This window comes from Macaca fascicularis, chromosome 10 (genome assembly GCF_037993035.2).
Source record: "Macaca fascicularis isolate 582-1 chromosome 10, T2T-MFA8v1.1".
Lineage (NCBI taxonomy): Eukaryota > Metazoa > Chordata > Mammalia > Primates > Cercopithecidae > Macaca > Macaca fascicularis.
Genome location: NC_088384.1, coordinates 116332645 through 116404733, shown reverse-complemented (window position 1 = coordinate 116404733; position 72089 = coordinate 116332645). Strand labels below are relative to the sequence as shown.

Sequence of the window (72089 nt, the reverse complement as noted above, 5' to 3'; positions counted from 1 at the left end):
GAAAGGAGAAAATACACATATGAAGTGATGGATATGTTAGTGAACTTCATTCAAGCATTCCACATGGCATACACGTGTCATGATATCACTTTGTATCTCATAATATATATAATTATAAATATAATCTCATAAATACATACAATTATAATTTGTTAATATCCAATAAAAATAAATTAAGAAATAAAAAGATAGCTATGTGGTGTCCGGATCCTAAGGAAGTGAGGGCACACGTTGTGGCCAGGCTGAGGTCCCAACACCTGCAGGCCCCAGCCGGAAGAGCCTTGGGGTTATCTGGGGAAGGAGCCCCAGGGCCCAGTGCTGACTGCAGCATCTCAGTGCACAAGGAATCACCTGATACACAGGAGGTCAGCAGGATGCTCCACTGTTGCAGTCCTAAAGTAAAACAGATGGGGTGGGGGCTGCAAGCCTGCAGCAGCAGAGGCCAGCCCTCCAGGGATTTTGACAAATCCATCACTCAAACAGCACTGAGGTGCTTGATCATAAAGGGGAGATTTATCACAATGGAGGGACATGAGTATTTATTATTTAGATGGATAAAGACAAGCCCAGAAAGAGCGAAAGCATCTTAATTTTGGCCTTGCCTGAGTGCAGAAGGTCAGGTCTCCCCAGGGAGGCTTCAGCCGGATGGCTTGTTTGAATTTCCACAAAACTGCACTTTTTACATTGGAAAGCAATGGGTGAAAATAGACAAAGGGGTGAGTTTAGAAAGTTCTTGTTGCTAGGCGCGGTGGCTCAAGCCTGTAATCCCAACACCTTGGGAGACCGAGGCAGGCAGATCACGAGTTCAGGAGTTTGAGACTAGCCTGGACAATACAGTGAAACCCCATCTCTACCAAAAATACAAAAAAAAAAAAAAAAAAGAATTAGCCAGGCACAGTGGCACGTGTCTGTAATCCCAGCTACTCCAGAGGCTGAGGCAGAATAATTGCTTAAACCTGGCAGGTGGAGGTTGCAATGAGCCAAGATCACACCACTGCACTCCAGCCTGGGTGACAGAGCAAGACTCTGTCTTGAAAAAAAAAGAAAGAAAGAAAGTTCTTGTCACCTATATATGGGGTGACTGATCAGGAAAGGGAGGAGAAGAGGGTTTGTTTTCTATTGAGGTACCCTGTGCCAGGCCCCAGCTGTGTCACTGCAACAAGGCAGCTCTGAAACCCCTCCTGGAGGCCAGGACTCCACACTGGCAGTCCCTGGGCCCCCACTCAGCTCTCTTGGCCCCACTGTCCTTGTGTGTAGAATGGGAAAAGAAATTCTAGTACTTAAAGTGGTCATTGAACAAAGTAAAAGAAACAGTTTAAGTAAAGTGCCTGCTACATTGTAAACATACAATAAATGCTAGTTATTATTTTCACTCCTTTGATCTACCAATATTTTTTTTACTTGATGGATATATTTCCTTCCAACACAATACTTATCTTGTCTATATTTTTACACTCTTGGTTTATTTACAGAGGTGTTTCTTATAATCAGAAAAGAGGCATGCAGTATTCTTAAGTTTCTCTCTCCCCCTTCTAAGGGCTTCTTGGAAACAGAGTTGCACTGAGACCTAAACAGAAACGTTTTACCTTCACAAGCACATGGGTGACCACCTCCCTGGACCCACCGTGGACTAAGGCTAGCTGGGTCACAGCACAGCAGAGGGTGTGGCTGAAGCAGGGAAGATGAGCTAAGGCAAAATGTTTCATTACTATTAGAGATACAGGGAAAGAATCCACAATTTATAAATAGAAAAGAAATGTGGTTGGGAGGCCGACGCACGCAGATCACGAGGTCAGGAGATCGAGACCATCCTGACTAACAGAGTGAAACCCCGTCTCTACTAAAAATACAAAAAAATTAGCCAGGCGTGGTGGCGGGCGCCTGTAGTCCCAGCTACTCAGGAGGCTGAGGCAGGAGAATGGTGTGAACCCAGGAGGTGGAGCTTGCAGTGAGCCGAGATCCGAGATCGTGCCACTGCACTCCAGCCTGGGCAACAAAGCAAGACTCCGTCTTGAAAAAAATAAAAAATAAATAAATAAATAAATATAAGAAATATGGGTTAGCTGGCAGGTATACCTTATTGTGTACTGTCTTGATTAGTTTCTGGAAACCTCTTCAGATGTTTTGTGTTCTTTTAATTGTAAGGTATCACTCCAAAGTACTCAGGTCTTATTTTCTCCTTCCCTGCCACATGTCTTTTTAGGCTATTTCTCTGACATAGGTCTCTGTAGACAATGCAAACTCTTCAATGTTTCTACCCCCCAAAGTCTTCAAAGGCCACCATTTCTTCTTCTTTTTTTTCTTTTCATGACTTGTACCCTTCAGCATGCTGAGCTTTTGATGTCAGGTATCAATTTTTTAACTTTTAATTTTGTCTCCACAAAGTAATGTAAAGAGAAATATGAAGGTTAAAATAATACTTCTCATAAGCATACGGCTACAGATTTCATGGCTAAAAATGGAAAATTAATAGTACCTTTCTCTTTTAACTCTTCATGTGATAACCACTTCTTGATTTCTGCCTTTCACTGAGGTCTGCTGGGAAGAGGGTTTGGCTCCCGTTGTACAGATTCAGGTTCCAGGACAGGAGTCCTTCTTACCTGGGACATAATAGTGCTAAATAGAAAACACCACTTTCTAATGCAATGCTTATTTATTTATTTACTTACTGAGACCGGGTCTCACTCTGTCACCCAGGCTGGAAGCACAGTCGCACCATCATGGTTCACTGCAGCCTCGACCTCCTGGGCTCAAGACTCCCAACTAGCCTGGACTACAGCACACACCAACATGCCTGGCTAACTTTTTGTGTTTTTTGTAGATACAGGGTTTTGCCATGTTGCCTGGGCTGGTTTTGAATTCCTGAGTTCAAGCCATCTTCCCACCTCAGCCTCCCAAAGTGCTGGGATTACAGGTGTGAGCCACCGTGCCTGACCAATGCTTTTGGATGAACGTCTAACATCTCTGTTTTTCAAATGATCGGTGGGACTTCCTAGTGCCATCGGGGAGAGGTTAGAGAGGTGGGTAAGGAATTTACCCTGGTTGGTTTTTTTTGCAGATTGTCCATCAAAGGTTCTCAGATTGGAAAATGAAGGGGCCAGAGGAGAGCCTCCCTGCTCTTGCCTGTGAATCGCCATGTCTTTCTAGAGGTATTGGGATTCCATGTAGGAACAGGCTCTGGGACCACAGAGGATGTAGAGGAGAGAGGGGAGGGGTTGAGGAGAAAGATAGGAAATGCAAGTGCCAAGGTAGAAGGGCCCCAGGGCTTTTCAAAGCAGAGGTGCTTTGATTGTCAGGCATCTAGGTCTCATATGGGAAAGCCCTCCAACCCTATGCATTGTCAGTAAAGCCTATGACACACACAGATGTTTTGTGAGTGAGTGTGTATGTGTGTGTGTGAATCAGACGAAAAGAGCCCGATATCACATTTAAGTCAGAAGAGAGAGACAAGAGGAAGTGAGATTGGAAAAGAGAAACCCAGCCCTGAAGTGGACTGTAAGGAAGTAAATTTCCAGGGTGCACAGAAATTTCAGAGCTGATGAGAGCTAGGGGGCTTGAGGCAACGTCTGGGGTGCACTCAAACAACCTTGGAAAATGCTGGGACAAAGGTGACCAGTGAGTAAAAGGCAGAACTGGGCTCTTAGCCTATATCTGTTGGATTTGGGATATGAATATCAAAATAATAATCATGATAATGACCATCATTAATATGGTCAAGCCTGGACTTGTAATCTTCAGAACAGCTCTATGACATGACCCTAAGATGATTCTCACTTCACACAGGAACACAAACACTCTTGAGAGTTTAAGAAACCTGCGCAAACCATGCAGTGAATAAAAGCCTGAGCTGGGGTTCAAACCTGGATCTATCTGACCCCAGAGTTCTTGAGTTCTCGCTCTTTTTTTTTTCTTTTTTTTTTTTGTATTTGAAACAAGGTCTTGGTCTGTCACCCATGCTGGAGTGCAGCGGTGCGACCGGAGCTCACTGCACCCTCAACCTCCTGGACTCAAATGATCCTCCTGCCTCAGCCTCCCGAGTAGCTGGGAACTACAGGCACACACCACCATGTCCAGCTACTTTTTTTTTTTTTTTTTCATAGAGACAAGGTCTCTCTGTTGCTCAGGCTGGTCTCAAACTCCTGCCCTCAAGTGATCCTCCAGCCTCAGCTTCCCAAAGTGCTGAAATTGCATACATGAGCCACTACGTCCAGCTTCTTGCTTCTTCTTAACCTCTTGCTTTACCTGAATGCAGATTAAAAGCTCTGTCTTGGGTTAAGTGATTGAGGATAAGTGAAAAGTCTCCTGTATACCTTGTTAACATTGTGCATTTTATTAATACTGTCTAATGGGCAGGTTGGCTGCCACCATCTGATGTTAAATAAATAAGTACAAACAGCATCCTGATATAAATATCATCTGCCAGCTTTGACAGTTGCTCTGAAATTGCTCTCAAAGTGCTTGGAGATGGTAGAAGACACAAGAAAATCAGCAGAAAGCTTTCCGGATTGAGCCTTTGATCTCAGCAGGGCTCAGATCAAGGCCCACTGCGTGTACAATGCCCTGGTTTAACCAGCGCCTGAAGGATTAACACAGAACAAAAGCTCAAAGCACACTACCTGCGTAATTTCTAAATGAACACATTTGCTGCTGTCTCTGTATGTTGCAGGGTTTATGCTGAGGTTCATTACTTCTCCCCCTTACTATAGAGGGAATATTTAACTATGCATTTTTCAGCACAGGCTATTTCTCCTCTTGCATAATAATTCAGTAGAAAAGCAGGAGCGGAGGAAAAAAAAAATGAGAAAAAAAACCTGTTTAGTTTTTATGTTTTGTTTTGAATAGACTTTTAAGAATTAGCAAATTTAGCAGCCGGACCTAGAGGAGAAGGTGGGCCCTTTCGAGTCAGAAGGCCCGCATTTGCAGTTCAGCATTAAGGTAACCCCGAGCATATCTTCCTCCAGTCCCAGTTTCCTGATCTCTGGATTTCCAGCCCAGCACTCTTGTTGCCACAACTTACTGCACAGATCTCTGCATCACTATGTGAGCAGACACTTAGCGAGCAGGACCACGTCCTTTTGATTAGAAACTAATCACGCAGAACCAACACCAGCGCAAGAGGTTTCCAAGGGCAGAGGCCTCTGTGGGCTGGTAGAGACACCTGTGAGGGCAGGAGCTCCAGACAGGCTTTCTTAGCAGGTCCTCTGCCCCACTCACAAATCTGTGTCCCTTGCAGTCTTGTACCTTCCCAACCGAAGGAACTGCCATCCTCAATGACTCAAACCAAATATTGGGAGACTGGTCAAAGCATGGGCCTCAGGTTTCTCCTCCCAGCCAGCAGGGGGAAGCAGCTGGACTGTACATGAGGCCTCCCACCTCGGCCATGGCCTCACACTGGCAGCTAGGGATCAGCCCGTGGTGGGAGTATCTATACCACGGAAATCGGCAAACCCTAACACTAAGGGCTGTGTTTATTCCAGAGAGCTGGCTTAGCAGCACACCACTGATGTACCCCCAGTTGCTTTACCTCTCTGTATCCCCACTGAGACAGGAATAATACAGGGTGGTCAGGTGGTCACCAGAGACTAGAAACTTCCACGCAGCAGTGTTGCATGACTAGCAAAAGGAAACAGCTGAAGTAGGTGCAGAAGAGAGGGGCCAATGAGACCCTGAACAACAGGATGTGGGCCACGCTGGCTAAGACAACTGGACCCAACGTGGCACTGGATTTGATCTAGGTTTCACCTAGGACCTCATTATATGCTCATTAACATTCTAAGTCACACGCCCAGGACAGCCCTGGGAACACACACATTTGGTGTAAAAACGGGTAGCACCACAGTTTTGAGAAACCTTTACATTTTTCTAGGAATTTTCATGAATATTCCACCCCTCAGTTAGGAAACCCATAAAGATAGAAGTCCCAAGTTGCCTTGGGTGTGACTCTCTCGAGTATTCCTGCACTCCCATCTTGAGTGCAAGCTTTTCTCTTCGCGATAAATCTCTGTAGTTTTTTCCAACTCACCCTTGAATTCCTTCGTATGACAGCATCAAGAGTCTAGACACCGGCTGGGGTCGAGGTCTCACTGGCACTTGGAGACCTCCCCTAGCCCACTGGTATCACCACCGCAACCACCTGAGTGCAGGCTACCATCAGCCCTTACCGGGATAACTGCACTAGCTAGCTTCCCCCACTCTTGCCCCTTCTAGCTCACTCCGCTACAGCTGAAGAGGAGTCTTAAACCTCAAATGGGCCATATGTCACATCCATGCTTAGCTTCTTATCAAACTTAGAAGAAAATCCCAAACCCCTACGCATCCTGCAGGACTCTGCATGATTCGGTTCTGTTTACCTCTTCCCCTTCTCCCCTTGGATCCCTGGGCAGGACTCTGCATGATTCAGTTCTGTTCACCTCTTCCCCTTCTCCCCTCGGATTCCTGGGAAGAACTGCACTGGCCTCTACTCCGTGCTGGACCATCCCAGTTCCTCCCGACCTCAGGACCTTTGTCCTCATCCTCTCTCTGCTTAATGGCTTAAATACTCCCTCCTCACGGAGATCTTTCTGGACTAGCATTTTGAGTAAATAACCACCCATGTCAGTGCAAGTTCATCTCCATTAGTAATGATTTGGGCTTATTTATAGCCCTTGTGCATTTTATAACTCTACTTGTTCATTATTGGCTTATAGTGTGTTCTCTCCCAACAAACTGTAATCTCCCAGAGGACAGAATCCGTCTGTCTTGTTCACTCAGGTGTCACCAATGTCTGGTACCTAATATGCTCTCAATTGGTATTTGTTAAATAAATCAGGGGATGAATAAGCATGTTTGTTTTCAGAGCAGATTTGAGAGACTAAGAGCTCTGAACTTGGGGCCCAAAGTGAGGCTTCAGGAAAGGTAGAACCCCTCTGAAATCATGTGGAAAATATTTTATGTCTGTGGATCTTTCCTTCTCAGTCCTTTCAAACTGTTGCGCTCCAAAATCAGCCACCTAGAGTGAAAACTGTGTGGGCGCTCGTGTTGTTTGGACAGCAGTTACATTGGAATCAGCCTCCACATTGCACTTCACTGCCTGGTTGATGCTCTCCTCAGTCGTGGGCACAGCAATAATCAACAACGCTTCATCGAAGACCCTTCACCATTGTTTTCATAACTGTTCTTTGTAAGGCAGTGAGTTCTTTAGTCCTGGCCAGATGTCTCCTGGCACCTACAACTCTGAAGACGGTGTGCAGAGGCCCACAGGACAAATGTGCTTCTGAATAAACAGTTCAGGGTATGCACATGCCCTGAGGATGTGGCCTCTTATTGTATTCAGCAGAGCCAGAGAGATCTGAAGCTATTCAGGCTCTTCAGGCCTGTGGCCATCCAGGTCTCATGGGATGTGGGATGGGGATCCTGATGGCCCCGGGGATGACTTAGAGTCCAAGAGAACACTGCATAGAGAAGCAGCTGCGGGCTGGTCCCCTTCATGGACTGCTCTGCCTCTTGGATCAATATTAATGCCCATATTGATTGCAATTGCTTTCCTGACTGAAATCAGCAGTTCCAGAAGATGTGGTAAACATTCCCAAATGAAGAAGAGGAACCAATCTGTGCAGAGGAGCACGCACGCGCACACACACACACACACACACACACACACACACACACACAAAAGGTTTTCTCTGAAATCATAAAATGTTTATTACAATAGCAGATAATGGAGTAGCATTATCTTCAGAACACAAAGGTACCAATTAAATCTGTTGGACAAAATGTCCCCCACCGCTAGGGACACACACAGAAGCTCAGAGCCAAATCTCCTCTGTTTTGATTTCCTACCTCTGTGATTACAGAAACTGCAAAGTCTTGACTGGGGGTGGCAGAGAGACCTCATCTATTAAAAAGTACTTTTTAAAAAATCAGAAAAATAGAGAACAGAACCCAAGAGGGATTAATTATAATGCATCTCCAGACATGGGTGGAAGAGCAGAGTGCATTTTGCCAAACCAACAGAGCTCCCGACCTGTAGACCTCTGAGGTCCGGCTATGATTCCCTATGAAGAGGCAAAATTGAGATGCTTTTCTAGAAAACATCATGCCACATCACAGGGCAGTTCTTCCCAGCAGAAAATAGATGTTCACAATAATTGATTTTAATTGTAATATTTCCTTGTGTAAACTGGATATTCTGAGACTGAGCCGCATATTTTTGAATATTTGATGGGTATGAAGGGAGACACGCTGCTATTTTTAAGCTTGCAAAAATTTTTGAGTCCATCCTTAGGAGGAATATCAGTCCTTTGTTTCAGAAAAAAAAATTAACCAAAAAAAAAAAAAAAATCACAAAGCACTTCAATGAGCCTTTTGATTTTGCAAAGAGGAATCCCAAACCCTGCTGAGGAATGGAGAGATTCTGATCAGTGAGAAGTGAAATCATGCTGCACAATCATCTGAAGGGCTGTCAGCACTGTGGACAGAATTCACCTGGAGTTAGTGGTGTGTCTCAGGAGCTGGGCTTAGTATTTGAGTTTGTGTGTATTGGGCTGGGGTGGAGAGGTCTTTCTGTTGGTTCCCAAAGATTTAAGGTGGTCAGACCCATAGTAGGAGTTCGGGTTCAAGATGCTTCTGTTGATGGCAGGTGGGAGGTGGGATGCAGTCCTGGAGGGCTGGGGTAGAAACCTGGTGTCCAGTTGAGGGTTTAGGAGAAGCACTCCTCGTGGAGACCGACTCCTGTGATGGAACTTGGCTTAAAATCATAGCCTTCCTTCAGCTTCTTCCTGTCCCTCCCACCTTTCCATGAAGTTGTGATAAATACCAAAATAGCATGATTTTAATCCTATTTTGAGAAACTAGGAGAGGCACTTAATCCACATGTAGGATAAATAAATACAAAGATGCTGCACACCTACTAGAGTACCCAACATCCAGAACACTGATGACATCAAATGCTGGCAAGGAAGTGGAGCAACAGGAACACCCATTCACCGCTGGTGGGAATGCAAAAGAGTTCAGCTGCTTTGGAACACATTTTTGTGATTTCTTACAAAGCTAAACACACAATAGTTTCCTTGGTCCACAGTTTCACTTATTGCTGTTTCAGTCAACCACGGTGTGAAAATAATAAATGGAAAATTCCCCAAATAAACAATTCATAAGTTTTAAATTGCACCCCATTCTTCATAGCATGATGAAATCTCTGGCTGTCCTGCTGTGTCCCCCCCTGGCATGTGAACCATCCCTTGTCCGTGGTCTCCATACCGCCTATGCTACTTGCCCCTCAGCTACTTAGTGGCTGTCTCGAGTCAGATTGACAGTCACAGCCTCACAGTGCTTGTGTTCAAATAACCCTTATTTTACTTAATAGTAGGTCCAAAGGGCAACATTATTGATGCTGGCAATTCAGATATGCCAAAGAGAAGCCATAAAGTGCTTTAAGTGAAAACATGAAAGCTCTAGACTTCATAAGGAAAGAAAAAATATAGTATGCTGAGGTTGCTAAGACCTACGGTAGAAAACGAATCTTCTATCCATGAAATTGTGAAAAAGGAAAAAGAAATTCATGCAGTTTCAGTCATCTCCTGTGAGTCTTGGGACATGTCTCCCTGGGATAAGGGGCTACTGTAGTCTTACCATAAAACGCAGCAACCTCAATCTTTGGTAATGACCTAAACGAGATAAAAATGTAGGACTACACAAAAACCTGCATATGGATGTTTATAACATCTTCATTCATTATTGACTGAACTCGGAAGCAACTGTGATGTTCTTCAGTTGGTGAATGGATAAACCAACAGTGGTGCATTCAGACAATGGAGTTAGTGTTTGGAAGAAACTTTTTTTTTTTTTTTTTTTTGAGATGGAGTCTTACTCTGTCACCCAGGCTGGAGTGCAGTGGTGCGATCTCAGCTTACTGCAACCTCCGCCTCCCAGGTTCAAGCGATTCTCCTGCCTCAGTCTCCCAAGTAGCTGGGACTACAGGCATGTGCTACCATGCCTTACTAACTTTTGTGTTTTTAGTAGAGGTGGGGTTTCACCATGTTGGCCAGGTTGGTTCTGAACTCCTAACCTCAGGTGATCTGTCCGTCTCAGCCTCCCAAAGTGCTGGGATTACAGGCTTGAGCCACTGCACCCAGCCTTGGAAGAAATTTAAATGCATATTACTAAGCAAGAGAAGCCAATCTAAAATGCTACATACTGTATTACTCCAGTTATGTGGCATTCTGGAAAAGGCAAAACTTTTCGGAGACAGAAAAAGGATCAGTGGTTGCCAGGGCTTAGAGGGAGGGCAGGATGAATAGGTAGCACACTGAGGATTTTTTAGGGCAGTGAAACTGTTCTGCATGACACTGTAATGGTGGATGCATTTCATGACACATTTGTCAAAACCTACAGAAGGTCTACCACCAAGAGTAAGCCCTATGTAGACTACGGACTTTGGGTGATAATGACCTGTCAATGTAGGATTATCAATAGTATCAAATGCACTGCTTTGGTGAAGGATATTGATAATGGAGGAGGCTGTGCACATGTGGGAACAGGGTATATATGGGGAATCTCTGTATCTTCCACTCAATATTGTTGTGAATCTAAAGCTGCTCCAAGAAACAGTCTATTCTTTAAGAAATAGGAGAAGAAAAGAGAAGAAAGAGGGGGTGGGGGAAACAGGGAGATCCATAGGCTCCTGCCGAAGGTCATTGCAAAATGCTGGTGATCCAGGGAAGGCCGGAATGGCCTCTTTCTGAGAAAAAATGAGTGTGGCGTATGTCCGCAGATACAATCATCCTCCGCCGTCTGCTGCTCTTCCTTTAATCTTGGGCCTCTGAGCTTCTGTTTCTTGTCTGAACACCTTTGCCCACAAGGATTAGCCAATCAGGATGCTTTCTCCCACTGGCAACAGTGCAGACTTCATCCTGGACAATCACAGCCTTCCCTAGGACTTTTGTTGAACTTTGAACTGTTGGTTGAAATGGTTGCCGTGGAGATGGTCTCAGCCTAGAGGGGCTGCTGTTTGGTTTTGGCCCGTCAAGGGAGAACACATCTGAGAATGAAGAATGGTTAAGGCACTTGTTCCTCTGGTTTTCTCTCTGCTCCGGTGCGGTAGGTTGGCCTTGTCCTTCTTCTGAAGGCCCCATTTCCATCCGGTGACTGGTTCCATGTAGCTGTGGCTCCTCACAGATCCCCTCTCTCAGTTGCCATAACTGCTACCCTCCTTGCTCCTACAGGCACTGGGGCAGAAGTGGTTCCTCCACTATTACCAGCCCAGGGTTCTTTCAACCTGCCTACATCTGGAAAATACCTCCTTACCAAACTCTTCCTCCCCAGTGTCAGTTCATGGTCAGTTTCTTTCCTGAGCCCTGACCCACACCCAGGGAAAGGCCAACCTTCTGTGGCTGAGATGAAGCCTCCTCCACTGTCAGCTGGACACTGATAGGGGCTGTGAGTCCTGAAGAATGGAGAAATTCAGGCCATGTGTGTGGCTCTACCTCATGAGAAACAGGAGTTATCAGGCCTGGGCTTTGCTCACAGCATGTGCCAGTTCCTGGGAAGAAGTCACATCTGCCTCGAGCTGCCCTGACTGCCTTTATTATGATGCCTACCCATGGCTTGCTTGTGCCAGCTCTGAAAACACAGGGCTGCCTGAGCGAGCTCTCGTGTGAGCAAGCAGCAGCTCGTGGGTAAGGAAAGCCCTTTCACTTATTAACATTAAAGTGACTGCAGACTCTTATGTGAGACACTTATGCGTTTGGCTCTGTCTGGACAAGTCACCTGTATTAACTCAGCTGATCCTCTTAACTCCATAAGGAAGGAATCCTTATTGTCCCCACCTTAAAGACCTGTGAAATGAAACCAGAGATACTGAATGATTTGCCTGGGATGACTCCGCTAGCACTTGGCACAGCCACGGTGCAGACCCAGTCGGGCTGGCACTGAACACCCATACTGTAGATCCCTCCTGCGCGAGTCAGTGCCTCTGTCTATACGGAATCGATCAACTTAAGGTGCTGGCAGCTGATAAAGACTCGATCTCTAACTTCTGTCAAATGTCTTCATCTAAGTTAGTTTGGGACCAGGGACAGCTTGCTGGGGTCAGCAAACTATGGCTTGTGGGCCAAATTGAGTCTATTGCTTGATTTTTAAAAATAATTTATTGAAGTGAAATCCATATAACATTAACCATCCTAAAGCCAGCAATTCAGTGGCACTTAGTACCTTCCAAGTGTACCCCTCTATCTAGTTCCAGGCACTTCCAACACTCCAGATAAAACCCTCCTATGGACTCAATGCTCATGTTCCTCTGAAATTCACACACTGAACCCTCATCCTCGTGTGATGATGTTAGGAGGTGGGGCCTTTGGGAGGTGACTCAGTCATGGGGGTGGGGCCCTCATGAATGGAATGGGTGCCCTTATGAGGGGCTGCAGAGGCCAGAGTTCTCCCTTTCCCCCATGCAAGGACACTCAACGTCATCTATGAGCCAGAAAGTGGGGCCTCCAGACACCAAATCTGCCGGCGCCTTGATCTTGGACTTGGCAGACTCCAGAAATGTGAGAAATAAATTCCCATTGTTTAGAAGCCACATAGGTTATAGTATTTTGTTATAGCACCCCAAAGGGACCAAGACAGACCCTTCACCCATTCCGCAGCCCCTCCCCCTCCCATGGCCTGTCTTGTAAATAAACTTGTCTTAGAACACAGCCACACCCATTTGTTCATGGATTGTCTGTGGCTGCTTTTGTGCTATGGTGGCAGAGCTGAGTAGTTGAGTAGATGCAAGAGAGACCTGTGGTGATATTACGTTACATATATAAAACATATATAACATATAAACATATGAAACATATAAACATATAAAACGTGTGTGTGTGTGTATGTGTGTATGTGTGTGTGTGTATGTGAGTATGTGTATGTGTGTGTGTGTGTATATGTGTGTGTGGATGTGTGTGTGTGTGTGTGTGGATGTGTGTGTGTGTGTGTGTGTGTATGTGTGTGTGTGTGTGTGTGTGTGTGTGTGTGTGTGTGGATGTGTGTGTGTGGGTGTGTGTGTGTATGTGTGTATGTGTATGTGTGTGTATGTGTGTGTGTATGTGTGTGTGTATGTGTGTGTGTGTGTGTGTGTGTGTGTGTGTGTATGTGTGTGTGTGTGTGTATATATATATATAGAGAGAGAGAGAGAGAGAGAGAAAGAGAGAGGGTTTCATTCATGGTTCATAACTCCCATAGCCTTTGTTACTGCCTTGCGTGCCTTAGGCCTCAGGAACAGGCCTAGAAACAGAATCTCTCTCCCTGCCTTCCCCTTCCCCCCTTTCATTTGCTCCCTTTTCTCCCCAAAGCAGGAATCTTCCCTGCCTCTCTGTTTTAGAGCTAGCAATAAAAATACATTATGACCCATTTTGTCTAATGATAGGTCACAAGAGGCCTATTTCAGGATGGGTTCTGTCTCATACTCTGGAAGAAAGAATGTTGTACGGGGAGGCCAAGAAGAATCTGAACTGACAGGTTTTACCGGGGTTCCCTACTCGGCCCATTCGTATTAGATCAGATCCTTTTGCCCAGTCACATCTCTACATGGTTGCCTACCAAAGTCTCTATAAAAAGCCCAGGAGAACAGGGTTTGGGGAGCTCCCAGGAGGCAGGAAGGTGAACAAGAATTCATCCATGTACCCGACAGCTGGTGCATCCCAAATCCACGGAGACAGAAGCTCCTGCACTCAGACCCTTCCAGACCTCACCCTGTGTGTTTCTTCATCTGGCTGTTGATTTGTATCCTTTGAAATATCCTTTGTAATAAACTGTTAGACATAAGTAAGTGTTTCCTTGAGTTCTGTGAGACACTCTAGCAAATTCACTAAGCCCAAGGAAGGGCTTTTGAGGACTCTGATTTATAGCCCCTGGGGCAGAAGCACTGGCAAAACAACCCGGGACTTGTGATTGGCACTGGAATTGGGTGGGAAGCAGTCTCGGGGACTCAGCCCTCAACCTGTGGGACCTGGTGCTATCTCCATGGAATTGCATTAGAGGACCCCCAGCTTATGCCTGCTGCAGAACTGATAGCTTGCTTTGTGTATATGGGAACCCCCTCCCTGCCACATTTGATCACAGAGGTCTTCTGCGTTGATTGTTGTGAGTGACAGAATAGAAAAAGCACTTTCAATGAGTTCGTGTTTTCCACTCAGGCCTGCCAAGTTGAAAATATTTACGATCTGGTCCTTTATAAAAATGCATAACGAGTTAGAGCACTAGCTTAGATAGAGGTTGGAGTCCTGGCTCCTTCCTGCGCCAAATGACCTTGAGCGGGTTCCCTTGCCTTTCTGTGCCCCCCACCCTCCAGTGTAAAGTGGGAGCAAATCAGTGCCCTGCCTGCAAAGCACTTAGCATGGTGCCCGGGCGTGGCAGGCACTCAATCAATGACAGTCAATGCTATTATCTTGACCGACACGACCTTATTTGATCTTCCAAACTACCAGTAAAGCATTATCCCCATTATCTCTACTTCACTGATGAAGGCGGGTGCCTTAGAATAAATCAGAACTTGCTCAGGTTAAAAGTGAGTGACTAGCACAGCCACGGCAAGGGGCCTTGGGCTCATTTTCTTCATTTTCTTGCTGTCTACACCCACAGGGCAAGCAGCAGAGAGAAAGAAAACAAAGCCCACGAACCCAAACCCAGCAAGTCTGAACCATGCATGCCTGGCTCCTCGGTGAGCATGTGCAATGCACTCGAGTATGCCTTTTAACTTGTTTCCAAAATTCCATAGATTTCACTTAGAGAGTATCCGCCTTGGAGAATCCCCGGCCTCCCCAGGGTGGGGAAGGTGGAGGGAAACAATATGCTTTCATTTCACCAATGCCCTGGTCTCCACAGCTGCTCCTTCCTTTGTGCCATAGTTGCAAATTAAAGATGAACTCACTAGAAAAATGCTCCCGCTCTAGGCTGGCTCTGTGCTGAGCTGGCTCTCTCGCCCTGTTGGAGGTCTTCAAAGCCGCTCTTAAGCAAATCCTTCAAATCCTCTCCCATTTCCTTGCTATCTTCACAGGGCAAGTACTCAAGTGCTCTGAGGTGATTCCAGCACTTTCTGAAATTCAGGGGAAAATGAGCTCAGCAGGCTCCACAGGTAGTTACCACAGGACACGGCACCAGACCTGCCTTTGCACTGGCACGCAGGCAGGATTCGCTGGGAACTGGCCGGCTGATATATGACAATGTTTATTTACCTCATATTTGAAGTTTGGCCAGGGCTGGAGGAGACATAGCAGAATTTACCCTGAGAAAGAAGCAAACCAGCAAAAATTCAGTTCTGCTTCTACCCTTTCCTAGGGGTATTTGCACACAGGAAAACAGGAACTGTAAGACTTTTAAAAGTTTGCCTAAAATCAGAGGTGCTGAGTTTTGATTTAAACTCAGTGAGCTTCTTACTTAGCAAATGATTTCTCATGCTTCCAGACATATGCCCCCTTCAGCTTTCTCTCAGGAGCCACGCCAAGTGGCTGGCCGGCTCACTCCTGGAGGTGATTTAAGTGCTTTAGTCACTCGAGTTATAAAAACTGTAATTTTTATTATGTGACTAAGAAAAGCACAAAGGCTTCAGTTACTCTAAATTTCCCTCTGAAGACCCCAGTAGGGGTGTTGATGACATGATTTGTCTTTTCTCCAGCACCAGGTGGGCAGGCAGAGGCACACACAGAATCACAAATCACCATTTGCATCTCACATACAAGGAGGAGAAGCTAAAGCAGTGTTTTTTTTCTGTGGTGAAAAGAAACACGGGGGCTTTGGTTTTGGGGATCACAGGGATGGAGCAGAGCAGCTGGCAGGCCTGAGAGAGAGACAAACTTCACGTTCCTGTGGCTACCAGGACAAAGGGCCACAAGCCGATGGCTTAACAACAACAGAAATCCATGGTCTTGCAGTTCTGGGGGCCAGGAATCCGAAACCAGGGTTGGTTCCTTCTGGGGGCTTTCAGGGGACATCCCTTCCACGGCTCATTCCTGGGTGCTGGTGGCTGCCGGCAAACCTTGGCATTCCTTGACCTGTAGAAATATCACTCCAGTATGCCTCCGTATTCACATGGCTTTCTTCTCTGTCCGTGCCTCTAAACATCCCCTCCTTTCTCCTATAAAGACAGCAAAGAGACCTAAAGCCCGAAAGAGATGACGTCTCACTCTAAATCCAGGATGATCTCATCTGGAGGTCCTTGATGACAGCTTCAAAGGTCCCATTTCCAAAACAAGGCCACGTTCAGGGTTACCAGGGATTAGGACTCAGACATACTTGGGGGGACAATATTCACGCTACTGTAGCAGCCAGAGGGACCTATGTACCCCGGTGCTCGTGCACACTAGTTCACTTTTCTGACCTCACAAGGCAAAAAGGCTATGCTCTTGAAGAAATGTAGGGACAAAAGTGATTCCTGTGGAAGATCCAAGTACCTGGGCTGGGAGACCCAGGCTGAATCCTTCCAGCTCTGCTGCTTTCTGGCTGTGGGACCTTGGGCTGGTCACCCACCCATCTGCTGGTTTGTGTGGTTCAGAAAATGATAAAAACTAGCCAGTGAGTTTTTCAAGAGACTAAGGAACCCACGATGTTGTCTGCCAGAGAATATGCTCAGTCAAGGCTGACGATTCTTGTTTTCTGGGTCATAAGGAAGGAAATGATGGTGCAGTCTATGGAAATGATGATGAGGTAATCCCTCAAACCGTTCTGTTTATAAGCAGGTGAGGTCTTTGATTTTTGTTTCTGATCCGAGTTAATCATTTATTCATGAGCATTTGAAAATTAGACACAGGCTAATTGAAAGCTCATCAGAAGAATGGGTTCTACACTTCCCATTGATTACCAGCAGGCTGGGAGGTATTTTTACAGACTGTGGAAACTGGAAATGAATCACATTGGCTCTGAGGAAGTGGGCCAAGAAATAAATAAACAAGTTGGGTCTGGGTCTTTTGGCCTCCCTCTGCAAGGGTTTCCTTTTTTTTTGAGACAGAGTCTTGCTCTGTCGCCCAGGCTGGAGTGCAGTGGCGTGATCTTGGATCTCAGCTCACTGCAAGCTCCGCCTCCCAGGTTCACGCCATTCTCCTGCCTCAGCCTCCGGAGGAGCTGGGACTACAGGCGCCCGCCACCACGCCCGGCTAATTTTTTTGTATTTTTTTTTCGTAGAGACGGGGTTTCACCGTGTTAGCCAGGATGGTCTCCATCTCCTGACCTCGTGATCGGCCTGCCTCACCCTCCCAAAGTGCTGGGATTACAGGGGTGAGCCACTGCGTCTGGCTGGGTTTCCTCTTAAAAGCTGCCTTCTTGTTACTCTTTCTCCTCCCTCCTGCTCAGCGATGATGATCAACATGTTTTTAAATGGGTGTTCTTCATGGATTAGGGTTGCCTGATACAATGTAAAAATGCCCAGTGAAAATTGAATGTCAGATAAACAACAAACTTCTTAGCATAAGTATATCCCAAATATTGCATGGGCATAATTATACCTTAAATCATTGTTCATATGAAATTCAAATTTAACCGGATGTTCTGTAGTTTTCCTTGCTACATCTGGTAACCCTAGAGTAAGGGTTGAGCTGGAAACCACCACTGCATTCCTGCTGAGGACTGGCCTTGCCGGGATCCTAAAAGAATGTGGCGGATTGTTTTTCCAAAGACGGATGCCTCAGTGTCTCCCATGCGGCAGGTTCTTCTCAGTCCATGCCACTCCTTCATTAGGAGATGAAATCTAATATTCCTCGCTGTGAATTAGGGAGGTGGAGGGGATGGTAGCTTTCTTAAAACCAACAGAATGTGGCAGAAATGCTGTGGTGTCACCTCTGAGGCAATGCAGACTCCACCTCCGTGACTGGAGGCCTTTGGAGCCCTCAGCCACCGCACCAGAAGCTCCACGTCCCAGAAGCGGCCATATTGTGAGGACACCAAGGCCAGGTGGAGAGTCTGGCTGTAGCTGTCCCAACTGTGAGCCAGAAATTCCCATCAAGGTCCCAGGCAATAGCCAGCATCCACTACCAGACACACAGACAAGGTGACTTCAGACGTCTCCAGTCCCCAGCCGTGGAGCCCCCCCCCCGATGTGTGAATCTTCCCAGCTGAGGCCTCAGATCTCATGGAGCAGAAACACAGTGTCCCTGCCACACTCTGGCTGAATTCTTGACCCAGAGATTCTGTGCACATAACAAAACAGTTGTTTCATGACACTAGATTTGCAGGTGGTGTGTGACACAGCAGAACCAAGGGTCGATAGCGCCTCCAACCACATCCTGTTTGGTACCAGATCTTGCAAATTCCCTATACGTAATAAGCCTTTGTTCTGCACTGCTGTATAGAAGATGGAATAATGGCTCCAAAGATACCTAGAGCCTAACACCCACATCTTGTGGCTACGTCACTATACATGTAGCAGAGGGCTTAGGGTTACAGGAGGGTTTCTGTTTGTTAAGCTGATTTTGGAGATGAGGAGCATATCCTGGACTGTCTGGGGGTGACCAGTGTGGTCACGGGTCCTTATAAGTGGAAGATGGCAGCAGCAGGTCTCTTCCCAGGGTTGCAGGCTTTAGGAATGGAGGGTGGGGTTGTGAGCCAAGGAATGTGGGCAGCCCCTCAGAGCCAGAGACGCCAGGAAATGGATTCTCCTCAAGGGCCTCCAAGAGGGTCATAGCCCTGACAAAACCTTGATTCTAGCCAGGGATGCCCATTTCCCACTTCCCATTTCTGGAACTGTAAGATACTAAATCCGCACTGTTTGATGTCACTGAACTTGTGGTCATTTGTTACAGGAGCCACAGAAACTAATACGGGCCTGGTGCCTGATGGCCCCAGGATCAGCACTTCCCCTCCCCTCTTTCCCTGGGCTCCGGCCTCCACTTCCTCACTTCTCACCCAGTCAGCCCACTGGACATTAACAGCTGCCCTGGGCTCTCCCTTCTCAGTCTTGTCTCCCCTCAAGGTTTCCAGCTATTTATTTATTTATTTATTTAATGTTGAGATGGAATTTCACTCTGGTTGCCCAGGTTGGAGTGCAATGGTACAATCTCAGCTCACTCCAATCTCTGCCTCCCAGGTTGAAGCGATTCTTCTGCCTCAGCTGCCCAAGTAGCTGGGATTGCAGGTGCCCACCATGACACCTGGCTAATTTTTTTGTATTTTCAGTAGAGATGGGGTTCACCATGTTGGCCAGGCTGGTCTCAAACTCCTGACCTCAGGTGATCCACCCATCTCTGCCTCCCAGAGTGCTGGAATTACAGGCATGAGCCACTGAGTCTGGCCAAGGTTTCCAGCTCTTAATGGGCAAGGTGCCCACCTACCTGCCTGCCCACCACCTACCTACCTGCTGTGCCAATTCCTCCCACCTGTCACCAACCTTCCCAGGTGAGTTGCCTGGAGTGGCCTCCTCCCATTGCCTGCTCTGTGCCCTTTACTCTGCCCAAGAACCTTGCCCACCAACTGTTCATATTTTCTGTGCTTTCTGCACAGGTGCCAGCAGCTCCTGTTCTGAAAATTTCCATCAGCTGCTGATCTCGTGAGCTCTTATTCTGATAAGTTAGGAGCAAAACAAACAGTCTCATGGAGCGAAACAGGTTGAATCCTGATGGTACTTTGAATGAGGCTGCAGGAGGAAATTGTTCTACTGCAAACTAGAATCCCTAACAGAAAAATAAAAGATAGCACCAAAGGACATGCAAACTTATTGTGAGCATGCGAACTTATCACACGCAACATGCAAACATGCAAACTTATTGCAAACATGCAATGTTATCCTCTGAAAAACTCCTCTGAATTCATCAGAGGATAACAAATGCTCAAATCTTGCTAAGCAAATCCACCAATAAGACAGTTGTGAAATGTATTTATCTCAAAATGTGTTGGGTTGAACACATTTCAGTTGTATCCTTCTGATTTTAGGTTTAAATGAGGAGAAAGAGCTATTTTCAGATGAGAGGTTCATTTACTGTGAACTTACTCTTAATTTTCTCTATAAAATGTAAGGTAATGAAATAGTTTACAAATTCAGCTGCTTACATCCAGCAATAATTTACTGAAATGTGTTGGATGAGACCTCACAAGTGACTTGTTTCTCAATCTGCTTTCCATTCCCTTATGTCTTTTGAAAATAGACATTGAGGGTCAGTTTTTTAAAAAATAGTTGTAAATATATCACCAAGACTGAATATTACCAAAGATTCCTGTAAGGACTTGTCTTATATTATTCAACATTTTAAGCAGAGTTGCTGAGGTTAATTAGATTTCTGACCCTGAAAAATTTTAAGTGCCTCTGATGACTTATTTCGAGCTGATAATTTTGTGTTAGAAACAGAAAAAGAATAAATAGACAGTGAACAAATACACTCTTCTTATGAGTGCAGAGAATATATTTCTGAAATTTAATTAAATAGCAAGATGTCCACAAGATCTATAATAAACCACTTTGCAAGACCTCTAAATGTCAAGGAAAAACACATTTTACATGAAACACCCCCTCCCCCCGACTAAATCTGTGAAGATTCAAGACATTTTAAAAACCTGCAGAACCCATGAGTACATATTTTATCTTGAAAGTACTTTTTCAAAGACTGGGGAGCAGCTACTTGTTTGCAGTATGACAGAGTGGAATGTATTTTAATGTATCACAGAGTGGTTTGTACCATTAGTTTTAGAGATCTGCCAGACGGTTTTAAAATAATGCAAGAGCTGTGGAGTTAAAGCTTAAAGTGGTGTAACTTAGTACAAGATGATAAACAATCACTTCAGTTACTTTTCCACTTTGCTGATATACCATGCTAGGTCTGCAGCGGATAGTCAAATCACATGCAAAAGCAGACGGTCCTTTGGGGGAAACATATAGGGGAAAAAAGGAAACATTTGTCATCCCGCTAGCTTTATTATCTTAATAAATCATACCATCTTAGTGCACTGGCTCCCTATGTTTGGACTGTCCCACTTGGGACAGTTAGATTTGAGGTTGGACATAATCACAGCACTGAACATCACTGAATCCCACAGGGTGAAAGTTATTGCATTTTCAATTATCGTTTAATCCTTTATACATGAAGGACAAAGCCCCATTTTGCTGCTAACTCATCTTCGATGCCTCTTGGACTCTTGCTAATACGTGTTTAGAGCAAAGAGAGGCCTCTGACTCCGAGTCTTCAGGCCCCAGATTCTGTCCAGAGTTTTGCAATGTTTTCTTGGTCACCTTGCTTTCCTTTTACAGCATCTGCTATTGAAGGCAAGTGCTACCGAGTTTCCTTTCAGCTGTGGTTTATGGTTGTAGCCTGGGATTTGGTGACTGGCACATTAGTATTGAAGAAGCATCAGTCTAAAGTAGGAGTTGCAAACTTTCTCTAAAGAGCTGGAGAGTAAATATTCAGCCTTTGCAGGTTGCGCAGGTTGTGCAGGTTCTGTCCCGACCACTAAACTCTGCTGCTGTAGAGCAGCCTTGGATGATACGGAAATGAATGAGCATGGTTGTCCTATAAAACTGTACTTAGGAGCACGTCTGTAATCCCAGCACTTTGGGAGGCCGAGGCAGTGGATCACCTGAGGTCAGGAATTCGAGACCAGTCTGGCCAACATGGTGAAACCCCATCTCTACTAAAAATACAAGAACATCAGCTGGGCATAGTGGCATGTGCCTGTAATCCCAGCTACTTGGGAGGTTGAGGCAGGGGAATCGCTTGAACCAGGGAGGTGGAGGTTGCAGTGAGCTGAGATAACACCACTGCGCTCCAGCCTGGGCAACAAGAGTGAGACTCCATCTCAAAAAAAAAAAAAAAAAAGACAAGTAATGGGCAGCTTTGTTCTGTGGAATGTAGTTTGTCGACCCCTGGTCTAAGGTATCCTTGCAAATTGAGTTAAGAAATCTGCCAATAAACCTGTTTCACTTAAAAATGTGAGGTTTTTTGTTTGTTTGTTTGTTTTTTAATGTTGAGCAGACAGTAGCTCTGGAGTCCTCAGATATCCAGCACGTGTTGGGAAATGTGGATTTCCCTGGGTCAATGCTCCCACCATGGCCACTTGAAGCCTACCAGCGTGATTTTCCTGAAAACTGATTTAAGAAGAGATGTCACCATCAGCTTCCTCAAACCATGTGAAAAATCCTGAAAATGAATATCCTGTGTTGACTTTGTCCTGCCAAATATCATGCCCACCCAGAACCTCAGCATGTGGGTTTATTTAGAAACAGAATCTTTGCAGATGTCATTTAGTTAAGATGAAGTCATCCTGGATTAAGGTGGTCTCTGATTCAATGACTGACATCCTTTTTTTTTTTTTTTTTTTTTTTTTTTGAGATGGAGTCTGGCTCTGTCGCCCAGGCTGGAGTGCAGTGGCCGGATCTCAGCTCACTGCAAGCTCCGCCTCCCGGGTTTACACCATTCTCCTGCCTCAGCCTCCCGAGTAGCTGGGACTACAGGCGCCCGCCACCTCGCCCGGCTAGTTTTTTGTATTTTTTAGTAGAGACGAGGTTTCACCGTGTTCGCCAGGATGGTCTCGATCTCCTGACCTCGTGATCCGCCCGTCTCGGCCTCCCAAAGTGCTGGGATTACAGGCTTGAGCCACCGCGCCCGGCCGACTGACATCCTTTTAAAAGGAAGAAAATTTGGACACAGAGCATCTCAGAGGGAAGACGATGTAAAGGAAGATAGGTGAGAAGGTCAAGTGAGGATGGAAGCAGAGCATGGAGTGATGCATCCATAAGCCAAGGAACCCCAAGGATTGCTGCAGCCACCAGAAGCCAGAAGATAGGCCAAGAAGTATCCTTTCCTGGAGCTTTTGGGGAGCATGGTCCTGCTGATACCTTAAATCAAGGTATCAGCAGGTGCTTGATTTAAGGTATCAGGGCCAGGTGTGGTGGCTCATGCCTGTACTCCCAGCACTTTGGAAAGCTGAGGGGGGCGGATCACCTGAGGTTGGGAGTTTGAGGCCAGCCTGACCAACATGGAGTAACCCTATCTCTACTAAAAATACAAAATTATCTGGTCATGGTGGTGCATGCCTGTAATCCCGGCTACTTGGGAGGCTGAGGCAGGAGAATTGCTTGAGCCCAGGAGGAAGAGGTTGCAGTGAACCAAGATCACGCTATTGCACTCCAGCCGGGGTAGCAAGAGCGAATCTCCATCTCAAAAAAATAAAAAAAGTTTTCTGACCCCCAGAACTATAAGAGAATGAGTTTCTCTGGTTTTCAGCCACCTAGTTAGTGGTAATGTGTTATGGCAGCTCCGGGTAGCTAGTGCAGTGGGACACAGTGGTATGTGGATATGGGGACGTTTGGGAATCACAGTGTAGGTCACATAGCCAGTAAGCGTCAGAATGGGAATCTGAGCTCAGATGTACACCCTTCACAAGCCCAAGTCCTTAAGTGTTTGTGTGTCTTCTGAGAGAGGAGTGTTGAAGGAAAGGACTTGCGTTGTGCGCTGAAAGTCAACAAGATTCCATGGTGGAGGCCGGTAAGTCCTCTCTTAGTCTGGGACATCCAGGACACCTTGAGTTGCTTGGTCAAGCCTACATGGCACAGACGGGACCATCACTGTGGTGCCAATGAGCTCCACCTCCAAGTTCAGGGCACTCACGACTTCCCACGCCAAGTTCCCATCCAGAACTTTCCAGAGAACAAGAAGCTGGCATGTTTCTGCCCACAAGAATTAGCTGCTGGGCAAAGTAGACCTCAAAGATGAGCAGAGAGCTGCCATTGAGACCATCCTGGCACTGCTGGAACTGCTCGCAGGGGTTTTGAACCCCACAACCTCCTTTCCATGGAGTTTATTTTTAAAATTATATGCCAATCTTCATTTAAAAAAAAAAATCAGAAGTAGTGCTTCTTTCTTAGTTTCTTTCTTCCTCCCTGTTTTGTTCCAGAAGACTTGGCTCTGGAGGTTGTTACTTCGTTTGGAAGGCAAGAGGAAGGTTAATTAGCTTTTGGGACCCAAGGGCTCTCAGGAAAGATGTCAAGTGATTTCCTAATTGCTCCTCAAAGTTTGATATGGTTGGAGGGGCAAGGTCCAGGAGAGAAGATGCTAAGCTGGTTGTTAGGTTGACTATGAATTCCACGCAGCATGGTGGGGAGGACATTTGCAGGACATTGTTCCCTGTGAGGAGTCCAGATAAATAATTCATTCCTCTCTTGGGTCCCATCAACTGGTGGCCTCCAGCCCAGCAAGCCATTGTGGATTTCAGGGCCAACACAAGGCATTTCTTGGGTCTGAGTCTCCCACTCAGTCATAGAGAGAATCCAGCCCCTACATCTGCATTGGTTGCATTCTGCTTCCTGAGCTCCTGGAAAACATAAACAGTGCATTTCTCTGCTTGGCAAAGGATACCAAGGCAGAGACTCGAGATATGCCAGCCACGGTCTTCCAAGTTCTTAAACCTCCAGACTGTGGTCTGCAAATGTATATCACCTGGGAGCTCCTTAGACAGAATGCAGAATCTCTGGCCCACCCCAGACAGGCTGAATCAGGATCTCTGGGCATGGGGCCCAGCACTCTACATGTTCACAGGCTCTCCAGGTAATTTTTTTTTTTTTCACTCTTGTTGCCCAGGCTGGAGCACAATGGTGTGATCTCAGTTCACTGCAACCTCTGCCTCCCAGATTCAAGTGATTCCCCTGTCTCAGCCTCCCAAGTAGCTAGGATTACAGGCACTCGCCACCACATCTGGCTAAATTTTGTATTTTTTAATAGACATAGGATTTCTCTGCTAAAAGAGTCAGGCTGGTCTTGAACTTCTGACCTCAGGTGATCTGCTCGCCTCAGCCTCCCAAAGTGCTGGGATTACAGGCGTGAGCCACTGTGCCTGGCCTTATCCCGGTAATTCTGATGCACACTAAGGTTTGAGCAGTGCCCTTAAGGACCACAGTCCTTTATGACTGTTAAAAACCTAGCAGAGAATAAATCCACTCGCTGCCCTCTCCCCCAGACTCTCAGTCAACCAAGACACCAGCTGGGGGATTCCAATGAGAAGCAAAGCCTGCATTAGATTCTCTTGCAGAAACTGGTATTCACTGGTGATTTTCTTCAGCAGTTCCTGAAATCACTGAACAGGTGGATTATTTCTTCCTGACTTGGCAGTATATCTTCCTCAATTCACTTACTCTTTAAAATATTTTGCTTGCCATGATTGCAAAGTCATTGTGGCAGGCAAAAATGCATTGCATGTCATTCTTCCCCATCTGCACATGGCTCTCAGGACATAAAGAGGATATTAAAAATAAAAATAAAAAGCAGGACATAAAGAATGGCTCTGCCACCGTCTCCCTCAGTGGAGTCCTCTCTCTGGCCCTGGGAAGCCTCACCAGGGGTGTTTCCCTTCACTGAGGCTATAAAATTTGCATCCTATTCATAATTACATGAAATCCCCCAAATGCAGGCTGGGGACAGCTGCTCCAGGGCCACATTGCCAAGGATAGCAGCTACACCAAAAAGTCAAGCGATGGTCAGCTTGGATGGAAAGCCATGGGGTGAATGTATTCTCCACGTGATGAGAAGAAGTCACCTGTCCAATCGTCTTCTAAGGCAAGAGTGGAAGCTGCCCATCACAGCCCAGATGGTGACCACTGGGGAGAGAAAGGGGCTTGATTCAGATGTGGTTCCTTTGGGGACAGACACAGTGACAAGGCAGGAGCTCCTGGGGTCGCAGGGGTAGGGGAGAGGGGATAGGGTGTCTTTAGCTGATTGAAATCTCTTCTCATTTGACTGCAGGTGAAGTAGAATGAGAGATGGATTCACTGCGAGGCCCTCATTTCCATGGGGGCTCCTTCCAAGACTAGGAGGGGCCCTAGTCATGTGTTCCTGTGGCCATAGCTTTGCAAAACTTGTTGATGGGGACAGATTTTCACTGCAGTTGCCTGTAGGCCACCATCTCCTTCTGCTCCGGCTTCCCATCCCTAGGGTTTGCCTCACCTCGAGAGCTGTCAGAGGGGCTGTTGCTCTTCTGGAAAGCACTTATTTAGGCTCGAGTGGCAGATTCGGATGAAGCCACTTCCACATCGAGTGCCATTGTGCTAGGTGTCCTGGGTCAGTGATGTTTCCAGGAACAATCCTGCTGCCCATGGCAATAGCGCTCCCAGTGTCCTGCCAGGATCCCAGGGCCAGATGAGCTTCCCATTGGTGCCCAGCACCAGAGGGTTTGGTGGAAGAGGAAAAGGAGCAAGGTTTGAAATGTATGGAGCCAGAAGCCAGTCTAAGAAAAACCTTCTTATCATCAGACATGCAATTATCAGGAGAGGATTCAGTTCTCATCATTACCTAGTCAAAATAAATGTTCTCCCTTGTAAGGAATAATTTGTAATGCATATACACAAATGTAAATGAACCATTTTTTTTTTATGGGATGAAAAAGAAACTAAGGACGGGTACAGTGGCTCATGCCTATAATCCCAGCACTTTGGAAGGATGAGGTGGGTGGATCACTTGAGGCCAGGAGTTCCAGACCAGCCATGGTAAAATCCTGCCACTACTAAAAATGCAAAAATTACCTGGATGTGGTGTGTATACCTGTAATCCCAGCTACCCAGCTACTTGGGTGGCTGAGGCACAAGAATCACTTGAACCCTGGAGGTAGAGGTTGCAGTGAGCTGATATTGCTCTACTGCACTCCAGGCTGGGTGACAGAGCAAGACTGTCTCAAAAAAAGAAAGAGAAAGAATCCATCAAAATTCTTGTGTCCATAGGACAAAACCTTACCCAATGCCACAGTGAGTCTGTCTGTGTGTCCATCTGCATGTTGCACGCCACCAACTATCCATAACTTTAAAAAAAAGGTTTACCTGACCACACTAGAGGAATTACCTTTCTGTTCTGTTAAAAGCAATACCAAAAATTTTTGTCATATGAAAAGGCAAAACGTATGCAAGAGAAAAATGTAGGAAAATGTAGAATACAATCAGGTAACTAATTAAAATATTCAATAATATATAGTTTTGTGACATACAGAAACTTAGCAGCTTTTAAGAATTTAAATAAACCCCATTCCTAACTCATTTTGTGTGTTGTTTTCTTTAGTTTTGACCCCCACACAGCCTGGATCTGAAAGCGTTCATTCATCCATGCGTTTGTTCAGCAGGTGCTTACAGAGCCACCACTGCAGGCACAGGCGGCAACGCAGCCAGCAAGAAAGCTGGTGCTGGCATCAAGGGGTGAACAGCCAGGTGGGGCACATGATAGCCAGCATGTCAACAAGCACATTCACGGGAAGCTGCAGAGCTGCAAGGTGGAGGGAGGAGCAGAACCGCAAGGAGGAAGGGGAAAAACTTGCAATGGGCTGGTCAGAGGACCTCTGAGGAGCTGATGCTTAAGCAGAGACAAGGATAACGGGAAGGGACCAAGTAGGCCAGGAGCTGAGGAAAGAATGGGCAGGGGCCACGGCCCAAGCAAATGTTCTGAGACTGTGTCAGGGTGGTTGGAGGGAGGTTATTATCGTCCAAAAAGAAGAGCAAGGCCAGCGGGGTCAGACAGATGACAGTGAGGGCTGGGTGGTCGTGGAGATGGACTGAAGGGCCCCACGAGGAGACAGCATGCATTGGCGTGCTGTCCCCATGGCTGGGATGAAAGATAACACGTGAACATTACACCAGGTGGGAAGAGTGATTAAAGGCGATACAGAGACTCCCCTGTTCTCCACCAGCAAACTTCCTGCTTCTTCCTCGGTCTGGTCTAATTACACACAGACTCCCGTCTTGACCAGTCACCCCAGAACTCATGTGTAAAGCTAATACGCAGAAATGAGGCTTACCGAGGGGCAGGGAGAGACTTCCAATTAAACATCTTCCGCAGCAAAAGGGAAACGGCGCTCTTTAATGTCGACTCCAGCTGCTGCATTCTAAAAGAAAACCAGGCAGAAATACATGATGGTTGGGACACTTCCTCCAAATATCAAAGCTGAATACATTCTTTTTCAACTTCAGCACAGCGATCCTTCTCTAAACAGCACCAGCCAATGGAAGTCACAGCTCTTCTTACTCCAGAGAGTTATATCGAATCAGTCCCTTTGTATATATTTTTAAGCTGAGGAATTTGCATTCTTCTTGTTTTTCTTTGGAAATGGTGACTCAAGTCTTTTACTGGTCTTGTCCTCAAAGAACAGAAGGAGTGACTGCTCTCACCAGACATAGAGCTTATTCCGAGCGGAGGGCTGAGGGGATTCACCACGTCTCTGGTTTCTCAGCTGCTTGAAAATCAAAGTGGAATTCTCACAGTGGCCTGTCCCCGAGCAGCTCAGGGAGCCTGATGAGTATCGTCTCAAAGCCACGCCATGGGTGTGATGGAGTCTGAGCAGGTCTGGACCAGAAGCAAAGAGCAGCCCTTCACGCAAGAGTGCATGGCCTTCCTTTGTAAGGCGGAGGTGATCGCAGAAGAAAACAGCTGCAGGCTGCGTCTACAGTGGGTGTCACATAAGGAATCCCCAGGCAAGCCCGGCTGGAATTAGCTGCCACCTGTGCCTGCCCATGGGGCATTCTGTGTACATCCACTACAGCGCACGGTGCTGGAGTCCCTAGTCCCTATGGCTGTCTGTGCTACAGATCTTGAACTCTTAAAAGGCAGGGGGCATGTGTGGTTTGACTTTGCTTGATAAAAAGTCACCCCCCACCACCACACACACACAGCACGTGGTGGGAACTCAGGAGCTATTGAATGAATGCAGTGAGCTGACGCCTTGGCTGCAGGACATGGAAATGCATACACAGGGCCATGGAGCCCCACTAAGCCCATGGCGCTGAAACTGCTGGAGCACCTGCTGACCACAGTTCTTCAATGGTTTTCTCCAAGAACACATCAGAATGGAAGCACCAGGGCCTCTCTCTCTCTGGGTGCATACATTCACTGCATCAATACACATGGTCCATTTGGTCACCCCGACTGCTCATCGTATCCAGGAAAATCTCCATGAGAAATCCAGCATTTTGGGCGAGAAGCTGAGATTCTCAAAGTAGAAAGCCCACTGGCTAGAGGACACAGAGACGCACATGCTGTGGGGCTGGAACCTGCAGGACAGCTGGGCTGGGAGGCAGCCTGAGCTGTTGGCTGGGAGTGGAACCAGCTACCTTGGAAGGAAGTGAGGTGTCCATCCACAAGCACCCACACAAAGCCAGAGGGCCCTGTTGTACTGGGAGGGAAGTTGGATGGCATCACAGTTCACCCCTCTCAGTGTGGGTATGAATCCATCATTGTTTGTTTGTCCTGACAAAGCACATTGCCATATGTTAATTTGGCCACTGCAGTTAGAATAGATCAGGAACAAAACCCCACTATTCCTATTCGTCGAGTCATTGCCTGGTTTATTGGTTGTACAGACTTCATGGATAGGGAACCTGAAGATCATATCCGAGGATCAGAATATTTTCTTCAGAGGAGATGTAGAGTTCAGGGATGAACCTCCACGCTCACCCCAAGCCTGCTGAGGGGCACCTGTTTTTCACTCCATGACTTTGTGCTGAGTCCTGCCATATGCCAGATGCTGCTTTGCAGTGCAGCGAGAATGGGCCCACAGAACCTCTTCTAGCATGGAGATTAATTCTGGCAAAGGAGACCAGCAAAGAGCCAGTGACAGCATGCCCCCAGAATGAGCACAGCTGTGATAGGCAGATAGACAGAGGACAGAGCTAGAGAACTGTACAGAAGGCCAACTTAGGGGTGGGGGGTGCAATAAAGGCCTCTCTGGAGAGGTAGCATCCAAGCTGAGACCTAAAGAGAAGGAGAACAAGGTAAGCCAGGCAGGGACCTTCCTGAAGCAGGAAAGTATGTGCAACGGCCCTGTGGTCGGTGGGGAGGGAAACCACAGCCTGCTGTGGGGCCGGAAGGGTGAGCAATGCTGCCGTGGCACCAGGGAGGGGAAGCATCAGTGTGGGGTTCTCATGACCAAGGCCCCAGAGGCGGAACACAGAGGCACCATTCAGCAGGAACCAGCTTTGACAGGAGACTTGGGGAACACAAGGATAAGGCATTTGAGGTTCTTTTAAAGCTTTCTGCAAAAATCACATCCTCAGCGGTCTGGACGTGGGGATTTGGAGCAGGCCTGAGTCTGGCAGGCTGCTGAATATTTCATGCAGCCTCCTCGGCTGGCCGGCCCCTCGGTGTTGGGCATGGTCTTCCTCTTCATGCATGATTTACAGGGCTCTGCATTAATGCCCCAGCCCCATTTATCCTGGTCTGCTGACCATTAGCATGAGCAAATAAATATACATTTCCAAGAGCCCAGATCCCCAGCCTGAGCCCAGTCTAGCTGACAGCTTTCCACTTTCTCCTAATCACAGGAGTTGGGGGACTGGAGGACGGGGGACCACCTGTTGTGTGAGAAGATTCCAGAACCGCCTGTGGATTGGATTATTTCCCCCCTCTTCCAGAATTTTTACCTTAGAAATTCATCATTCCCTCTTTCCCTTTTGGGTGATAGACAGTTCTTTCGTGTACTGCTGAGAAGATAATTCAGAATTCTGTTTATTCTAATGCAGTTCAAAATGTCTGTGACTAGCATCTGAAAATAGCTCTGTGTGTTAAATACTGGCAGCCAGAAAGCTTTTGGAGCCTGTTTCTCACCATCCCCGGGTCCTCCAGCAGGTCCGTCAGTCTGTCTGTGTCTGCGTGAAAAGCAGCTCCTTTGTCTCAGGCTTTGCCGGACTGGGCTCTGTGGGGTGGTTTGGGGGAAGGGAGGGTCATGGTTGGATATCATTTATGGGGCATGTTCTGCGTGTTAAGCTTTGTGCTGGGCCCTGGGAAGGACCCTGTCCTCTTGCAGCTTTCAGTCTGATGGGGAGACAGGCACTGAATGGGGAAATAGACACTAAAGAGACATTCACTGACCATCACCATGGTGACGGGGCTTCCATCCTAGGGGTCCTTGGATTCATTTCATTTGGGGAAGCGATTGCAGAGACTGGGGCTGGAACCAATGTGGCTCACAGGGAAAGGAGCAGCTAGAAACAAGGGAAGTGGGAAGCAGAGAGGTGGAGAGGGAGTAGGGAGGGGTCCGAGGTCAGAAAGCCAAAGGGTCAGGCTGAGGCATCATCGGTAGAGGTGTAAGTACCTGGGGCAGGTGTCAGGAGGGGAAGGAGTCAGGGGCAGTCACATCAGGGACACAGGAGCTGGCTCCAGTGGATGTTGCCAGAATATGAAGGGGAAATCTGGGAACACGGCAGTCATAAGAACAATGACCAAATCCAGCTCCTCAGTGTGTCTGGGGCAGGTAGGCAAGGTGGGCAGGGAAGGCCTCGTGTGCTGTGGTCCTCCCCCTTCTCCCACCTTATTTCTTGCCTTTTTCCCCTTACTCTGCACATTCCTAGCCATAGGACCTCCTCCCAGTTCCTTGAATTCTACACTCCCTCCTGCCACAGGCCCTTCGCTCAGGCCACCCTCTTCCAAGAACACTGGTTCTTTCTTTCCACTCTCAAAGAAATCGTCACCCCTCCAGGAAGCTGCCTCTGCCCTCTCCTTCCCCAAAACTATCCCAAATTCTTCTATTAGCTACTCTGATAGCCCCAGGCACCACACCTCCTTGGGGCTTATTCCTGTTGAAATTTTACACACATTGATATATTTTTTAAAAATTATCTGTCCTTCCTGTTAGATTTATGCTCCTTAAAGACAGGAAGGAACCACATCTAATTTTGTTCAACACAGAATCTATGTAACTGGCATGAAATCAATATATTCTTTTTTTATTTTTGGAGATGGTTTCTCTCTCTGTCACTCAAGCTGTAGTGCAGTGGCACAATTATAACTCATGGCAGCCTTGAACTTCTGGGCTCCTGCAGGATGGATGGATGGATCAATGGAAGGATAGATGGCAGGATGGATGGATGAATGGATGGGAGGATGGATGGGAGGATGGAGCAATGGATGTATGGATAGATGGCAGGATAGATGTATGCATGGGAGGATGGTTGGATGGATGGATGGATGGATGGATGGATGGATGGACGGGAGGATGGATGGACGGGAGGGTGGATGGATGGACGGGAGGATGGATGGACGGGAGGGTGGATGGATGGAAGGGTGGATGGATGGGTGGATGGATGGATGGATGAATGGATGGATGGATGGATGGGAAGGTGGGTGGATGGGAGAATGGATGGGAGGATGGAAGGATGTATGTATGTAGGGATGGATGGATGGATGGATGGAGGATGGATGGTTGGGTAGATGGATGGATGGATGGGAGGATGGATGGATGGATGGATAGGTGGATGGGAAGATAGATGCGTGGGAGGGTGGATGGATGGAAGGGTGGATGGATAGATGGATGGATGGATGGATGCATGAATGGGAGGGTGGATGGATGGGAAGGTGGGTGGGTGGCTGGATGGATGGATGGATGGGAGGATGGGAGGATGGATGGATGGATGGATGGATGGATGGATGGATGGATGGATGGGAGAGTGGATGGATGGGAGGGGGGATGGATGGGAGGGGGGATGGATGGGAGTGTGTATGGATGGGAAGGTGGGTGGGTGGCTGGCTGGCTGGATGGATGGGAGGATGGATAGATGGATGGGAGAATGGATGTGAGAATGGATGGGAGGATGGATGGATGGATGGATGGATGGATGGATGGATGGATGGGAGGATGGTTGGATGGATAGGTGGAAGGAAGGAAGGAAGAAAGGAAGGGAGGGAGGGAGGGATGGGAGGATGGATTATTGGAGGATGGATGGATGGATAGCAGGATGGATGGGAGGATGGATGGATGGATGGATAGGTGGATGGGAAGATAGATGCATGGGAGGGTGGATGGATGGAAGGGTGGATGGATAGATGGATGGATGGATGCATGGATGGGAGGGTGGATGGTTGGGAAGGTGGGTGGGTGGCTGGATGGATGGGAGGATGGGAGGATGGGAGGATGGATGGATGGATGGATGGATGGATGGATGGGAGAGTGGATGGATGGGGGGGATGGATGGGAGGATAGATGGATGGGAGGGTGTATGGATGGGAAGGTGGGTGGGTGGCTGGCTGGATGGATGGATGGGAGGATGGATGGATGGATGGATAGATGGATGGGAGAATGGATGTGAGAATGGATGGGAGGATGGATGGATGGATTGATGGATGGATGGATGGATGGATGGATGGATGGGAGGATGGTTGGATGGATAGGTGGAAGGAAGGAAGGAAGAAAGGAAGGGAGGGAGGGAGGGATGGGAGGATGGATTATTGGAGGATGGATGGATGGATAGCAGGATGGATGGGAGGATGGATGGATGGATTTTCAATCCTTCCACCTCAGCCCCCTGAGTAGCTGGAAGTACAGGTGTGCACCACCATCCTTGGCTAAGAAATCAATATTGTTAATGAATAAATGAGGAAACAAGTGAATGTAGAACTCAGACCCGAGAGGAGATTAAGATAACTAGACCCTGCAGTGGCAGAAGGGCAAGTCATGGATGACAGAAAAGTGCCCGAAATCTCCCTATGAGAATCACTGTAATCCCATATTTCAGGATTTCAGACCTGCTGAACACACCCCACCCCCATCACTTAGATTACAACAACTTTGCTGAATTTGAGACAACTAAGTTGTCCATCCAGGCATTTTATCCATAAACCATTAGGTAACGCAATACTTGGACTGAGCTCACCTGGGCAAATTGCTTTGAATATAAAAAGTCAGCATCAAAATGCAGCACGTGTGACCTCCCCACTCCTGAGCACACACTTGATCACATTCCAGGCAGGTTTCTTCCGGCACTTTGTGGCTGGGAACACACGTGAGCTGAAGCTGCAGAGCAGCACCACTGCTGCTCAGCTGATGTCCTCATCCCACTTAGGTCACCAGGAGATACCCCGTGTCTCAACACACAGACCAATAACTCTAGGTAAGAGCTCTCTAGCCAGTGCCTGGCCCCTGTTCCATCTAAGAGGCTGCCAGGACTGAGCATCAGGAACCAGATGACCTGGCCCAGGGCTGCTGTAAGCCTACAGTCACTTGCATTCTCCAAAGTTCAGGGCAGATGAGCTCTGTTGCAATGGCAAAGCCCATTGAATATTTATGTTGTTTTAAATATCAGTGCATCCCCAAACCTGTGAGTGACTGACAGACCAACAGAAACTTCCAGTGTGGGATCTGCTAGAAAATGGTCTGAAAGTATGAATGGAGTATGCTCTAGCCAGTGGTTCTCAAGATACTGCTGCAAAACACATGCTACTGGAGGCAAAAAGGCAAGGGATACGCAAGCCAATGGAGTATGGGGGGTTTCCATCCTATTTAGATCTGTGTCCCCTATGCATCTGCCTGGCAATATGGATAAAGTCAAGCCCTATCCATGAAAGCACCCTTGAGGCAGGGGCTGCTCCCCATCCTGTTCTCTGTATTCATCATCACTCAGGGCAGAGCTTGGCCTGGGCCAGGCACAGGACCGAGGCCTTTCTCTTAAACTTTCCCAAGGCCTGGATGCCTTGATGGTTGTCTGGACCAGGCAGGCAAGAGAACGATGAAACTCTTTTCATCAACAGGCCTCAGAAGAGGTGGTGGGGCCACTGGAGAAAAAATTTAACAATCTCTTCTTTACCAGCCATCCCCATTACCTTCTCAAGCCAACCTCCAGTTTACATCTATCTCCTCTGCATTATACCAACAATCTAAACACCTCTCTCCTTCAGTTGCTAGGGACTGCTTATGGCCAAAGCTTAAATCCTATTAATGGTTAAATAAACAAAAGAATCATGTACAAATGGATGCATAGATGAATGACAAATGAACAAAGACTGATAAATGGATGGATGGATGGATGGATGGATGGATGGATGGATGGATGGATGGATGATGCATGCATGGCAGAAGGGCAGGAAGAATGGATGGGAGGATGGATGTGAGGATGGATGGATGATGCATGCATGGCAGGACGGACGGATGGATGGATGGATGGACAGACGGATGGATGCATAGACAGACAGTGAATGAAAAGAAGGAATGATGGAGGGAGAAGGGGAAAATAAATGGCTCTTTCAGCTTCCAACAAAACTATGACCAGTCCTGCCTCAGTATTTGTCAGCTGAAAATGAACTAAAGACAACCTTAATTTTTGAATTATAAGCCAACCTTAGTCTTTCCAACGAAATAATTTCTTTTGAGATAGAGTTTCACTCTTGTTGCCCAGGCTGGAGTGCAATGGCACGATCTTGGCTCACAGCAACCTCTGACTCCTGGGTTCAAGTGATTCTCCTGCCTCAGCCTCCTGAGTAGCTGGGATTACAGGCACGCACCACCATACCTGGCTAATTTTGTATTTTTAGTAGAGACAGGGTTTCTCCATGTTGGTCAGGCTGGTCTCAAACTCCCGACCTCAGGTGATCTGCCTGCCTCGGCCTCCCAGAGTGCTGGGATTACAGGCATAAGCTACCGCTCCCGGCCTCCAATGAAATAATTCTATCGTAGACCATCTAAATATCAAGATTCTCTAACATAGATAAAGGTGCAGAAAGGCTCCCCCACCACCTGCCCTTTCAGTTTATTCCAACTTCAATGCTTTTTCTCTTCCCTCTGCCCACTCAGAGCTCAAATGAAGTGTCAACCGCTCAGAAAAACCTTTCTTGACCACACAACCTAAAATACTTGCCCACCTCAATGAACTCTCCATTTATTTTTCTTAGTCGTTCATGAGGTTTCCTGCTATTGTTCTATCTCTTAATTTGCTATTGTTCTATGTATATCTCCCCTGCTGGCAGTGAGAGTAGAGTTTTTCCTTTCTTATTCTTGCTGTATCCACAGCTGCTGTCCTGTTCGGTACCTGGTGGACAGGTACTGGTGGAAAACACAGATCTGCTTATTAGAGGCATGCGTGATGGAAGATCATGTCTCTCAATCTGTCTTGATGGAAGATTGTTAGTGTTTATGGTCTAGAGATCTGGGTAAAATCCAGTTCTTCTACTTGGCATCCGAGTGAACTTAAAAGGGGTCATTTTTGTATGCTTTTGAGCACTGTGCTGGGTGCTATGGACACAGCCACCAGTGGGACATCGGAGGTCCCTTCCCTTCCAGAGATGAGCTCACAAACCCTGTGAACATCGTTTTCCTCATGTGGGGATAATAATTGCTACATATGTCTTTATGGTGTGGGAGGGTGAAATAAAGTGATGTTGTCACATATAAACAAGGTTTGTATGTTGTGACATACAAACAAGATTGACTTTTGACATACAAACAAGGCATGGGACTAAAGTTATATCTGAAAGCAGGATAGCAGTTAGGGCACTTGGGTTGCCAGTGACCAGAACAGATTCAGACCAGTGTGAGCAAAAATAGAACTCAAGGGGCAGGGATCTGTGAGCTCACAAAATGATATCAAGTTTGAGAATTGAGACAGCTCTGAAGGTCAGAGCAGTAGGATTCTTTTAATTATCTCAATAGACAACTTCTTCTAAAATGAATGAATCCTGGCCACTTTTTCCTTCCCTTGTGATTCCACTCAGCTCCAGAGAGCAAGGCTAATGGGCCTGGCTTGCCTTCTAGCCAGCTCTGGACAGGTGGGGAGGATCCATTGGTTTGATCCAGACAGCCTTCAGTGGTGAAGAGGTGTTAGTTTTCTCAAGAAAATTAGGGGTTCTGTTGCCCAGTGAAGAGAGAATTGGTACCAGAAGGTTAGAAAACAAATTTCCACTGTTGAAACTATGTCAAACTAATTCTGGCCAAAAGTTCCATCAAAACACTTATTTTCCAACAATTCTCATTGAGTATTGATATGGGTTAGCAAATAACATTAAAACAACAAGTTTCTATCTGTTTATATTTTGCCCATTTCGAGTTTAATTAAAGCTACAGGAAATACAAAGCTCGACTGGATATGTGTGTTGGGGGAAATGCTTTCTTAGAAGAAACCTACGAAATTGCACGTAAAATCTAGTGGCAGGGAAAACATCCTTAATCAATACTGAAATCTTAGATGTGTAGAAAAGAGAGAAAAAAGAGTCGTATCTGACTACATAAAAACTGAGAGCTTTTGTATAGCAAAACCCTTTGTAAACAATGTCAATAAAGATTTATTTAAAAATCTGCAACACAGATAATAGGCAATGGGTTAATAGCTGTTATGTACACAGACCTCTTATTAAAATGACGAGAAAAAGAAACGACCGAGTAGAAAATGAACAAAAGGATTGTGAATATGTAACTCACAAGAGTACTGTATATCCAAAAGGCCGAGAAGCTTATGAAGAAAACAATAAACCTCAAACTCACAGGTCATCAGAGAAATGCAAATTAAAGTTACAATGAGCCATTAATAAACACCCACCAAACTAGCAATCATTTAATAGAGTAATAGCGCCTATAGCTGACGGAGACTCAAGGAGAAGACAGCTTTAATGGCTTTGCATGGCAGGTAAAAATGCGTGTGCACCCCGTAGTGGGAAGATGGCGGTAGCTATTCACTCTGGAAGACAAATACATGAGTCAAAAGGAAAACTGGATGTCTGCCCCTTCCTTCTCGTTTTCATTAATGTGGCTTGCACATCCTGAACTCTGATCATGTGGGAGGAAGTCTTTTGGCTTGTTTCAGGTACCCACATATATTTGCCAAATGATTTATTTTGCTTTGAATTTTTCAGGGCACAAGTGTAGAGGCTGTCTCCATTGGCTGGCAGGCCCGTGGCTACAAACTTCTCTATGATACAAGGGATAAGGGCACCTTGATAGGAAGAAAATGAGATCCCATCCAGCCCTGATACCAGCACGTTCCTTCTCTTACAAGCCGGCCAGATGCTCAGGGCTTCTCCATGAGTTGCGGTGGCCTGAGGGTCTTCATTGTCAACCCTTTCAGCAGGGCCTGCGATGCGGGAAGGGATTTAGTGGGTTAGTGGCTTCCCGCATCATCAGCTGTTCCCTCCACTGGCTACACCCCACACACTTACAACATATTCATAATCAACTTCAATTCCCAAACTTCAACCCTGCTCTTCCCTCCCAATACAACCCTTGACTTCTCTTCTTCATCTCCAAACTTCTCAAAAATGTATCCTCCCCTTGCTCCCTCAATTCTTTCTGTTTATACCTTCATCAATCTTTACATCTTTGCCTCGACTCTCAGTGGACTCACACGGAGGCCCACCAGAAGACCACCTGCAACTCCCTGTTGTCTACAGCCAATGTCCCCTCCCCCCGCCATTGTCCTCCTTGACCTTCAAAGCATTTGGTCCAAGAACACAGCTTATTCATCACTGCCTGTAGCTCATATCACACCTAGCACCTAGGGAGTGCAAAATACGTGTTGACTGAGAGAATGATTAAGTAAAGGAGTAAATATATATACAGATAAGAATTTCCAACCCAAGGCCCTGGCTCAATTTCTTCTGTCTAATGTAGACTAGAGAAGACTTTAGCATCTCTTTTCCTTAAGGGACATTTTTAAAATGTCTTTATACTTTTACTCATGGTTCCCTGAAAAAAAAAGGTGTGAAAAGGGACAGCTCTGAGGTCAGCTTTAAGAAAGTTAATTCTGACCTGGTACAAAGTACTATGGATTTTTCAAATTTAATTCTATAGGAAATTTACTCTGACTGAAGTTTACTTTAAGAAAATACATTATAGGGAAAATTGGAAAAACAGATTATGAGATATTTTCAGGGCCATCAGAGTGACAGATGCCCCTGTCTAAAGAGGTTGTAAGCCTAATCTGTGAGCAAACTTGATCAGGACACCCACTCTTCATTCACCCATCCATCCATTTATTCAAGAATGATTTGTCAGGGGCTTACCCTGTACCTGGTACTATGAGGCAAGATGATGAGAACTGCTGCCTGGATCCTCATAGGTAGAACTCCAGTGGACAACATAAAGAATTAAAATGCATAATACATTTGGTGTGACCACAGCTAAAGGGGAAAGCAGAGAACAGAGTGGGCGCAGGGTGTGCGATGGTAAATAGGGTGCCCAGAAATGCCCTCACTGAGAAGATGACATTGGACCTGAAAGAAGACAGGGCAGAGGGCAAGTCAAAAGCCTCACTGGCTGGTGGTGGGACCAAGCTCTGTCTCATTCTCCCAGGTACAGGTGTTGTGTGTTTGTGGCCCCTGAGCTTTGGTCCTCGCCAGTCAAATCTCTCCCCCCACCTGCTGCCTCACCTGCCTGGATAACTGCGGCAGCATCTCTGGGCAGCTCTCTCTCTCTAGCTGACGTGGGGGCTAGGCTCCCGCCTAAAGGTCAGCTGGGGCACGGTCGGGTCCTTGTCTCCTTCTTCCTGTGGATGATGGATCCTGCTCCCCTATGCTCTGTCACAGGCAGAGAACTGAGCTAAACAGACTGACCACAAAGGATCATGGAGGGACCCATTTGACTTCGGTCTCACTTTCATTGTTTGCAGAAACTTCTCAGATAAATGGCCCCAGGCCCCTTTGCTGCATCCATTTATACATTTTGCCCTCCATCGTTCAGTTCTCCACTTGAGGCTTAGACAAAGTGGGTGGGTCCCATTTCCATCTTCTCCTCCCACACGACCCCAATATTAGGGAGGAAAAAGGCTCCAACACGCATGCTCCTAGTCTCCTTGGAATTATGCCTGCTTCCCTTAAGTGTATATCCTCACAAACACAGCCTAGAAGGTGAGCATAATTCTCCTACTTCTAGATGGGGTAGAATGGAGCCAGGTAACTTCCCTAGGTTTGCACGGGTAGGAAGAAGTCGTGGATGCAGAATTGGGACTGAGACCCCTGGACTCCAGGTCTACATCCTCAACTAGCATGCTCCGTTGCCAGCTGGAAGCAAAAACCAGGTCTCTCTTGTGAGTAATTGTATCTCTGGTGTACCGCACAGCACCTGGTGCATTGTGGCTGCATTTTCAACATTTGGTGAATGAAAGAAGAAAGGAGGGAGGGAAGGTGGTAGGAAGGGAAAGATGTAGAACAGAGCCTGGAGGGGTATCAATCCTCCTGCTCAGAACCAGAGACACAGCTAGCTGGAAGTACACAGACAGACGCTCCAGGGTCTGCCCCTACGTTAGTCAGATACATAACTCACTCATAACTCATCCACAGGTCATAAAAGTTGGGGGGGTGGTGTCTGCCTCCATCTTTGAATTTCACGCATAAAATTTGCATGCATAATAACCTCTGCCAGATGTTCACAGGTGACAGACTTACAGCTCTCCTCTCTTTCTGCAGAGCGCACCAGGTCACATCCTCAGGTAACTGGTAAGAAAATCATCCAACTGCCAGGGCAGACATTCTATTCTCTGTAATTTTTACCACTGAGCAATTAAAAAGGAGCCACAGGCCTGCCAGAGAGCTATTCTGAGAGACTTCCCAGGTCTGAGTCCTCATCCTTCTAGCTGCCGTGCATCAATGGAGACAGATGGCCCCGGGACCGGGAAGCTCCGTTTTGTGGAGAAAGGTCAGCATATGCCACTTTGATTCCCTGTCCCCGACACTTGAGAAAGGAAAATGTTTATGAAGGCAAAGTCCTTCCCAGAAAAATCCAACAGATCTCTGCAGCGTAGGCGCCACTCATCCATGCTTTCCAGTTTTTTTTGGTTTTTTCTTTTGAGACGGAGTTTCACTCTTGTTGCCCAGGCTGGATTGCAATGGTGCTATCTCGGCTCACTGCAACCTCTGACTCCCGGGTTCAAGCAATTCTCCTGCCTCAGCCTCCCAAGTAGCTGGAATTACAGGCATGCACCACCATGCCTGGGCAATTTTGTATTTTTAATAGAGACGGGTTTCTCCATGTTGGTCAGGCTGGTCTCGAACTCCTGACCTCAGGTAATCTGCCCACCTCGGCCTCCCAAAGTGCTGGGATTACAGGCATGAGCCACTGCACCCGGCCATGTGGTCTTTAGTGTTAGAGAACCAACCCAGAGATTGAAAAGAGCCATCACCATGTCCCTTGAGGTTAACTGCCTTGAGATCGCAGAATAGGGGAAACATTACAGAAGAAAGCCTCTCTTGATCAAAGAGCGGTGAAAGCTGCATGTCCCTAAGCATGAGTCTAATGCTGGGAGCTGAGGGCTTTGACACACAGTTGCCCTCTTCTGATTCATATGGAGCCCCCAGAACTCAGGTCAAGAAGCTGGGTGCAGGTTCAGCACCCCCACTTCCTCAGTCTGGAACCCTATGCAATCTCTTCTTGCATCTCAACTTCCCCGTCTTAAACTGGGAATAATACGTATTCCAGGATAGTTTGAAAAATTAAATGAGAAATGAGAAAGTGTGAGCTGATGACTACTGTTGTCCCGTATCGTCTCAGCTGGCAGGCACAACAATGTGTATTATCCTTTCACACACTTGACTCTTGAACACCGTGGGGGGTTAGGGGACCCCCTGCCCCACTACTCCCTGCACAAGTGAAAATCCACAAATAACTGTCGACTCCCCAAAAGTTTAACTACTAATAGCCTACCCTTAACTGGAAGTCATACCAATAACAAACAGTTGATTAAAACATATTTTGTATGTTATATGTATACTGTGTTCTTGCAATAAAGCAAGCTAGAAAAAATAAAATGTTAAGAAAATAAAAGAAAGCAGGTTTGCTACTCATGCGGTGGAAGCGGATTGTCATAGGGCCTTCATCCTCATGGTCTTTGCGTTGAGTAGACTGAGGAGAAAGCGGAGGTGGTCTTGCTGTCTCCGGGGTGGCGGAGGTAGAAGGCCACTGGCATGGAGGGGACCCATGCAGGTCAAGCCCCCTGTTGTTCAAGGCTCAACTGTAATTGTATTTTGTATCATCTGATGAAGAAAGTCTCAGTTTCAGAATAATGTGTCTTTAACACCTCACGTTACTCATTTATCTTTTCAATAAAGAGCACAGTCCTTGGACTCAGAGCCTTTGATAATTAACATTTCACAAAGATGCCTTCCCTTTTTATTGTATTAATCATTCCTGTTATCTCCTATTAATACAAATGACACTGGCTTTCCATCTGTGTAACTGGTTCCTTTTGAAATAACTATTCCAGCTTAAAAAGTCAACTAAGGAGACAAAAACTAGATCATAATAGAGACAATACTTAGACACGGCAAAGTCGTAGGGAAGAAATGCAGTGCCGGTGGATGTGGCCAAACCCTCGGGGAGGAAAATGGCTGAGGCTGGACAAAGGCTGATGTTGGCGACACGTGTGGGGCAGCATGAGACATGTGAGACCGGGTGTTTCATCTGTGTGGGTGGGGGTGGGGCGGGGGAGAAAGAGAAGAGGACCCAGCCCCAGAATCAGATGTCCTTCCCCTCCACCTACATCACCTGTGCATGTGAAGTGTCCCCTGGCAGGCCCCCATGCAGGGGCTCAGGATGCAAATTGGGCCCAAGCTGGAGGTGGAGGGGTAGGTAGGGTCACCTCCTGCTTTGGTTGTTTTCCTGTTCCTGCTGGCAGCAGGGCAGGACCCTAGGTTGCTGCTCAGCTACATTCTGACCTGCATGCACCAGGGTGAGGGTAGAGAGGCCACCGAGCCTGAGGCCTCAGAGACAGCCACTTCCTCTCCTGGGATCGCAGGTGAAAAGCAGGTGTGCCAACAGGCAGTGATGCCCAGTGGTGAACTCCTGATCTCCAGCCTTCTGAGTCATCCTGGCTGTGGCAGTCAGTGCTGTCCTGGCAGGCTTGCTACACAGTACTTGAGAGAATCCACAGACAGCCAGAGCCCCTCCTCAGAATTTTTAACAATGACCTGTAAGCATCTGATTTCCCGGTCCTGAATCCCTTCCTGCTTGACCCAGCAGAGGGGCTCTGTGTCATGAGTGAACTCTGACAGTCGCCCTGCCCTTCTACCTGGTGCTTGGAAGGCAGAAGGAAGGACAGAATTGTCATGGCAATGTCATCTCCACTGGATCCTGGGTGATTTGCTCAGGGCTTAGGAGCATGTGATGACTTACACGTGACCCATCCCTTTACCGCCTACAGGAGATCCCTATCCTGCATCTTTTCACGTTCTTAGCAGTGTCCACCAGGCAAACCCTGGTCGATTAAAACCCCCAGGAGCCCTGTTCTCACCTGCACACCTGTCCAACTAGAAAAGGCCAAGTGCACATCTCCCTCCGTTCCTGAGGGTGGAAGTTGAAGATGCCATGACAAATATTGGGTCTTCTTTTTAAATGAATTTCCTAGCCTTTACCAATCCTCCCCACCCCCCACAAAAAAATTTAAAACCCCTTTTATTTATTTTGAGAACAGAGTCTCACTCTGTCGCCCAGGCTGGAGTGCAGTGGTGTGATCTCAGCTCACTGCAACCTCCGCCTCTCAGGTTCAAGTGATTCTCCTGCTTCAGCCTCCTGAGTATCTGGGACTACAGGTGCCCGCCACCACACCCAGCTAATTTTTGTATTTTTAGAAAAGACAGGGTTTTACCATGCTGCCCAGGCTGATCTCAAACTCTTGGACTCAAGTTATCTACTGGCCTCAGCCTCCCAAATTGCTGGGATACAGGCTTGAGCCATCGCACTGGCAAAAACCTCTTTTATAAGCTAAAGTGTGAAATCATATTTCACAAAGTAAATACACAGGTAGGCATAGTTTCCATAAAGAAAGAGCGAGGGAGAAGAGAGAAAGAACGATGACTAGATTGCAAAGGGTTATTGCAAAGGGCTAACGGGAACTTGATTTTTGAGATGGAGTCTCACTCTGTCGGCAGGCTGGAGTACAGTGGCGCAACCTCTGCTCACCGCAACCTCAGCCTCCCGGGTTCAAGCAATTCTCCTGCCTCAGCCTCTTGAGTAGCTGGAACTACAGGCGCCCGCCACCACGCCAGCTAGTCTTTGTATTTTTAGCAGAGATGGGGTTTCACCATGTTGGCCAAAATGGTCTCAATCTCTTGACCTTGTGATCCACCCACCTCAGTCTCCCAGAGTGCTGGGATTACAGACGTGAGCCACCGCACCCAGCTAGGAACTTAATTTTTTTTAGCACTATCAGAATAACCCTGGCTCTCCTCTCCCTCTGGTTTGCTTTGATTAACATTTCCAGGAAAAATCTATGGCAATAACCAACCCCAGGCCCTGCTTAGCCTATTTATTTTGTGTAGCAACCTTGGTATTGGCTCTACCAGGTCACATTTGTAATTAGAACTCCTTGGGTGGCAGTCTCTGATGCTACTGCAAATACATTTGTCAAACAACACGATGTTATTTATTTCAACTCTCATTTGTTTCTTGCGGCAGTTTCTATCTGGAAGGAAGGCCTGGTTGTTCATTTTGGTGGGAGAACTCAATACAAAGTTAATTACTGAAAAGAAAGAATATGAGGAAGCCTGGCCACTATCCAGGCCATTTCTTCCAAAACACATTCCAAGGCAACTGGAACCAAGCAAGAGAGGCTCACGGTGCTTTGAACAAGAGAAAGAGGGCACGAGGAGGGACCTGGAGAATTGCCAGATCTTGCCAATCCTCACTGGGGACTGACACACAGAAGATGAACGGCAGGAACAGGGAACTGGCTGCTTCTCACACACTCATCATTAAGGCGCTACAACAATTTTTCTCCCGTTTGTTCCTTGTCTCTTCACACTCTAGAAACTGCAGGGGCAGAGAAATTTGGCTGTTAGTTTTCAATATAATTGGACTTCGTTGTGGCATGTGTAATCCGCTCTTTGCTGGTGCTGGGAAGTTTATCTTGAGGCCACTGCTGCTCTGGTGGAGTGATTGGGAACTATGTCAATATATTTTCTCTCCAGGGAAGCAGTGTACTTTTGAAGGGCTTAATAACAGACACAAAAGGCTGGACAATCTAGGAATGGACTGGGCCATGGATTGGCTCTATCCTCCTTCCCTCCACTTTCTCTGGTAATGGGAAGGTTTTAAATAGTGCTGTGTAATCCACATGACTGAAGCTGCAGAATGTGTCTTACAAGGACATCAAGTTACAGGCAATTATCCCACGAAAATGGATTTAACTGTTGTTCATATTTGTTGCAGTAAACATGGAGCAGTGAAAATATCAATGCTATCTACACATCAGGAACTGTCTATGCATTTCTAAGGCTCTGACTGAGCATCTCTGATACTTTTGATGCCTGTCACAAATCTCCTGTGCCCCTCACATAGACAACATACAGCTGAGATGTGAGGAAGCTGCAGAAGGAAGCTTTGCAGAAACTCTTGTGAAGACAGATTTTGGATGACTGAATCAGGATTATTCCAGAGACTTGGCATTGGGACTCTCAGTGTGGAGGAATTCAGTAAAAATCAGGAGCTTGTCTGGCTCCCAAACTCCAACGGCTAGCTGCCTTGCACATACGAGGCTCCCGATTAAGATGTAGGAATGAATGAGATAACCAATAATCAATAATCTAGACTCCTGGCTTAATGCTAGATTCAAAGGAATCCAGAAGTAGGGAGATAGAAAAAAAAAAAAAATAGATGCAAAGGAAATCCGAGATGGCCTTAAACGTAACACTTGAGTTACCTTGGGCTAAGTATGAAGAAAGCCAGATATTGTCTCCAAATTATTTTATCTTTTTGAGACAGGGTCTTGCTCTGTCATTTAGGCTGGAGTGCAGTGATATGATCATAGCTCATTCACTGCAGCCTTGACCTCCCAGCTCAAGCACTTCCCCTGCCTCAGCCTCTCCAGAAGCTGGAACTACAGAAGCATGCCATCACGCCCAGCTAATTTTTTTATTTTTTATTTTTGTAGTGACTGGGTCTCACTTTGTTGCCAAGGCTAGTCTTGAACTCCTGGACTCCTGCCATCCTCCCACCTCAGCCTCTGGTGTCAATGAGTCCTCTTGTACCAGACTTGCCTTGAACCAAACTGTTTGTTGCAAGGCTGACACCTACCAGTTCAGAACCTTCTTGGATGTTTTCGGTAAGTTTTCCAAACAGTAAGCTCTTTAAGAGCAACAATATGTCTGCATTGAGAGTCTCGGTCCCTCACCTTCACCCCATTCAGGGGCTGAGTGCAGAGGTCCTGGCACAAAATAGCAATAACCAGAGGTCATTCCTAGCCTTTGGCTATTCCAGCCACTCTGTATTTTTAACGTGTCGGTTTTTCCTAGGGTAGAATGGACTCAATGAGATTTTCTTCATCTGCCATGCTACTCTCTCTCCCCTACAACCAACCCACTTTTGTGACATTCAAAGCCTCACTGCAATGTGACCCTGCCCTAAGGAGTTTTCCCTGGCTGGCAATAGAGTGAACTGAAAAAAGCACATGCTCCGATATCAGAGGGATGAGGTTGGAACCTTCAGCACCTGCTTACTGGCCGCATGACCTGTTCCTTTCATTATTATTCTCACTGTCTTTTATCTCCCCTTGCTCTGTAGTTCTCCAGCCTCAAGAGCCTGCCCTTTCGTGTGGCTTACAAGGTCCTTCACTTATATTTTCATGTGTCCAGCTGAGTGAGAAAAGAGCCACTGAAGGGTTAGAAGCAGAGTGATGTGATCCCATCTACTTTTTTTTTTTTTTTTTGGAGATGGAATCTCCCTCTGTCGCCCAGGCTGGAGTGCAGTGGTGCGATCTTGGCTCACTGCAACCTCTGCCTGCTGGGTTCAAGCGATTCTCCTGCCCCAGCCTCCCAAGTAGCTGGGATTACAGGTGTGTGCCACCATGTCCAGCTAATTTTTATATTTTTAGTAGAGACAGGGTTTCACCATGTTAACCAGGCTGGTCTCAAATTCCTAGCCTCAAGTGATCCACCTGCCTTGGCCTCCCAAAGTGCCAGGATTACATGCATGAGCCACACCTAGCCCTGCACCTAACCCTGTCTACCTTTTAACAGGTTCACTCTGGCTACTATATAGGCAATGAGGTGGCAGCCGGGCAGGAGCAGGAACAAGAAATCCAGTTTCCAGGCCAGGGCAGAAGCCACATGCAGGATGGAAGTCATGCAGGTTGGATTCTCGACATATATTGAGGGTTGAGCTGAGCGGCATTGTGATGGATTCAGTGTGAGGTGTCAGAGAAGAATGAGTTGAGGATGACCCATATTTCTGGCTGGAAGACATGAAAGGACAGGGCTTAAATTTCCTAGAACATTTTAAGATAGGAAAGACTTTAGGGAAGTTTGGGGTGGGAGTTCCACTCTAGACACGTCAGCTTTGAAATGACCTCTAGACATCCAAGCAGAGACGTAGAGAACATTTAAATGTGGAGACTAGAAGATCACCAAGAGAGCGCATGCAGATGGAGAGGAGACCCACAGACCAAGCCCCAGGGTATTCTAACATTTAGTGGCAGAGAGATGAGAGAGAGTCAACAAAATGAAGTAACACCTTAGAAGGACTAGCCACAGACTTAGAAGGAAAACTTGTAGAAGAGAAAAATCATGCCTCCAAGCCAGATTGAGAAAGTCAAGAAGAGGAATGCAATATTAACTGGTCAGTGCTTTTGAGAATGGATCACTAGATTTTGCAAAGCAAAAGGCACTGGAGATCTCACAGGGTGGGGACAAAAGTGTGACCATAGAGACTGGGAGGAGAGGAAGTGGAGGCGATGAATACTGAGATTACTTTCCATGTGTTTCATTGTAAAGGGGTGTAGAGAAATTGGGTGATGAGAAAAGGGGCATTGAAACCAAGGGAGGTTTTCTGGTGCACGTTTGTTGAGATAAGAGATGTTTCTGCATATTTTAAGGGATGAAGGAAGCACAATGCTGAGACACGCAGAAGACAAATCCCTGGGGAGGTGTGCTGGAGAAGACAGGAGGCACAGATGCCAGTGTGCACATGGAGATCTGACCTCTGGGGTCTTGGGGACAGGGAGGCAGAGTCTTGAGGCTCAGAGGAGTGTGATGGGTGGATGTGTTGATGGGATATGTGGCAATTATGAGTGTTTGTTTCTTAGTGAAATAAGAAACAAGGTCAAGAGCTAGAAACAGATGCAGTAGAGGAAGGGTAAATGGCTCAAGAAGGGGAAGAGGTGTGGAGTCGTCATCTCAGACAGTGGATAATGGGCAGACTCAGGGAACAATATCGGCTTGATGGGCAGAACCAAAGACTCATGACTCATCTGTGGTTTTGCATTTAAAATAAATACAGAACATTGAGTGGTGTGTGTTTGTGTATGTGTGTGTGTATACATATTCACCTGCCTGGGTACAGGAAGAAGTAAGTGGGAGGTTGGATTTCATCTGCTTAGACCTTGCCATATTAATGGCTTTAAGAGAGATGAGAAACAGCCGAGTGTCTTCATGGGACTGATCCTAGTATTGCATGATGGACTCTAAACTAGATGAGGAAGGCAGTGAGGATGCGAAGGGGCCTGAGAGCTGAAAAGGGTGAGAAGAATGTAGGTCATGATGAAATTTATGAATTGGAGTTGGGGGAGCTGGAAAAGGAATAGGGGTACTTTGGAGAGAGGGACACTGGACATCCAGCTCCAATGGGGGTGCAAGTGAGGAGCAGTGATTCGTGACCTTAGCTACCCAATGAAGCAAACTGGGTAGTTTTAAAATGCTGATGCCCAGCTCGTATCCCAATAGACTGTGCTCTAATAGATCTGGGGCACAGCATGCAGAGTGGAATTCTCTAAAGCTCCACAAGGTTGAGAATCCATAGTCTAGAATATGACCCATGGGACTAAGTGACTGAGATAGGGAAAAATACAATATCTTTGGAGGAGAGGAGGTCACAAAACTGAGAACTTGGGATATTGAAAAGATCATTCAAAAAGACGCAGAAATCACCAAGAATATAGCAGGAGTTATATGAAGAAAGTGCAGGGAGGTGGCTGCAATCCCCTTCACATATAAGGGGAGGGATCAGGGCATCTGTGGATAACAAGTGGAGTAGTGGGTGGTCTTGCTCCGAGATGTGAATTTCAAAGTGAGAGACGGGTGCAGTCAGGGAGAAGGCAGGGACACCCTAGCTAAGTGGCACAGCCACTGATGATGAAAAAATATCATCACAATTACATATAAAATGTTGTCAATATTACCCAAACCCCAAATGCGGTCACTGAAATCACATTTCCCTTTAGACAAACAATCACTTTAATAATCATTCTGCACAGGCTTTCCCAGCTGGCTTTGAGAGTTGGCTGCAAACAGAGTCTCGGAGAGCTCTGATTGCACCGAGTGTCCACTCCACTCAGCAACAGTTGGTCTTTTGCACCCTACCCTCCACACCAGATGCAGAGTAATGGTCAACAGCCTGTCACTGCTGTCAGCAGCATCCCCTTCATACTCAGAGGGGAGGTCCGGCCACTTTGGAGACTCCGCAGCTCCTTTTCCAAACTCAGTTGCTCTCAAAAAGGCAAGAAAAGGTCACCCAAAGAGGGGAAACCAGCACTTTTCACCTGCATCCCTCCACGGGGGCCCACTCCTCTGCATTAAATCTCAATGACACACTAGGAAAATGTGCCCATTTATGTGCTTCTGCAAATCCCTCATTCATTTCAATGCTGTATGTACGTGTGTGTGTGTGTGTGTATATATAAAACATATATATATATATATATAATATGACAGAAGGAGCTCAAAAAAGTTAATCTACCTGAGTTGTATTTTACCTTTTAAAAGATAATGCCTTCTTACTAGACACTTGGTAGGGCAGGCCTTGCATGCAAAATATACCCATACCTCGATGCATGAGTGCCCAGGTGGCAGGATATGGTTGTTTAATTTCAACAGGCCAATTGTCAGTCACCCTGGAGACCTTACAGACGCCTCATGGGCTTGCCAATCACCGCGTGTGACTTGTTCTGTCTACTCTCCCTTTTCTCCCTCAGGAAGTGAGTTCCCATTGTTTCAGGATTATTTTTTAAAATTGACCGAAAGGTAAGTCATCTGTGGACATATCCTCTAAGGAATAAAGAAAAAATTGTATATATATAAAAATATGTATGTAATACTTATATACCTATATTATACATACTTTTATATATGTATATATTATATATAATTTTATATATGTATATTTTATATATAATACACATGCATAATATATAATTATATATAATTATATTTATATAATTATATATATAATTATATTTATATTATTATATAATTATATATATATATTATATATATATAATTATATATATAATTATATTTATATAATTATATTTATATATAATTATATTTATAATTATATATATAATTATATGTATGCTGTGGTGCTGAGCATGTACCAGGCATGGTGGAGACCTTTCCACACGGCTGTCTCATAGGTGGAGACCGTCACTGGTGTTCCAGTTTACAGACCAAGACATGGATGGAGCTCGGAGCCACCCTGAGCTCTTAGGGGTGCCCTCTTCTTCCAACCACAAACATTCTCAGCCCACACCCTCTTACCCAACACAACAGAGGGCACTGCTAAAGATGATGCATCTTAAATATTAAAACAAAACAGTTAAACATGCCTCCAGTTGTACATTTACCAACCTTTGAGGAAAAAAAAATGTATATATATATAAACCTTTTGCCCTCTGCTCTGGGCCTCGCATGAGCCACACCCATGAAGCCAACTCCAGTTTGTTTAGGCTGGCGAGAGAACGTGAAGAGAATTTGAAGCAGCAGCAGGTATAGCCATCAGCTGGAATTTTGACTTATTTTTCCCTCAGTGCTTTATTGCTGTTTCACAGAAAAAAATATAATTGAAGAAAGTTTTAGTACCTTACCTAGTTTGAATCTTTCCAGAAATTCAACCTTTATTTATAGAAAAAACAGCCTTCTTATTTGCACTCTGATGTCATTGTTCTATGTAACATTTAATGCAGGGTGTAACTACACTAGCAAGTATGACTGGAGTAAACAGGTTTGGGAACAAATATAACCGACTCTTGGGAAGCACACGCACGACTGCACAGTGTGGACGGTGCCGGGCGGCCCGGTGCTCTGATGCAAGGTGTGAGTGAGCTCAGGAAGTGATGATTCAGAAGCTGCAGGGCCCATCCACGGCGAGTGTGGCAGCCACGCTGGAGTCTGTGCCATGGGCCAGCGGAGAGAGCTGCAGGGCTGGCTCTTTTGTGACTGACAAGGAGAAACCACGCAGGAGCAGATCTTGGAATGTTTTTCACTGGTGTTCATCTGGGCCCGGCGTGGAGTGATAACGTCCCGGCACAGCAGGTGGGCCGTTGTAAAAGGCCCCTCGGAGTATGTGGCTTTCCTGCTCCAAACACGTCTTTCTCCTGCGCCTGAAGTAGCCCACTCTCCTCAGTGCCTACGGGGCCTCCAGGATCCTGCCTGCTTGTCTGCTCCTACAGCCTCCTCTTATGCTCCCCGGGCTACCCACTGGGTGCCAGCCTCCTTGGGGTCCCATAGTTACAGACACACCTGCTATCTGCTGCCTCCAGGGCTTTGCCTAAACTCAGTATCTTACAACACCCAGGCAGCTCCCACAACAAAGAGGAATCCAGTCCCACTTGCCAATGGAAACCTCTTCCTCTCTCCAGGTGATACGCATCCTTCAGCCCTTGGCTTCCTCTGACCCCACAATGCACAGTGGAGTTCCTTCATGGACCCTGCAGCCTCCTGCCCCCAAATGTCACCCCCTTGCAAGCAGTGTGACTGCCTGTCACTTCACCATCCTGTCCTCTGACTCGTGAATAGCTCATTAAGTGTAGGGCTGGGCCTGTTCAGGGTGCCTGGCACACACAAGACCCTTGAAAGGGTGTATGTTCCTTGAAAGCGTGAGAAGCACTAGGCAAGGGGCGAATGAGCAGATTTAAGAAACACAAGTCAGGAGCCCACACCGTGCACTCCTGGTCCCCTGGCAGCCAAGTACGCGTGTGGCCAGTGCAGTGACTCCACGGATACAGAAATGATAGCATCACAGAATGAGGCTCTGGTCCATCCTCAGAGTGGCTCCACCAGGGCTTGCTGGTGAGGAGCTCCAGGTGGAAGATGAGAGGCGAGCTGTGTTCTTACTAAAGAGCAGGAGCCCCCAAGGATCCTCTGCACTGTGAAGAGGTCAGGTTCCAATCAGTGCTGTGTTTAGGAATCTCAGGAGCATGTTGGCAGGGTCAGAGCCCCGGGCTTCTCAGCCGGGAAAACACTGAACTCTCACAACATCTGCTCCAAGGAAAACTAAAGGCAGACACTGCAATCCCCAGCAAGAAACCAGTGTTCTCGCTGTGCTGATGGGGGACGAGGCTGGAGCCTCTGGGCCTCCCCTCGGACAGGCAGCCTTACTAGTGGGAGCAGGGGCCTCTGGGCTCCCAGGCCTTTCCCCTGCCTGTTGCACTGACTGTCTGTGCTCATCAGTTCAGTTTTAACCAAAAGGCCTAGAGGCTTCCCAAACCCTGCCCTAGGAAATAATAATCATTACTGTTATATTAACAGCAACCACCAATTTTCCTTGAGCTCTTATGGATGCCATTGTTCTAAGTGCTTTGAACAAATGATCTCAGCAGTGGGTTGAAGGCTGCCCCCTCCCCCAGCCAAGAAAAGGTCTGTTCACATCCCAGCACCTGTGAATGTGACCTTATGTGGGAGAGGGTCGCTGCAGATGAAGTTAAGGGTCTGACGATGTCATCATCGTGGATGACCTGGGTGGCCCCTACATCCAATGACAAATGTCCTTTACAAGATCAGAGAGGAGAGGACATCAACACACAGAGGAAGCGGTAACGTGAAGGCAGAGGCAGAGATGGGAGGGGGTGACTACAGCCAAGGATCTCCAGGAGCCACCAGGAGCTAGGAAAGGTGAGGAAAATCCCTCCCCCAGAGCCTCAGGAGTGAGCATGGCCCCACCGACACCTTAACTTGGGACTTCTGGCTCCCAGAACTGTGGGAGAGTGAGTTTCTGTGGCATGAAGCCACCATGTTTGTTGTAATTTGTTACAGCGGACACAGCAAACAGTTACAATCTAACATAGCTATTTCCACAGGCATCACTAAGAAACAGCATCGGCTAAACACCTCGCAGTCATGCCATTTATTTCCAAACACCTAAATGCTGCTTTTTCAGAAGTTGATCACTTGTCAAACTTACATATCTTAAAGTATGAGAACTAAGCATCTTAAAAGAATGAGAATTTCAAATTGTGTTTACAGTGAAGTGTAAGGTTCTTTATAAAGCAGGGGCCCTCAACCCCAGGGCCACAGGCGGGTACTGGGCTGCGTAGCAGGAGGTGAGCGAAAGGTAAGCGGGCCATGCTTCATCTGTGTTTACAGCCACTCCCCATGGCTCACATTCCCGCCTGAGCTCCACCTCCTGTCAGATCAACAGCAGTACTAGATTCTCACAGGAGCCCAAACTCGAGTGTGAACTATACATGCGAGGGATCGAGGTTGCACACTCCCTATGAGAATCTAACGCCTGACAATCTCTCACCGTCTCCAGTCGCCCCCAGCTAAGACTGTCTAGTTGCAGGACAACAAGCTCAGGGCTCCCACTGATTCTACATTACGGTGAGCTGTGTAGATTTCTTGATATATTACAACGTAATAATAGAAATAAAGTGCACAATAAATGTAATGCCCTTGAATCACTCCAAACCATCCCCCTGCCCTGGTCCACGGAGAAAGCATTGTCTTCCAAGAAACCAATCCCTGGTGCCAAAAAGGTCAGGGAACGCCGTTGTCAAGTACAAACATTTTATAGAGAACAAGTAAAAGCAGCCAAAGTGGCCTGAGTTTTGCCGTGTGCGCCGGTTGAAGGAGTGTGTCTGCGCAGTTTTGCCTTTGGCTTCCTGAGAGCAGGTGTCCCAGAGCACCTTTTTACTCCATGCAAGCTCAACAGAGCTTCTGAAAGCTGGGATGCAGAACCAGACCGCACACCTGCCTCCTCTGCTTTCCAGCCACGTGATTTTTGACAAGCTATTTGGCATTTCAGCCTCTTTTTTTTTTTCTCACTCTGTGGCCCAGGCTGGAGTGCAGTGGCGTGATCTCGGTTCACTGCAAGCTCCGCCTCCGGGATTCACACCATTCGCCTGCCTCAGCCTCCTGAGTAGCTGGGACTACAGGCACCCGCCACCACGCCTGGCTAATTTTTTGTATGGTTTTTTTTTAGTAGAGATGGGGTTTCACCATGTTAGCCAGGATGGTCTCGATCTCCTGACCTCGTGATCCGCCAGCCTCGGCGTCCCAAAGTGCTGGGGTTACAGGCATGAGCCACCGCACCTGGCCACATCTCAGCCTCTTATTCCTCACCGGGATGATGGTGTCCATTACAGAATTAACTGCTCACTGCCGGTCCTGGGAGTCATGCCCTTGGAGCAGCGCCAGGAACAGAGGGACCACTAGCCACCTCCCCCTCTTTGCCTGTGGTCATGTTGTCATTCTAATTCTGCCTCCCTCCAGCCCTCACAAGGGACACAGGAACCATGTCATAGACACTCCCCGCATTTTGAAGTCAGCTCACAGAGAGTCGTTTTACAAGAATCTGACTTTCAACCCCAATATCTGAGTCCAGGATGAAAGCTCATTAACTTGGGGTGGCAAAATGATTAAATTTCATCATTTTATCCTCGTTAACTTCTGGTTTTACACATCATAATTAAATAACTAATTATGGCATCCATATGAGTGTGACAAATAAGGTTAAGAAATTGACAATGTTATGCCCTTGAAAGGTTGGCCTGGGATTCTGTGTCCCACCCCAAACAGGAAGCCTTTGAGCCCAAATTCTCCCCTGGTGAACCGCTGGTCACTGGAGAGAGAAGGGGACAGCTGCTGTCTTCCTGGGGACTGTGCTGTGGACCCTCCCACAGATGCTCATCCCCTCATTTCTCATCTGGCTCATGGAATGACATCCCCATTCCCAGCAACTTTCATCTCACCTGTGCAAAAGGAGCACACAAAAGGCCTGGGTGCAGCGGGCTTTGATCTAAGGTGTGCTCGGGACAAAAAGTAGGGCTCTTCAAAGTTCAAAGAAATAGCCAACATCAAAAAATTCCTTTTGCCATATTCAGCGCATGCACCATTTACAACAAATACTGTTTCATTTGACACGAAGCCTCCCCTCAAACTTCCCATTTGAAAGAACGCAAGTTTAGGTCCCAGTGTTACCTTTTTAACACTGATGAAGGTGGCCCGTGCTTGTCAAAGGGGGGAATCCTACCTTACTAGCTGATTTCCAAGTGGAGAAAGGTGGTGAACCAGTAGGACCATTTCTGGTGGATCTTGTTTCCACCCAAGAGAGCACCTGGTCCAAAGTCCGTACTCCAGCTTGCAAGCTAACTGCTGGGGCCAGCCTGTGGACTCCATCATGAGGAGCTCATGCCCCGGAACTTCCATCAGTCAACCCTCACACCTCCCTCACAGACTCCATCATTTCTCCCCTCCCCTGCTTCAGTAGCCTTCCTACTAGCTTTCTTGTCCTGTGAGGTTCCCCTCTACACCAAGCAGGCAAAGGGAGCTTTTCAAGCTGCAGCCTCATCATTTCATTCCTCTGCCTGAAATTCTTCAATGACTTATTACTCTCAGGATAAAGGCCCAAACCCCCGCCATGTCTGACAAGCTCCTGCATGGCTGCCCTGGGACCAGCTTCTCTAACCCTGACCCAGAACATACTCATTCTCTAAATATCAGCCATTCTCCGTTTCTTTCCTTCACCATGAAGTTCCTCCCTGTCTCAGGACCTTTGCACATGCTATAGCTGCTTCCTGGAACACTCTCTCCTACTACTCTCCACCCTCTGCCTCTTCCCAGGTTTTTTTGTTTTGTTTTGTTTTGTTTTTTTGAGGCCGCGTCTCTTTCCTGTCAACCAGGCTGGAGTGCAGTGGCACGATTACAGCTCACTGCAGCCCTAACCTCCTGGGCTCAAGTGATCCTCCCACCTCAGCCGCCTGAGTAGCTGGGACTACAGGCACGCATCACCACACTCAGCTGGTTTTACATCTTTTTCGTAGAGAAAGGATTTCACCATGTTTCCCAGGCTGGTCTCAAACTCCTGGGTTCAAGCTTTCCACCCATCCCAGCCTCCCAAAGTGCTAGGATTACAGGTGTGAGTCACCCCGCCTGACCACTTCACCCACTTTATTCTCATTTGTTACCTATCAGATTAAATGCCACTTCATTAGGGGAGTGTCTTCTAACCCCATTCAAACCACGCCAGTCCTGCCTGTTTACCCGACGAGAGAACCACATCCCTCCCTTCACAGCACACACACAGTGGCAACCTGACACGCACTAGTTTAATTGTTTCATTCCTTTCTGCCCTCCCTACTGCTCTGCGTCTGAATTTTTTGCTGCTCACTGTTATATCCTAGAGACTAAGACCTGGTGCATACGAGGTACCCAACAGCGCTCCGTGACCCAGTGAATGCACCAGGATCTCCGTTTAAGTTTATGCTATTATCGGCTACTGATAAGGCGGGCACGAACTTAGCTTGCAATAAGAGAACCCTAGCGACAGAGTTAATACAGGTGATCATTGTAAACTTAATTCAGGTGTTCTAAAACCAGGTCGTGGTGTGGCATGAGGTCCTAAATACTAAATTTTGTAGAGTGATATCAATCAGCTGGAGGTAGGTTTAAAACAAAATTTTGGAGAGACTCAGAGCCAGGCTGTGGGAAACGTGCATGAAGGATGCTTGAAGGATGTGGCAATGATGGAAGGAAACTGCTGCAGGGAAGTGAGTGCCATCTTTGACCACCCAAAGGTCTGTCCCCCAGGATAGGTCAGGCATGTGCTGAGCAAGTAGGAAGCCTGGACTGTGGGTCAAAGTTTGGGAAATCAGATTTGAGACTAACACAAAGAGGAACAAGCACTCCCAGAGGCTGAAACTTTGACACTGTGTGATTGACAGCATCTTACCCCTGCTGGTCCTCATTTTTTACATCTGTGAAATGGGTGACGGTGTTTTCCATCCCACAGGTTATTGCAAAGATAAAACTAGAATAGATATGCAAAGTCGTGCTTTGCAAAGCACCTTGCACAGGAGGGCTCGCACCCATGCTCTTCGCCTTTGTGTAAGAGGGGCCACCTTGGCTTCTTCTGAGCATCAGGCCTGGCCCTTATTCTTTGACCAGGATCAAAGAGGCAGCAGCAATTCCCAGCAGTGGGCTTTGGGATGAACAGGTAGAGAAGCCAAACACCCACCAACCACCACACTTCTGATCACTTTCTTTTTGCTTGTTGTGTTTTGGTTTGTACTTGTCATAATTACTGGATAGAGCTCAGTCGATATTTGTGCTTTTCAGGTAGCTTATCTTAAAACGGCCAGAAGGAGAAGGCATTTATATCTACCTCACAGTCTCAGGCCTTCCCATCGATGGTGGGGTCTCTGGTCCAAGTCACTGTATCCTCATCCCCACTTTGCCCTCTGCAAATAGCTTCCATGTGACAATGTGCATGCTTGTGGGATCCTATGTTCAATGAAGTGTTCGTAGCATTCCCTTTGCCCCTAGCTGTGGATAAGACTTTATGTCCATGACCACCTGTTGTTCCAATGCTAATATTCAAGGGCACACCCGCTTCTGTATTTTTGGTTAATGCATACATTCCAACAGCAGAAAGTCCTCTCATCTCTGCAGTAATGGGTAAGTCTGTTGGTTGCAAAGATACATCTTTTTGCAAAACCAAGCCTGTGGTTCTTTTAACACCATTAGTGAATGGAAATATGTTCAGCGTTCATTAGGATGTCAGATGCAGAACACTCAGTATCAAACAAATAAAATATTTATCTGTCATTTTGGAGTATAACAAATTAAGAGTTTATTTTCAGGAGGAGCAAATGGCATTAATACTCCTGACTACAACAAAAATGGTAACAGTAAGTGACGTTTACTGAGCACTCGCTTGGTGCCAGTCATTTTGCACACAACACCTCAGTTCCTTATACACACAGCGGGAGCTGCCCAAGTTGCCTGGCTTGTAGCTGGGGGCCTCAGGCCACGGGCCAGGCCCAGGCTGACCTACAGCTGCCCCCTACTCTGCCTCCCACACAAGCTGGTTGTTTTCAAACACAGCCAGCTATAATCAAACTAGAACACCTTGAATAAATCATTAGTCATGGGCGTTCAGTTAAGTTTTTGTTGATGATTTTTCCCTGCTCCATGCATTTTTTAGTACTTAGCCCTTAGACAAATGTGTCTCCTTTGTTGTTGAGGAATTAAATGTGATTATGAATGTATGATTCTGATTCTGCTCAGGGACGTTCAGTGAAAGCCCACTTGTACGTGTCCTCTTTCTAGGGGTTGAGCAAACAGGCCAAACCCTCATGCCTCCCTCATGAGACTCACAGCCAGGGTCAAGAAACTCAGCCAAGGCTTAGCACAGAGCACACAGAAGCCTTCAGGGGAACAGGCTGGGTGTCAGGGCACACACATCTGTGCCTGGGTCATGACAGGCCGTCCCTCTTGGGGCAGCATGTGAAAGAGCCCACTGGGGTTACAGGGTAGACTCACCCCAGATGGCCTCCTGGAGCTCCAGAAATGTATGCCATCCTGGGTGGACTCAGAGGATACGGTCCTTTCTACAAAGAGCAAACGCAAGAGCTGGGGTTGGAAGACGTAACCTGAAGGGATATATTAATTTGTTCTCACACTGCTAATAAAGACATGCCCGAGACTGGGTAATTTATAAAGGAAAGAGGTTTAATTGACTCACAGTTCAGCAAGGCTGGGGAGGCCTCAGGAAACTCACAATCATGCTGAAAGGCAAAGAGGAAGTAAGACATCTTCTTCACAAGGCTGCAGGAAGAAGTGCAAGCAGGGGAAATGCCAGATGCTTATAAAACCATCAGATCTCGTGAGACTCACTCATCATGAGAACAGCCTGGGGGAAACTACCTCCATGATTCAATTACCTCCACCTGGTCCTGCCCTTAACACATGGGGATTATGGTGATTACAATTCAAGGTGAGATTTGGGTAGGGACACAGAGCCAAATCATATAAGGGGATGAATGAAAAAAACAAAGAAATAAAGATCTATTAATAATTCATTGCTTACAGTGTGATAAGCCTAACCTTGCATCTTCACATCTAATTATCTCAGTTTGCTTTGAGGACAGCCCTATTAGAAATCTCTTAGTGGGTCCATTTTACAGTTAAAGAAACTGAGGCTTAAAGAAGCTAAGTAACTTTTGCAACGTCTTGCATCCAACTTCAAGTGTCAGGTCTTCTGACTCCAGATGCTATGCACACAGGGCACCATGTGAACAATAGCATGACCCCAGACATGAGAGGGCTCATCACGGGGCCCAGTCTCTGCAAGGAGTCACATAAAGAAACAGGCTTACACAATCACACCTCTGAACACTCAAACAAAATTTAGATCATTTCAATTTTTTGTTGGAGTCTCTCAAAGAACATCAAAGAGAATGCAATTCATAACCCACAGTAAGGCTTTTATTTCTAAATCCCTATTCCACTCACTCTTGGTCTCCCCCATACCCTGTAGCTGCCTTTGGAATTCTTTCTATCCATCTCCCTCTCCCAACATTTTCCTCTCAATCTTCCAATCCCACACGATTCTCCCAAACCGAGTACCTTGCATCATTAGTTGTCTCCCCTGTCTGATCCTCTGTCTCTTTTTGTTTTCCAGTGACCAAATATCCATAATCACTTTTAACTCAATTACTCAGATCCACCTGTCTCCCTCCACTTCTCCTGTCTTTCTACCCATTGTCCTCAACCCAAACCCAAGCTGGGGCCTGAAACTGGCAGAGGATAGCCCAGCCCATCTCAAGCCTAGGGGGAGGGGACATAGTCAGTTCTTCAAAATGGATTTCTTCTGAAGTGGCTGATAAAATTTGAATATTTTCTCCCAACCAAATCTCATATTGAATTGTAATCCCCAGTGCTGGAGGTGGGACCTGCTGGGAGCGTTTGGGTCATGGGCATGGATCCTGCATGGCTTGGTGCTGTCTTTGTGATAGTGAGTGAGTTCTCATGACATCTGGTTGTTTAAAATATGTGGCACATCCCCACCAATCTCCCTCTGTCTTGCTCCTGCTTTTGCCATGTGATGTGCCTGCTCCCCTTTCACCTTCTGCCATGATTGTAAGCTTCCTGAGGTCTCACTAGAAGCCAAGCAAATGCCAGCATCATGCTTCCTATACAGCCTGCAGAACCATGAGCCTATTAAACCTATTTTCTTTATAAATTATCCAGTCTCAGATCTTTCTTCATAACAATGCTGGAATGGCCTAATACAGAAAATTGGTACTGAGGAGTGAGGTATTGTTATAAAGATAACTGAAAATGTGAAAATGTGGAGGCAGCTTTGAAACTGGGTAATAAGCATATGTTGGAAGAACTTGGAGAACTCAGAAAAAGACAGGAAGATGAAAGAAAGTCTGGAACTTCTTAGAGACTGGTTAAATGGTTATCACCAAAATGCTGATAGTGATATGGACAGTGAAGTACAGGCTGAGGAGGTCCCAGCTGGAAATGAGGAATTTATTGCGAATTTGAGCAAAGGTCACACATGTTATGCCTTAGCAAAGAACTTCCCTGCATTCGGTTCACTCCCTAGGAATCTGTTGACTTTTGAGCTTGAGAGTGAGACCTAAGGTATCTGGTGGAAGAAATTTCTAAGCAGCAAAGCATTCAAAAATTAACCTGGCTGCTTCTAAAATAGCCTAAGCTCAAGTGTGGGAGCAAAGAAATAACTCAAAGTTGGAATTTATATTTAAATAGGAAGCAGAGCATAAAAGTTTGGAAAATTTGCATCCTGGCCATGAGGCAGAGAAAGAAAAAGCTTTTTTCAGGAAAGAAATTGAAGTGGTTGTAGAGCAACCACTTGACAGAGAAATTTACTCATAACTAAAAGGGAGCAAAGTATTAGTATCCAACATAATGGGGGAAAGGCCTCAAACGTATTTCAGAAAACTCCCAGGCAGCACCTCCCATCACAGGCCCAGAGGCCTAAGAAAAAATAACGGTTTCACAGGCCAGACCAGTGCCCCACTACCCTGCACAGCCTCAGGACAGTGCTTCCTGCATTCCAGCTGCTCTGGCTCCAATCATGGTGTCAGTCATGGCTCAAAGGGCCCCAGTTACAGCTTGGGCTGCTACTCAGGAGAGTGTAAGCTGTAAGCTTTGGTGGCTTCCATGTGGTGTTAAGCCTGTGGGCACACAGAGTGCAAGAGTGAAGGCTTGACAGCCTCTGCCAAGATTTCAGAGGGTGAATGAGAAAACCTGGGTGCCCAGTCAGAAGCCTGCCTCAGGGGCAGAGCCCTCACAGTAACCTCTACTAGGGCAGTGTGGTGGGAAAATGTGGGGTTGGAGCCCCCACACAGAGTCCCCACTGGCGTACTGCCTAGTGTAACTATGGGAAGGGGGCCACCATCCTCCAGACCCCAGAATGGTAGATCCACCAGCCGCTTGCACCATGCACCTGGAAAAATCACAGGCACTCAATCTGTGAGAGCAGCTGTTGGGGCTCATCCATGAAAAGGCCAGAGGAGTGGAGCTGCCCAAGGCTATGGGAACCTATCCCCTGCACCAATGCGCTCTGAATGCAGACTATGGAGTCAAAAAAGAGATTATTTTGGAGCTCTAAGATTTAATAACTGCCTTGCTGGGTTTCAGACTTGTGTGGTGCCTGTAGCCCCTTCCTTTTGGTTGATTTCTTCCTTTTATAATGGCAATGTTTATGCAATGTCTGTACCCTCATTGTATCCTGGAAATAAATTACTTGGTTTTGATTTTACCAGCTCGTAAGTGGAAGGGGCTTGCCTAGTCTCAGATAAGATTTTGGGCTTTGGACTTTTCACTTCCTGCTGGAACAAGTTAATACTTTTTGAGACTACTGGGAAAGCATGACTGTATTTTGCCATGTGAGAAGGTCATGAGATTTGGGAGGGGCCAGGGGAGAAATGATGTCGTTTGGATATTTATCCCTGCTGAACTCTCATGTTGAATTGGAATACCCAGTGCTGGAGGTGGGGCCTGGTGGGAGCTGTTTTTGGATCATGGAGACAAATCCCTTCTGGCTTAGTGCTATATTCATGATAGTGACTGAGTTCTTGTGAGACCTCATCATTTAAAAGTGTGTGGCACCTTCCCGCCAACTCTCTCTCTCTTGCTCCTGCATTCATGATGTGATGTGCTTACTCCCCCTTCACCTTCTGAGATGATCGTCAGCTTCCTGAGGCCTCCCTAGAAGCCGAGCAAATGCCAGCACCACGCTGCCTGTGAAGCCTGCAGAACCATGAGCTGATTAAACTGTTTTTCTTTATAAATTACCCAGTCTCCAGTATTTCTTTACAACAATGTAAGAACAGCCTAATAACAGGGGGTGGGTGACAGAAAGCAGGTGACAGACATGGAGAATGCTTTCCTTCCTGACCCATCCTGAGGACAACCCTGTCGACAGGAGGTTGAAGGACAAGTGGGACCAGCCGCAAAGCTCCATCCATCCAGAGGCAATCCCTGGAGGCTTCCTGGAGGAGGAGATCTTTGAATTATTTGTAAAGTGTAGGCAGCATTTAGGTAAGAATAATAAAAAATAAAAAGGACACAGAAAGGTGGGGAACCATGGAGTTAGCTGTCATATCTCCACTCCCTCTGTAACCTGAGTCAACTAACCTGAGTCAGTTGAGTGAAATATTCAAACCTTAACGACCTTTTTAAATCTTTGATCTGGGTCTGAAGAGAACTTGAGGATAAGACAATACTCACATTTCCATCACAGGTTGTTGTTCTTATCAGAAGTACCTATTACCCAACATGAAACAACAAGCTAACATTGGATGGGAAAATGAGTTTCTACTTCATAAATACATAATACAAGCAGTTACAGTTTTTAATTGACTTATCTCAGCAAATTGTTTCTACTTTTATGTTAAAAAAAAGCTATATTCTGCTTCTCATTTAATTATTGCAAGTTTTTATTAGAATTATTGACAGAATTCATAACTAGAATTTGAAACACCTTTTTATCCTTCAAGGGACATAGAGTGCAGGACCACATTTGTCACCAGAATGAGCCTTTTGTTACACTTAACAAGCATTATGGTAATTGGAAGGTGATGGCTTATTGGATGGAAAGCATGGGTAGGCACTGCTAGCCGATTCTGTTATCTCTGCCGAAATACCCTCTTCTAGAAACCTGAGAGCACAGTGCTGCTGCAAAGACCCCCAAAGCTGGCCTCACTGGGGACAGGTCAGTGGCCACCTACTCCTCCAGAATGGCCACTGTACCTAGAGGGATGCCAGGGTCCCGGTTGCTGGCCATGCTGATGTTTAGTCACTGGACAAAAGATCTAAATGTGAAATCCCAGGCCAGAAGCAGGACCCAACTGGGGGCCACAAAAGCAGAGAGTGGGGTCGGAGGGAGAACTTCTGGAATGGACTTCATTGAGAAGTTCCTAGGACCAGTGCTGCAAATATCCTGGGGCCAGGAATTCGGTGGTTGGCCTAAGGGGCCAGGGACGGGGAGACAGGCAAGCCACAACCACAGTCAGTCCCATAACCCAGAAACAGTGACTCATTCACTCTTTCCTTTATTCTTCTCTCTCCTCCTTCCTCCCTCCTTCCACCTCCACTTCTTCATTCTCTCTCTCAGCTTTCTTCCTCCTTCTCTCCCTCTGTCCATACTTCCTCCTCCTCCTTAACCTCCCCCTCCTTTCCTCTCCCTCCCTCCAATCCTCCTCCTGTTAACAGTAGAGGGTCTTGACTACAAGTTGTCCAAGTTATTGGCATTTTGAACAAAGTATCGGACAAATGCACAAACAAAGCAATAAAAGTATGAAGCAACAAAACCACAGATTTATTGAAATCAAAGTACATTCCACAGAGTGGGAGCAGTCTCAACTAAGCGGCTCAAGATCACAGGTTACAAAATTTTCTGGGATTTAAATACCCTCTAGAGGTGTCCCATTGGTTACTTGGTTTACACCCTATGTAAATGAAGGAGTGGCCTGTGACCAGTCTGATTAGTTTCAGAAGGTGACCAATCGGAGGCTGAAGTGAACGTAGAAAGTTATACCGTATGCAAATGTCTGGTGGTGGGAGAGGACCAATCAGAGGCTGAAGTAAAGTTACAAAGTTACACCCCTATGCAGATGAAAACTAGGCCCGTGTCCAGTTTGATTGGTTGTGGGAGGGAAGCCATCAGAGGTACTTTCCATTTCTCGTCTGCCATGCAGAAAGGGGGTGGGGATTGCAAAGGGAGTAGCTTCTATTCTTTTGTTATGTGGAACGTTGGGTTTTTCCTTTCGATTTAGTTCTAGGAAGTCAATGTGAATTGGCCTTAGGTTCCCTGCCCCCAGTCCCTATTTTCCTGCCTCATTTCTCCCCGCTGAGAGAGGGGGAGATGGCCGGGGGTGGTGTCTTTACCTGGAACTGACTGGAAGCCTTGCTGCATGATTATCTGAAGCTTGGTGGTCTCCAGGCAAGAGGAAATGAATTTGGTTAAGAGATTTAACAAACATGGTCCAAAAACCAAGGGAAGTATCATCATTAATGAAGGGCCAGCCAAAGGAAGGAGCCATGAACCTCAACTTAGCATTTTTGATCGGGAGTCCCATGACATGGACAGCTGCTGTGATATATCGGAGGCCCAGTTAGCTAATTTTTCTGGGTGGCATTCCTTACAAATCCTGATTGGTTGACATAAAGGCAGCATTCTTCCTCTAGGAAAAAGACATAAACCACCTTTTTTAGCATTAGGAGATCCAGTCCCCTCCTATTTTGTAAAGTGACTGCTGCCGAGACGTCTACCTGATTTTTTAAGGTGATGATACTTTGGGCAATGCATCCAAGCTTTCCATAAAATCCTGGGACAAGCATTGATAATAGGATAGGGAAGTTGCAAGCCCGCTAACTTCTGTTCCTATTCCAGCTGTTACGCCTAGTTCTACCAAAAGGGGTATGAGTTGACTGGTTAATTTGTGCCTGGAAGTTGCAGTCAAAGGCAAAATGAGGAATTGGTTATTGAGAACTATATTAATTGCCAGGGTTAAATAAACAAGTGTACAGGTTCCAGTCCAACTGGCTGGTAAACACAAGTAGGAACTAGTTCCACACAGGAAAAAAAGCTCCTTGTTGTTCAAGACAGAAATTGTTTTCTGTGATGAACATGTGGGTTAGCTTGCCATTTTTGTTTTTCCAAGTGGTTAAGGTCCCTGCTAAGATGGCCCCAGTTAAAGGCTGGAAAGGACCTTGGGAAGTATCCTGAGTCACCCCAACAGTTCTGTTTTCCCAATGGAGTTAGTTACACTTAGTGTCCTCCAACAATCACCCGAAGCTATTTTCATACTGGGAAATCAAAAGGCAACCAGATATCTGAGGATCGGTACAGTCTTCCCAAGGGAAAATGCGAACACAGCTAGTGGGCCTACTTGACAGTACCTAGACTGTATATCCTTTAAAGTGCCCTTAACTCAGGATGATTTCCATGAAAACCACACAGGTTTTCTAAATAATAAAGTTTGGGTAACTGCATAGCTTACATGATTATGTGAGGGATTAATTTCCAGGGTGCAGTTGTATTGATGACTTTTCAAGGTTTCCAGGGCCTGACAAAAATTGTAGCTTCTCTTAATACAAAGTGGCACCTGGAATTTTAGTTCTGTGTATGTTGATATTGGCCCCCAAACGGGTTTCTAATGGGATATATCCCCAGAAAGTTTGTTCTGATGAGACTGGAGGAGGTTTACTGCTCATACTGTCATTCTAACCCTTGCCATTTACATAATTTTGAAGTCATATAAGTCATCCAGGCTCATTAATTTGAAAGGAGTTCCTCCCTTGTAGTTAGGAATTATAGGTTATTTTCTCAAGGGCCCACAATTGGGCTGGGATTGAGATGGCAAAGTATTTGGATGATGATGGAGATAAACAAAGCCAACAGTCCTCTGCCAGAGTGGGGCTGGTGGTATTTAACAGTCTTTCCAGTAAATTTAAAGTTCTTAATAAATACCCAGAATCCATGAATTGATGGAGAGGTAAAGAGAAACTCTGTTGTAAAATAAAGCTGATTCCCATATGCATGGTCCCAGTATACACAGGCTATGGGTGACTATTATGGAACACAAAAAATACTTATTTGTTATTTTGTTCTATAGAATGGGCACTTTGGGGTGGTGGTGGTGGATACCTATCCTGCCAGGAATGATTGTTATAAAAATGGATTACAACATTTTGCTTTGCTTAATTATTAGAAAGGAAGTGATTCCATCTGTTTGGAGGAAAGAAATTAATTGTAAAAATATAACAATGGCTACTATTATCCAGCCTGCAGCAACTGTGCTGCAAAGACACCAAGGAAAGTTGGGAAGTATTTACTTATCTTTTGACTGTCTTTTAAACAGATACTTCAGGTCTTCCACAGGCTCACAGGCGTACTGGCTGATGGCAGCTTCAGATTCCAGGTCCGGGGCTTCAGTTATCTCTGGCTTGACCCTGGAAAGATGTATCCAACCATCTAATCCTAGTACTTTGACCACAGAAGGCATGACCAATCCCACTGAAAATGGTCCCTTCCATTTGGGTTGCAATTTTTGAGCAGGTGATCCCTCCTTCCATGTTTTAACAAGTACATTATCTCCTGGCCTGATTTTGGGTTGCTGGTTAGTTCCTGGTGTGAGGAGTCTTTGAGTTCCAAACTTTTGTATAGCCTGCTGAAATTGTCCTAGGTTAACTAAGTATTTTATTAGGCTGGCCATTTCTGGATCAGTAATGAATCATTAGTTTAAAATGGCCTTCTGTATAACATTTCATGTAGGCTCATACTAATTTTTGCTCTAGGGGAATTATGAATCCTTTAGAGGGCTATGGGCAGATAAGCTGACCCAAGTTTGTGATGTTTCCTGACTTAGCTTAGCTAAAACCTGTTTTAGAGTTTGATTAGCTCTTTCCACTTTTCTGGAGGGTTGAAGTCTCCATGCTGAATTTAAATAGTATTTGATTCTGAGAAACTTAGCAACCCCTTGAGCTTTTTGGGAGACAAAAGACGGCCTGTTATCACTTTGGAGGCTTTAGAGTAACCCAAACTGGGGGATTATTTCCTTTAAGAGAACCTTTATAACTTCATTAGCCTTCTCTGTTCTGGTAAGGTAAGTTTCAATCCAGCCAATAAAGGTGTCTACTAGTACTAGCAAAAACTCGGATCCTTTGCAAGCTAGCATATGGGTGAAGTATAATTATCAGTCCTCCTCTTTAACTTTAGCCAATGTGTTCACACACAGAATCTCTTTAACAATTAATTTTTAATAAACCTTCCACAACTCGTTCAAGCCTCTAGATTTTTCCTATCTCACTTAAAACAATCCTTTAACTAAACTTAGGCAAAAATCCACATTCCCATGACTTTTATCAAATGTATATTCTACTTTTCTTACACAAGTCCTCTTCATTACTTACACAGACCATCTATGACATGCTTGGACTTTCTGACTTGTCCTAAACATCCCTCGTTTTAAACAACCAGACATTTTACTTTAGGACAAGCATTTACCATACACGATCCTTTCTCGTGCAAAGTTATTGTCTCTACAACCTTTCATACCAAAAACACATCTTCATATACATAATGTTCTTCACATCTCTCTCCCCTATTTACTGGTTCTTTCCTACCTTGTTTCATAAATAACCCCTTTTTAAAGTCCATAATTTGAATTAACTTTTAGATAACTTCTAAATTACACAAAATTACTTTTTCTCTCACTAATAGCACATCTTTTGGCACATTTTGTATACAGAATTATGTATTAACTAGAATTCTTATCCTTAGTAACCTTAAATTTTAGTGAAACCCTAAAAAGCAAAAAATCCTGAACTATCAGATATGAGCATTTTATAAATGAGAACAATTCCACACTTTTAGAAATATATTTCCCCATATCTAGACCAGCACTGTTTCTCTAATGTTCAGCTCAGGAATCAGGCATCACAGATTCTCAAAAAGCATTTACTCAGAAAGTAAGGGCGTGTCTGTACCCACCTGCCCACCCGCTCACTGAAAAAAATTTAAAACACCTTTTTTGACATCATATTTATCTCTATTCTGGAATACCAGCTTCCACAAACTTCTTATCCTGCCAGGGGTTTTCTCTCCCCTGTAAATATTTTATGAGGTCAGGAAAGGCACAGGGAGGTTCTGAAGTTGGGAGGGGCAGTTCCACATGTGCCTGACATTGTCCCATGAAGCATTTTGGGGGCTCACAAGGCCTACAGATTCTTAGACAGTGAATCTGTGACTTGTGGTCTATTTCACAGGGTCATCAATTAAATCAAGCAGAAATGAAATGTAAATTGCTGGGCAATGACACCTTCTGAGGGAAGTGCCTCTTACACAGTGCCTGGCACAGGGTTGGTCTCAATGTGTGTTTCCAAACCTCCCTCATTTCCTCTGAATATCAGGATAAACAGAAAGCAGGCCTTCAGTTTCCTCCCAACTAAAGGTGAAGTGTAGCCCTGTGGTGCTGAGGGTTCTGACGGCTGGTCTTCCCTGTTCCTGCCATGTCACCTTGACTCTTTGGGGACCTGTGATTTAGCAGCATGTGCTCAGCTCAGCACAAATTAATTTTCAAGGCATATACAGTCTTTTGTGATGTGAGAGCCAGATGGGGTTTTTACTGACATGTGCCACTGTTGAGCATAATTAGACTGAGGCAAAAAACCACAGAGTCACCCAAGAAACAAGTCAACAGGACTGGAAGGATGGGGAAAGGGCCTCATAGACGTTCCCAGCAGGAGGGTGGGGCCCTCCAATCTTAGGTGGCTTCAGGGGCCTCTGTCGTTCACCTCATTCCTGTTCAACCACAAGAATTATGCCTTCCCAAGTCATGAGGGGACAGTCTGAGAAGGTGAAAGATCCATGCAGCCATGCAGCTGCTCCTCCTTGGGGGGCTCTGGAATCTGCTCTGTGTGGAAGTAAAGTCTCAGACTCACAGCTGCCTGGCAGGCATCCTACCTGGCTGACTGTCCCTCAGAGCATCCCAGGTCCTCCAGCCACTGCTAGGTGCTTCCAAAGATGGGCAACTCCTGACTCCTTCTTCTGCAGGTTTAATAGTTAGAAAACCCCTCCTGATGTGTATGTACTTTGAGAAGTGGTCCTAGGACATGAAAAACATCCACATTTGCTAGTGTATCCACTCATCCATGCAGCTAGCCACTACTCCCCTGCCTGCCTTGCCCTCAGGGCTCTCTCATTCCTGCCCAAGCTCCAGCCTCAAAGGTCTCCTCACAGTGCATTGAAAATGCCACTATCAAGGCTGGGTGCAGTGGCTCACACCTGTAATCTCAGCACTTTAGGAAGCCGAAGTAGGCGGATCACCTGAGGTCAGGAGTTCAAGACCAGCCTGGCCAACATGGTGAAACCCCATTTCTACTAAAAATACAAAAATTATCCAGGCATGGTGGCGGGCACTTGTAATCCCAGCTCTTCAGGAGGCTGAGATTGGAGAATTGCTTGAACCTGGGAGGCGGAGGTTGCAGTGAGCCAAGATCACGCCATTGCACTGCAGCCTGGGCAACAAAGAGTGAAACTCTGACTCAAAAAAAAAAAAAAAAAAAAAGCCACGATCTCCATCTCCATTATAATAAGTATTAACTTTAAATAGCAAAAATCATATAGGCTATCAGTGCAAACATCCAATAATCATCACCCATAATTAACAAACGTTAACAGCTTGTCGTTTGACTTTCTTATCCTGACCCCAGAAGCAGCCACTATTATGAAATTGGTGAGTATAATTCTGATCCCATATTAAAACTTTGTATGTAAATATAAATGAATTGTATATGTGTTTACCTATGCACTTTACACATATGTAAATATATGTTGAGTGTTAGAATATGAATTATATGTACATATGTTAATATATACAATACAAAGCAATACATGGATCTTTTATCCTTTTTTAAAATTGGTGTAAGTGGTATCACAATTTCCTGAAACTTATTTCTTTCTTGTAGTCTGTGTTCCTGAGACTCACTCAGGTTGAAATATTGCAGAGGACTTAGTCAAACTCAGGGTTAGGGGCTCAGCTCTCCAGATGGCCAAGCCAGCCAAGATTTCTGACACACATCCAGGGGTCTGCAGGGTCACTCTCATTTCTGGTCATCTGGCTACAAAATTGGAGGTTTCCACAACCCCTCAGGATGGATAATTCACAAAAGTGACTCTCAGAACCCAGGAAAGTGCTATATTTATAATTACAGTTTTATTACAGTAAAATGACACAAATTAGAACCAGACAAAAAGAGGGACATCTAGGGCAGGTCTAGGAGGGGTCCCACCAGGAAACTTTTGGTCCCATTAATCAATCCCCACAAAGGCCTGGCTGGTGTTACCTCCTCCCAGGTCGGATGCATGAGGACACTCCAGCATGTTGCCAGCCACGGATGCTTGCCAGAGCCATCGATGTCAAGATTTCATGGGGGCTCTGTCTGTGTAGCTGGCCTTGGTCTCCTGTCTCTCCTGCAAGGTCAGGCTGGTATCTTTGTTCTCCAATTCCTCCAGAGGTTGGGACTGCTGTGGCATGTACCAAAGCCCTCGTCATGAATCACATGTTTAGACTGCAAACACTGGACACTCCTAGAGGGAAGAACATTCCAGGAACCTAGAGATCACTCCCAGTAGCAAGGACATAGGCCAGATCTCCCTTTGGGCAAAGTCACTTCTTCACTCTCCACATATAAATCCAGTTCCTCCATTTTCCCTGCTGTGTGGCATTCTGTTGTCCATGCTTTTCCTTAATGTGCATCTTCATGCATGGATGGCCTGCCTGGATGCTTCTTCAGGTCTCAGCATGATGGCTACTTCCTTGTGAGGCCCCTCCTCACCCCAGGGCCAGTGTTTCTCAAAGGACGGCCCTCGGTCCTTTGTGGGACCATCACAGCTATAGTGGAGTGCATGATCAAAATTCAGACTCTTGATTCCATCCCAGCTGCTGGAATATGACAAGCAGATATTTGTATTTTTAATAAACTACACAGGCAATTCTGCTGTACATTAGACATTGAGAACAAGTGCACTAACACACACTCAAAGATTTGTTGATTAAATCTGAATTTTGTGCATTATCTGGCAATACACAAGCAGCAGGTGTTTATCAGTGATCAGTTCTTTCAACCTCCACTAATAATTTCCAATCACTGATCCTGATTTCACATTTAAAAAGCAAATCAAACACACCCACACTTGTGCTCAAATATAAAGTGATTCCCTGTTTCCTCTATTTGAAATTCTCTCGAAAAGACCTTGATCACCCTCCATGGAGAAAGCTCCTGGGACAAGATGAAGAATTCTATCAACCCAGTAATCCCATTACTGAGTATGAACCCAAAGGAATATAAATTGTTCTATTACAAAGACACATGCACACACTTATGTTCCTTGCAGCACTATTCACAATAGCAAAGACACAGAATCAACCTCAATACCCATCAATGATAGACTGGATAAAGAAAATGTGGCACGTATATACCATGGAATACTACACAGCCAGAAAAAGAATGAGATCATGTCCTTTGCAGGAACACGGAAGGAGTTAGATGCCATTATCCTCAGCAAACAAATGCAGAAACAGAAAACCAAATATTGCATATCCTCACTTATAAGTGGGAGCTAAATAATGAGAACACATGGACACATAGAAGGGAACAACACACACTGGGGCCTGTTGGAGGGTAGAGGGTGGGAGAAGGGAGAGGATCAGGAAAAATAACTAATGGGTATTAGGCTTAATACCTGAGTGATGAAATAATCTATACAACAAAACCCCACGACACAATTTTACCTATGTAACAAACTTGTACATGTACCCATAAACTTAAAATAAAGGTTAAAAACTAATATTAATAACACCTATTAATAATATTGAAGTTGTTTGGACATATAGCATATTTGAGTGATATAGAAAATATGGACTTGGAAACATCGCTTTGTCCATCTCATTCCTTATGAGACAGTTTTACTCAGGCTCTTCTCTTGCGTCTTTAACGTTGTTGCCATCACTGGGGTTACTTTGTGAATGATCAGTGTGGTTTTCCACAGTACACCATCTTGTCTTACATCTCAGGTGTTTGCGATTAGGTACTTTTTGACTCCACGTATGAATGGAAACCGATTCCTAATCCAAGTCCTCATTCATAGCACACGAGGAGAGTTTGTTTCTCATTTGTTTTTCTTGTAGGAGCACATTAGTTACCTCCAGAGGACTGCTGGCCATGCCACTTTTTAAAGTGGTTCTTCAGAGCCGTGTGCAATAACTCTCAAGGTTTAGAAATGTAAAGTCCTGCCCCCAGGGAATAGTCACCAAATCTGTGCTAATTTTTATTACTTTAAGAAAACATTTGAATCCTAATTTTGACATGTGCCCTCTATAAGCACCGAAACGTGGAACTGAAAGAGATTGTCTCAGCCAAATGTACCTTCCAGAGTCAAAACATTGTTCTTTAAAATAAAAAGAGAGCCACATGAAAGGAGAAACA

The 72089-nt window shown here is 46.1% G+C and overlaps 1 long non-coding RNA gene across 1 annotated transcript; it reads right to left on the bottom strand.

Annotated features, from left to right (window-relative positions):
• Positions 1 to 27695: 27695 nt before the first annotated feature.
• LOC135965380 (uncharacterized) lies at positions 27696 to 58404 on the bottom strand. The gene is made up of 3 exons (XR_010578257.1): positions 58306 to 58404; positions 58104 to 58213; positions 27696 to 27783 (listed from the first exon to the last, which is right to left on the bottom strand). It is a non-coding gene; the product is annotated as an uncharacterized lncRNA (long non-coding RNA).
• Between the last annotated feature and the right edge of the window lie 13685 nt (positions 58405 to 72089).